Genomic DNA, 72,089 nt, shown 5'->3' with positions numbered 1-72,089 from the left:
AAGACTAGGCCCATGCAACACTCACCACCCCTGGGCAAAGGGCCACACCAGCAGGCCCAAAAAAACGACAAAAAACAATAAAATCTGCACAATCCCAGCCCATCCATGGCCTCAATGGTGTTTAAATTCAAGAAGACACCCCACAGAAAGACTAGGCCCATGCAACACTCACCACCCCTGGGCAAAGGGCCACACCAGCAGGCCCAAAAAAACGACAAAAAACAATAAAATCTGCACAATCCCAGCCCATCCATGGCCTCAATGGTGTTTAAATTCAAGAAGACACCCCTCAGAAACACTAGGCCCATGCAACACTCACTACCCCTGGGCATAAGGGATGAAAAGTAGGCAAAATAAGTGCAGGCCTCAGACACTGCCTCTCCTCAAAATGGCCCCCTTACACCCCAAGCACATGTTGCCTGTACCAGCCAGCACTCAAGATGGCCACCACCACCACCCACATGGCCAGACCACATCAACAGTACACCCCCAAAAAACAGAAAAACAGCCAGAAATCACCACAATCCAATGCCATCCATGATGTTTACATCAAAGAGAGTGAGACAACACCACAGGCACACTCAGTCCATGCACCACCACCACCCCTGGGCAAGCAAAAGGCCACACCAGCAGCCCCCCAAAAACGACAAAAAACAATAAAATAAGCACAATCCCAGCCCATCCATGGCCTCAATTATGTTTAAATTCAAGAAGACACCCCACAGAAAGACTAGGCCCATGCAACACTCACCACCCCTGGGCAAAGGGCCACACCAGCAGGCCCAAAAAAACGACAAAAAACAATAAAATCTGCACAATCCCAGCCCATCCATGGCCTCAATGGTGTTTAAATTCAACAAAACAGTTGTATCATGCACCCATAACCAACCCTGGTCCTACTGGATACTGTGGCTACCCACAATATAATTTATTTAATTTTCTGAAAAAGTTCCAAAATTGTACTTGCAGCAACTGTAATGCCCCAAACAAACTTACTTGTGAAAGTTGATTTCTAATCCAAAAGTGATCCAAAGACAGTCAAAAAGGCCTCAAATCCAAATATCCAGCAGCACCCACAAAAAGTAATCCTTCCAGCTCCAGATCCAAATGAAAGTGACCAGGAGAAGGACAAAGCACTGGGAGGAGCCTGCTGGACAGGAACAGGAAGTTGGAGACTGTGGGGCACTTCCTTCCTCCCCCCCCCCCCCAAAATGGACTCCTTGCAAAAAAAAAGGCCATGCAAATGTCAACCTGAGGAGTGATTCTGATAAAAATCATAATTTTCTGAAGGTTTATCCTGTTTGCTGGTGATTTTCTTGTGCGAAATTGCAAAATCTCTATTTCGCAAGTGCGAGATTGTTCCTTTCCGCCGCAACTACATGTTCGCAATTGCGAACTCTCGTGAGGTGTGCTGTGCAAGGTGGCAAGCCGCGAGTACGTATTCGCGGGCGACAAACTCCCGCGGGAACACGCAGCAAGATCTAAAATGGCGCGTCACTCGCAAAGAAAAACAACTCGGCAAACGCTAAAATGACGGAAAGTGAACGCCGTGCACCACGCCGCGCGCCGCAACCAAGCAAAAAATCCGCCGCGAGCGGATTCACGGATTTTCGAAAAATTCGCGAGCGTTCGCGGATTGCGGATTTGCCGAAAATCCGAAAAATCCGCGAGCGGAGCGGATTTTACGCCCATGCTTAGCTCCATGGCGCTAGGACATGACAAGCGTCGTCTGGAATGAAGGGGGCCTAGCTGCCAGTTTCTTATTGGCAGGATTCATAGCGGCCCTTTGAGTCCCCATGCCCACTGGGTTAAGACATTTTTAGTGAACATTTCAATTGTGAGAGTGATACCCAACCGGGTTTCGTATGGAACTTTGCACTGAGCAACGATGGGCGATTCTACAAAGCCCAGCATGCCCTGTTTTGCCAACGCCCATATGGGTGGGTCTGTGTACTTAATAAAGGTTGTTTCCACGTAATTTCGCTTCTCGCTGTCTGATTGGAATGAGCCAGTGATCAAGAGGAGCACGTCCTCGAAACGCATTTGGCAGTCACGCGGTGAGGTCTGGAGGGCTGGCTGACAATCCTGTTACCGGTGGCTGTGTGCGCGACCCCTTCATGCGTGACATCCTCTCCTTGGGCAACCTTGTTTTTTTGTATAGAGCGGCTAGCCTGGCCGCGAGGATATCCTGCTGCAGATTTGTGGCTCAATGGCGCTAGGACATGACAAGCTCCGTCTAGAATGAAGGGGGCCTAGCTGCCGGTTTATTATTGGCAGGGTTGAAAGCGGCCCTTTCAGTCCCAATGCCCACTGGGGTAAGACATTTTTCGTGAACATTTAAATTGTGAGAGCGATACCCAACCGGGTTTCGTATGGAACTTTGGACTGAGCAACGATGGGCGATACTACAAAGACCAGTATGCCCTGTTTTGCCAACGCCCATATGGTCGGGTCTGTGTACTTAATAAAGGTTGTTTCCACGTAATTTCTCTTCTTGCTGCCTGATTGGAATGAGCCAGTGATCAAGAGGCGCACGTCCTCGAAACGCGTTTGGCAGTCACGCTGTGAGGTCTGGAGGGCTGGCTGACAATCCTGTTACCGTTGGCTGTGTGCGCGACCCCTTCATGCGTGACATCCTCTCCTTGGGCAACCTTGTTTTTTTGTATAGAGCGGCTAGCCTGGCCGCGAGGATATCCTGCTGCAGATTTGTGGCTCCATGGCGCTAGGACATGACAAGCTCCGTCTGGAATGTAGGGGGCCTAGTTGCCGGTTTCTTATTGGCAGGGTTGAAAGCGGCCCTTTCAGTCCCCATGCCCACTGGGGTAAGACATTTTGAGTGAACAATTCAATTGTGAGAGCGATACCCAACCGGGTTTCGTATGGAACTTTGGACTGAGCAATGATGAGCGATACTACAAAGACCAGCATGCCCTGTTTTGCCAATGCCCATATGGGCGGGTCTGTGTACTTAATAAAGGTTGTTTCCACATAATTTTGCTTCTCGCTGCCTGATTGGAATGAGCCAGTGATCAAGAGGAGCACGTCCTCGAAACGCGTTTGGCAGTCACACTGGGAGGTCTGGAGGGCTAGCTGACAATCCTGTTACCGGTGGCTGTGTGTGCGACCCCTTCATGCGTGACATCCTCTCCTTGGGCAACCTTGTTTTTTTGTTTAGAATGGCTAGCCTGGCCGCGAGGATGTCCTGCTGCAGATCTGTGGCTCCATGGCGCTAGGACATGACAAGCGCTGTATGGAATGAAGGGGGCCTAGCTGCCGGTTTCTTATTGGCAGGGTTGAAAGCGGCCCTTTCAGTCCCCATGCCCACTGAGGTAAGACATTTTTAGTGAACATTTCAATTGTGAGAGCGATACCCAACCGGGTTTCGTATGGAACTTTGGACTGAGCAACGATGGGTGATACTACGAACACCAGCATGCCCTGTTTTGCCAACGCCCATATGGGCGGGTCTGTGTACGTAATAAAGGTTGTTTCCACGTAATTTCGCTTCTCGCTGCCTGATTGGAATGAGCCAGTGATCAAGAGGAGCACGTCCTCGAAACGCGTTTGGCAGTCACGCTGTGAGGTCTGGAGGTCTGGCTGACAATCCTGTTACCGGTGGCTCTGTGCGCGACCCCTTCATGCATGACATCCTCTCCTTGGGCAACCTTGTTTTTTTGTATAGAGCGGCTAGCCTGGCCGTGAGGATATCCTGCTGCAGATTTGTGGCTCCATGGCGCTAGGACATGACAAGCGCCGTCTGGAATGCAGAGGGCCTAGCTGCTGGTTTCTTATTGGCAGGGTTGAAAGCGGACCTTTCAGTCCCCATGCCCACTGGGGTAAGACATTTTTAGTGAACATTTCAATTGGGAGAGCGATACCCAACCGGTTTTCGTATGGAACTTTGGACTGAGCAACGATGGGCGATACTACAAAGACCAGCATGCCCTGTTTTGCCAACGCCCATATTGGCAGGTCTGTGTACTTAATAAAGGTTGTTTCCACGTAATTTCGCTTCTCTCTGCCTGAATGGAATGAGCCAGTGATCAAGAGGAGCACGTCCTCGAAACGCGTTTGGCAGTCACGCGGTGAGGTCTGGAGGGCTGGCTGACAATCCTGTTACCCGTGGCTGTGGGCGCGACCCCTTCATGCGTGACATCCTCTCCTTGGGCAACCTTGTTTTTTTGTATAGAGCGGCTAGCCTGGCCGCGAGGATGTCCTGCTGCAGATTTGTGGCTCCATGGCGCTAGGACATGACAAGCGCTGTATGGAATGAAGGGGGCCTAGCTGCCGGTTTATTATTGGCAGGGTTGAAAGCGGCCTTTTCAGTCTCCATGCCCACTGGGGTAAGACATTTTTAGTGAACATTTCAATTGTGAGAGCGATACCCAACCGGGTTTCGTATGGAACTTTGTACTGAGCAACGATGGGCGATACTACAAAGACCAGCATGCCCTGTTTATCCAACGCCCATATGGTCGGGTCTGTGTACTTAATAAAGGTTGTTTCCACGTAATTTCGCTTCTTGCTGCCTGATTGGAATGAGCCAGTGATCAAGAGGCGCACGTCCTCGAAACGCGTTTGGCAGTCACGCTTTGAGGTCTGGAGGGCTGGCTGACAATCCTGTTACCAGTGGCTGTGTGCGCGACCCCTTCATGCGTGACATCCTCGCCTTGGGTAACCTTGTTTTTTTGTTTAGAACGGCTAGCCTGGCCGCGAGGATGTCCTGCTGCAGATTTGTGGCTCCATGGCGCTAGGACATGACAAGCCCTGTATGGAATGAAGGGGGCCTAGCTGCCGGTTTCTTATTGGCAGGGTTGAAAGCGGCCCTTTCAGTCCCTATGCCCACTGAGGTAAGACAGTTTTAGTGAACATTTCAATTGTGAGAGCGATACCCAACCGGGTTTTGTATGAAACTTTGGACTGAGCAACGATGGGTGATACTACAAAGACCAGCATGCCCTGTTTTGCCAATGCCCATATGGGCGGGTCTGTGTACTTAATAAAGGTTTTTTCCACGTAATTTCGCTTCTCACTGCCTGTTTGGAATGAGCCAGGGATCAAAAGGAGCACGTCCTCGAAACGCGTTTGGCAGTCACGCAGAGAGGTCTGGAGGGCTGACTGACAATCCTGTTACCGGTGGCTCTGTGCGCGACCCCTTCATGCATGACATCCTCTCCTTGGGCAACCTTGTTTTTTTGTATAGAGCGGCTAGCCGGGCCGTGAGGATATCCTGCTGCAGATTTGTGGCTTCATGGCGCTAGGACATGACAAGCGCCGTCTGGAATGCAGGGGGCCTAGCTGCTGGTTTCTTATTGGCAGGGTTGAAAGCGGCCATTTCAGTCCCCATGCCCACTGGGGTAAGACATTTTTAGTGAATATTTCAATTATGAGAGCGATACCCAACCAGGTTTCGTATGGAACTTTGGACTGAGCAACGATGGGCGATACTACAAAGACCAGTCTGCCCTGTTCATCCAACGCCCATATGGTCGGGTCTGTGTACTTAATAAAGGTTGTTTCCACGTAATTTCGCTTCTTGCTGCCTGATTGGAATGAGCCAGTGATCAAGAGGCGCACGTCCTCGAAACGCGTTTGGCAGTCACGCTGTGAGGTCTGGAGGGCTGGATGACAATCCTGTTACCGGTGGCTGCGTGCGCGACCCCTTCATGCGTGACATCCTCTCCTTGGGCAACCTTGTTTTTTTGTATAGAGCGACTAGCCTGGCCGCGAGGATGTCCTGCTGCAGATTTGTGGCTCCATGGCGCTAGGACATGACAAGCTCCGTCTAGAATGAAGGGGGCCTAGCTGCCGGTTTATTATTGGCAGGGTTGAAAGCGGCCCTTTCAGTCCCAATGCCCACTGGGGTAAGACATTTTTAGTGAACATTTAAATTGTGAGAGCGATACCCAACCGGGTTTCGTATGGAACTTTGGACTGAGCAACGATGGGCGATACTACAAAGACCAGTATGCCCTGTTTTGCCAACGCCCATATGGTCGGGTCTGTGTACTTAATAAAGGTTGTTTCCACGTAATTTCTCTTCTTGCTGCCTGATTGGAATGAGCCAGTGATCAAGAGGCGCACGTCCTCAAAACGCGTTTGGCAGTCACGCTGTGAGGTCTGGAGGGCTGGCTGACAATCCTGTTACCGTTGGCTGTGTGCGCGACCCCTTCATGCGTGACATCCTCTCCTTGGGCAACCTTGTTTTTTTGTATAGAGCGGCTAGCCTGGCCGCGAGGATATCCTGCTGCAGATTTGTGGCTCCATGGCGCTAGGACATGACAAGCTCCGTCTGGAATGTAGGGGGCCTAGTTGCCGGTTTCTTATTGGCAGGGTTGAAAGCGGCCCTTTCAGTCCCCATGCCCACTGAGGTAAGACATTTTTAGTGAACATTTCAATTGTGAGAGCGATACCCAACCGGGTTTTGTATGAAACTTTGGACTGAGCAACGATGGGTGATACTACAAAGACCAGCATGCCCTGTTTTGCCAATGCCCATATGGGCGGGTCTGTGTACTTAATAAAGGTTTTTTCTACGTAATTTCGCTTCTCACTGCCTGTTTGGAATGAGCCAGGGATCAAAAGGAGCACGTCCTCGAAACGCGTTTGGCAGTCACGCAGAGAGGTCTGGAGGGCTGACTGACAATCCTGTTACCGGTGGCTCTGTGCACGACCCCTTCATGCATGACATCCTCTCCTTGGGCAACCTTGTTTTTTTGTATAGAGCGGCTATCCGGGCCGTGAGGATATCCTGCTGCAGATTTGTGGCTCCATGGCGCTAGGACATGACAAGCGCCGTCTGGAATGCAGGGGGCCTAGCTGCTGGTTTCTTATTGGCAGGGTTGAAAGCGGCCATTTCAGTCCCCATGCCCACTGGGGTAAGACATTTTTAGTGTACATTTCAATTATGAGAGCGATACCCAACCAGGTTTCGTATGGAACTTTGGACTGAGCAACGATGGGCGATACTACAAAGACCAGTCTGCCCTGTTTATCCAACGCCCATATGGTCGGGTCTGTGTACTTAATAAAGGTTGTTTCCACGTAATTTCGCTTCTTGCTGCCTGATTGGAATGAGCCAGTGATCAAGAGGCGCACGTCCTCGAAACGCGTTTGGCAGTCACGCTGTGAGGTCTGGAGGGCTGGATGTCAATCCTGTTACCGGTGGCTGTGTGCGCGACCCCTTCATGCGTGACATCCTCTCCTTGGGCAACCTTGTTTTTTTGTATAGAGCGGCTAGCCTGGCCGCGAGGATATCCTGCGGCAGATTTGTGGCTCCATGCGCTAGGACATGACAAGCTCCGTCTGGAATGTAGGGGGCCTAGTTGCCGGTTTCTTATTGGCAGGGTTGAAAGCGGCCCTTTCAGTCCCCATGCCCACTGAGGTAAGACATTTTTAGTGAACATTTCAATTGTGAGAGCGATACCCAACCGGGTTTTGTATGAAACTTTGGACTGAGCAACGATGGGTGATACTACAAAGACCAGCATGCCCTGTTTTGCCAATGCCCATATGGGCGGGTATGTGTACTTAATAAAGGTTTTTTCCACGTAATTTCGCTTCTCACTGCCTGTTTGGAATGAGCCAGGGATCAAAAGGAGCACGTCCTCGAAACGCGTTTGGCAGTCACGCAGAGAGGTCTGGAGGGCTGACTGACAATCCTGTTACCGGTGGCTCTGTGCGCGACCCCTTCATGCATGACATCCTCTCCTTGGGCAACCTTGTTTTTTTGTATAGAGCGGCTAGCCGGGCCGTGAGGATATCCTGTTGCAGATTAGTGGCTCCATGGCGCTAGGACATGACAAGCGCCGTCTGGAATGCAGGGGGCCTAGCTGCTGGTTTCTTATTGGCAGGGTTGAAAGCGGCCATTTCAGTCCCCATGCCCACTGGGGTAAGACATTTTTAGTGTACATTTCAATTATGAGAGCGATACCCAACCAGGTTTCGTATGGAACTTTGGACTGAGCAACGATGGGCGATACTACAAAGACCAGTCTGCCCTGTTTATCCAACGCCCATATGGTCGGGTCTGTGTACTTAATAAAGGTTGTTTCCACGTAATTTCGCTTCTTGCTGCCTGATTGGAATGAGCCAGTGATCAAGAGGCGCACGTCCTCGAAACGCGTTTGGCAGTCACGCTGTGAGGTTTGGAGGGCTGGATGACAATCCTGTTACCGGTGGCTGTGTGCGCGACCCCTTCATGCGTGACATCCTCTCCTTGGGCAACCTTGTTTTTTTGTATAGAGCGACTAGCCTGGCCGCGAGGATGTCCTGCTGTAGATTTGTGGCCCCATGGCGCTAGGACATGACAAGCGCCGTCTGGAATGAAGGGGGCCTAGCTGCCAGTTTCTTATTGGCAGGATTCATAGCGGCCCTTTGAGTCCCCATGCCCACTGGGTTAAGACATTTTTAGGGAACATTTCAATTGTGAGAGTGATACCCAACCGGGTTTCGTATGGAACTTTGCACTGAGCAACGATGGGCGATTCTACAAAGCCCAGCATGCCCTGTTTTGCCAACGCCCATATGGGTGGGTCTGTGTACTTAATAAAGGTTGTTTCCACGTAATTTTGCTTCTCGCTGCCTGATTGGAATGAGCCAGTGATCAAGAGGAGCACGTCCTCGAAACGCATTTGGCAGTCACGCGGTGAGGTCTGGAGGGCTGGCTGACAATCCTGTTACCGGTGGCTGTGTGTGCGACCCCTTCATGCGTGACATCCTCTCCTTGGGCAACCTTGTTTTTTTGTATAGAGCGGCTAGCCTGGCCGCGAGGATATCCTGCTGCAGATTTGTGGCTCCATGGCGCTAGGACATGACAAGCTCCGTCTAGAATGAAGGGGGCCTAGCTGCCGGTTTATTATTGGCAGGGTTGAAAGCGGCCCTTTCAGTCCCCATGCCCACTGGGGTAAGACATTTTTAGTGAACATTTAAATTGTGAGAGCGATACCCAACCGGGTTTCGTATGGAACTTTGGACTGAGCAACGATGGGCGATACTACAAAGACCAGTATGCCCTGTTTTGCCAACGCCCATATGGTCGGGTCTGTGTACTTAATAAAGGTTGTTTCCACGTAATTTCTCTTCTTGCTGCCTGATTGGAATGAGCCAGTGATCAAGAGGCGCACGTCCTCGAACCGCGTTTGGCAGTCACGCTGTGAGGTCTGGAGGGCTGGCTGACAATCCTGTTACCGTTGGCTGTGTGCGCGACCCCTTAATGCGTGACATCCTCTCCTTGGGCAACCTTGTTTTTTTGTATAGAGCGGCTAGCCTGGCCGCGAGGATATCCTGCTGCAGATTTGTGGCTCCATGGCGCTAGGACATGACAAGCTCCGTCTGGAATGTAGGGGGCCTAGTTGCCGGTTTCTTATTGGCAGGGTTGAAAGCGGCCCTTTCAGTCCCCATGCCCACTGGGGTAAGACATTTTTAGTGAACAATTCAATTGTGAGAGCGATACCCAACCGAATTTCGTATGGAACTTTGGACTGAGCAATGATGAGCGATACTACAAAGACCAGCATGCCCTGTTTTGCCAATGCCCATATGGGCGGGTCTGTGTACTTAATAAAGGTTGTTTCCACATAATTTTGCTTCTCGCTGCCTGATTGGAATGAGCCAGTGATCAAGAGGAGCTCGTCCTCGAAACGGGTTCGGCAGTCACGCGGTGAGGTCTGGAGGGTTGGCTGACAATCCTGTTACCGGTGGCTGTGTGCGCGACCCCTTCATGCGTGACATCCTCTCCTTGGGCAACCTTGTTTTTTTGTTTAGAACGGCTAGCCTGGCCGCGAGGATGTCCTGCTGCAGATTTGTGGCTCCATGGCGCTAGGACATGACAAGCGCCGTATGGAATGAAGGGGGCCTAGCTGCAGGTTTCTTATTGGCAGGGTTGAAAGCGGCCCTTTCAGTCCCCATGCCCACTGAGGTAAGACATTTTTAGTGAACAATTCAATTGTGAGAGCGATACCCAACCGGGTTTCGTATGGAACTTTGGACTGAGCAACGATGAGCGATACTACAAAGACCAGCATGCCCTGTTTTGCCAATGCTCATATGGTCGGGTCTGTGTACTTAATAAAGGTTGTTTCCACGTAATTTCTCTTCTTCCTGCCTGATTGGAATGAGCCAGTGATCAAGAGGCACACGTCCTCGAAACGCGTTTGGCAGTCACACTGTGAGGTCTGGAGGGCTGGCTGACAATCCTGTTACCGGTAGCTGTGTGCGCAATCCCTTCATGCGTGACATCCTCTCCTTGGGCAACCTTGTTTTTTTGTATAGAGTGGCTAGCCTGGCAGCGAGGATGTCGTGCTGCAGATTTGTGGCTCCATGGCGCTAGGACATGACAAGTGCCGTCTGGAATGTAGGGGGCCTAGCTGCTGGTTTCTTATTGGCAGGGTTGAAAGCGGCCCTTTCGGTCCCCATGCCCACTGGGGTAAGACATTTTTAGTGAACATTTCAATCGTGAGAGCGATACCCAACCAGGTTTCGTATGGAACTTTGGACTGAGCAACGATGGGCGATACTACAAAGACCAGTCTGCCCTGTTTATCCAACGCCCATATGGTCGGGTCTGTGTACTTATTAAAGGTTGTTTCCACGTAATTTCGCTTCTTGCTGCCTGATTGGAATGAGCCAGTGATCAAGAGGCGCACGTCCACGAAACGCGTTTGGCAGTCACGCTGTGAGGTCTGGAGGGCTGGCTGACAATCCTGTTACCGGTGGCTGAGTGCGCGACCCCTTCATGCGTGACATCCTCTCCTTGGGCAACCTTGTTTTTTTGTATAGAGTGGCTAGCCTGGCAGCGAGGATGTCCTGCTGCAGATTTGTGGCTCCATGGCGCTAGGACATGACAAGCGCCGTCTGGAATGAATGGGGCCTAGCTGCCGGTCTCTCATTGGCAGTGTTGAAAGCAGCCCTTTCAGTCCCCATGCCCACTGGGGTAAGACATTTTTAGTGAACATTTCAATTGTGAGAGCGATACCCAACCGGGTTTTGTATGGAACTTTGGACTGAGCAACGATGGGTGATACTACAAAGACCAGCATGCCCTGTTTTGCCAATGCCCATATGGGCGGGTCTGTGTACTTAATAAAGGTTTTTTCCATGTAATTTCGCTTCTCACTGCCTGTTTGGAATGAGCCAGGGATCAAAAGGAGCACGTCCTCGAAACGCGTTTGGCAGTCACGCTGAGAGGTCTGGAGGGCTGGCTGACAATCCTGTTACCGGTGGCTGTGTGCCCGACCCCTTCATCCGTGACATCCTCTCCTTGGGCAACCTTGTTTTTTTGTATAGAGCATCTAGCCTGTCCGCGAGGATGTCCTGCTGCAGATATGTGGCTCCATGGCGCTAGGACATGACAAGCGCCGTCTGGAATGAAGGGGGCCTAGCTGCCGGTTTCTTATCGGCAGGGTTGAAAGCGGCCCTTTCAGTCCCCATGCCCACTGTGGTAAGACATTTTTAGTGAACATTTCAATTGGGAGAGCGATACCCAACCGGTTTTCGTATGGAACTTTGGACTGAGCAACGATGGGCGATACTACAAAGACCAGCATGCCCTGTTTTGCCAACGCCCATATGGGCAGGTCTGTGTACTTAATAAAGGTTGTTTACACGTAATTTCGCTTCTCTCTGCCTGATTGGAATGAGCCAGTGATCAAGAGGAGCATGTCCTCGAAACATGTTTGGCAGTCACGCTGTGAAGTCTGGAGGGCTGGCTGACAATCCTGTTACCCGTGGCTGTGGGCGCGACCCCTTCATGCGTGACATCCTCTCCTTGGGCAACCTTGTTTTTTTGTATAGAGCGGCTAGCCTGGCTGCGAGGATATCCTGCTGCAGATTTGTGGCTCCATGGCGCTAGGACATGACAAGCTCCGTCTGGAATGAAGGGGGCCTAGCTACCGGTTTATTATTGGCAGGGTTGAAAGCGGCCCTTTCAGTCTCCATGCCCACTGGGGTAAGACATTTTTAGTGAACATTTCAATTGTGAGAGCGATACCCAACTGGGTTTCGTATGGAACTTTGGACTGAGCAACGATGGGCGATACTACAAAGACCAGTATGCCCTGTTTATCCAACGCCCATATGGTCTGGTCTCTGTACTTAATAAAGGTTGTTTCCACGTAATTTCGCTTCTTGCTGCCTGATTGGAATGAGCCAGTGATCAAGAGGCGCACGTCCTCGAAACGTGTTTGGCAGTCACGCTGTGAGGTCTGGAGGGCTGGCTGACAATCCTGTTTCCAGTGGCTGTGTGCGCGACCCCTTCATGCGTGACATCCTCTCCTTGGGCAACCTTGTTTTTTTATATAGAGTGGCTAGCCTGGCAGCGAGGATGTCCTGCTGCAGATTTGTGGCTCCATGGCGCTAGGACATGACAAGCACCGTCTGGAATGAAGGGGGTCTAGCTGCAGGTCTCTCATTGGCAGGGTTGAAAGCGGCCCATTCTGTCCCCATGCCCACTGGGGTAAGACATTTTTAGTGTACATTTAAATTGTGAGAGTGATACCCAACAGGGTTTCGTATGGAACTTTGTACTGAGCAACGATGGGCGATACTACAAAGACCAGCATGCCCTGTTTTGCCAACGCCCATATGGGCGGGTCTGTGTACTTAATAAAGTTTGTTTCCACGTAATTTCGCTTCTCGCTGCCTGATTGGAATGAGCCAGCGATCAAGAGGAGCACGTCCTCGAAACGCGTTTGGCAGTCACACTGTGAGGTCTGGAGGGCTGGCTGACAATCCTGTTACCGGTGGCTGTGTGTGCGATCCCTTCATGCGTGACATCCTCTCCTTGGGCAACCTTGTTTTTTTGTTTAAAAAGGGTAGCCTGGCCACGAGGATGTCCTGCTGCAGATTTGTGGCTCCATGGCGCTAGGACATGACAAGCGCTGTATGGAATGAAGGGGGCCTAGCTGCCAGTTTCTTATTGGCAGGGTTGAAAGCGGCCCTTTCAGTCCCAATGCCCACAGAGGTAAGATATTTTTACTGAACATTTCAATTGTGAGAGCGATACCCAACCGGGTTTTGTATGGAACTTTGGACTGAGCAATGATGGGTGATACTACAAAGACCAGCATGCCCTGTTTTGCCAATGCCCATATGGGCGGGTCTGTGTACTTAATAAAGGTTTTTTCCACGTAATTTCGCTTCTCGCTGGCTGTTTGGAATGAGCCAGGGATCAAAAGGAGCACGTCCTCGAAACGCGTTTGGCAGTCATGCTGAGAGGTCTGGAGGGCTGGCTGACAATCCTGTTACCGGTGGCTGTGTGCGCGACCCCTTCATGCGTAACATCCTCTCCTTGGGCAACCTTGTTTTTTTGTATAGAGCGACTAGCCTGGCCGCGAGGATGTCCTGCTGCAGATTTGTGGCTCCATGGCGCTGATGGAGCGAGATAGAAATTTTGTTTAAACTCGTGAAGTCACATTTCCATAACATGAATAATAATATTAATGATTTGTGATATGTCGTGCTAATACAACTTAGATTAAACTTTACACGTGGGAGGACTAACATGTGTGCTCATAAACGTGCATAATTGTTGCATCTTTTTGTTCGTGCAAAATAATAAAATAATGTATTGTTTTCGTTTTTGTCATTACTAACTGCTGCAAAATTAAAAGAAGCATGTGCTTATTTTGCTTTTCCTTGTCTGCGTGATGTCATTTCTACTATTCTAGGTGCACATAAGTCACATGGATTAATGAAGACTGGTAGATATAAACGCTGCTTTATTTGTTTGCATTTGCTAGGTAACATTTGACTAATCGGGTGGGTTAATTAATTAGTAAATCCTGGGGTGGATACAGAATCTACATTATTTCTTACATTAATACTTTTCTTGTGTTTGTTTTATACTAGAAAGCTTAAGTTGCCTGCTTTTGGGCCTAGTTTACTCGAGTCGCAAAGACCTGAAATTTACTTCTGCAAAAGTCACGAGACGCCCATTCTGAAATAAAGTGTTCGTCAAAAGCTGCATTCACAAAGCAAAAACTGATGTGCTGTCATCATTCTGTCGGACGTGGCCAAGGTCGAAAAAGAACATTTTGTCAGCCTTAACTTGGCATCCGCGGAAGTCGAATGGACGCAGCGAGAATATTGTTATACAATTGTTGCAAACCTAGGAAGCTCCTGGTTGCACTCGGAAAGGACAATGGTCCTTAAGAAAAATGACTTAATGGAATATTTGAAAAGTGGGTGACATGTCACTTGTCACTCTCAGCCAATGGGACGTCGAAGATTTCTGAAAACTTTCCTTTGCGTAGTTTAGTTAGCGTAGAAAGGTATAAAAAGTCATGCCCCTAGGGTTGGGCTGGCTGCTGCTTTCTGACTTTCCGATGAGGGTGAAGTGCTGTCGGACATTGCGTGGAGCACGTAAGAATCCTCAAAGAACTGTACTTTAATTTCTATTATTTTAGCTCAGCTAGGGACTTAGGTTTTAGAAATGCTAAACTTTTAATAATTCTCTTAAACTTTGATTTATTTGCTTAAACTGCTTTTTCTCATGATTCTTTACAAAATATGTTTACTTTAATGCTAATAAAAGACATTTATAAAACTATCAATTTATATACCATAATTTAGTAAATAAAAACTTACTTTTGACAAACAAGCTGGTCTTGATTATTCAGAAGTGTAGGTTACTATTAGCTAGATCACGTCGCCAATGGTGGTCGTTTAAATAGTGAGGATGTGTTATAATGACAATATTCTTTCCGCTAATGTATAATATTGTATGTAGTTTATAAATTAGGTGTATATAGATTTATTCTGACCACCTGATTCAGTAGGCCCAAAATATGTCAGGTTTGTGAATGGGTCCATGATTTAGTATAGAATTTGTTTATAGGTTATGAAGTTGGGTAGCGTTGTTTATGATATATTTTCTATAGGCCGCTGGATCAATTCTCTGGTAGCAGAAATTGATGGTTGCTAAGGGTAACCAAGGTAATATGTTGGTTGCTAAGGGTCACTAAGGTGTTATGGTATGGAAATAGGATCGATGTTTTAACACATGTTGAGTTTGTTATTCGTGCTATCTGTAAGCTATACCGGTATAGATTGTGTGGCGAGAAATTAGTCACGCAAATCATCTGTTCTGTTTGTAGTGATATCGCAGAGTATCACAAGTGGTATCGCCGTGTACCAGAAGTATTGTCGCCGTGCAATACAGTGTTGTCGCCGTGCAGCACAGTGTTAGGGCTAGGTGTGAATCTTGTATAGTGAGGGTTTTCTAAGAAATTAGAGCAGCATGAGAATAGGGACAAAGCGCCTTCCATAAAACTCACTGTGATAAAAGTATTAGTTATATCCGAGCTTGAGTGAAGGGTAAAGTAGCGTCGGTGCATGATTATCTATAAACAGGTTAGAGTCCTGTACGGGTACATGTTTCATATCTATAAACAGGTGAGAGTCCTGTACGGATAACGTCGTTATTTTGCTAACGGTGCATGATTTCTATAAACAGGTGAGAGTCCTGTACGGATTTCATGTGTGCTCGAAATTAGGGAATTTTCCGTGTGAAAGTGCGAGTTTGATTTGTATTTTATGTTCAAGTGGAACTCTTAGAACTGTCACTTCGCGGTGCGTTCAGAGCAAAGCGAGTTCATAATTATACGTGTTAGAAGGGTGGGGTAAGGGTTACTCTACTGACAATTGAAAATTATCCTTAGTGTGAATAGCGCCGTCTATTCCGAAGTGTGGATACTTGAATGTATGTAAACTATCCTAAATAGTGAAACAAACAGATGAGTCTTTATTGTCATTGTTAAGAATTAATTTACACTGAAAAGTGTTCTTAAAATGGCGCTGTGAAAAGATTTTGTGAAGGAGGGGTAAGCGCCAGGAGGGAGAAACGAGAAACCGCAGCTGCTGTGTACGTCACAGAGATTGGGTGACCTACGTCACAAACTGTACTCTGATTGGCTCTTGAGTCTCTGACGGTCCGTAAGCTGATTGGTTCTTTAGGAAAACTCCAATTTTATTGGTTGAGCTGAAAAGTGACGTAGCTCAACTGTCATTGGCTTGTTGGTGTGTTTCGCGCACGGATTGGTTGTTTTGCGGAACATCCCGGAAATATTTTACGAACGATTTTGTGAATTAGATTTAACTCTTAAAAATGAGTTATCATTTTAAACATGTTGATAAAAAGCCAACATTATTTCAAAAGTTTAAGAATTTATTTTCGCCTGACAAGAAAATCGAAACGCGAGGTGGTAAATTACTTCATAAGTATAAAACACCTGCAGCGTACATGGAAGGTGAATATGGATATCATACTGTCTTATGGTTTGATAGTTGGAAACGATATACTAAGAACGACGGTGTTTTAACTTGGCCTGATGATGGTTCATTTAATGTAAAAGTCTTGAGAAATTTACGAGAGAAAATGAATGCTCTTGTTCCAAAACCGAGACCAACTCAATTTGAAGCTTTAGTTGAGTGGGAAGATGAGATGTATCAGTTACAAAGAGAAGCTAGTGGAATTAAAAGACCTTCTAAAAATCCACCTTGGAGAAGAGAAACTCATGAAGATAGATTGCGAATGTGGAGACAGGGAAACATGAGTGAAGGATTATATTTAATTCAGGAAATGGTAATGGGTACTCCTACAGGGAAATCTATGGAAAGTGAATCTGAAGATGCAGTTATGGAAGAAATTTATACTACAGCTAGAAAGAATCAGCCTTTGAGACCTCCTAGATCATGGTCTACTCCGGTGGTTTCTACTGAAACTTCACCGAGTGCACCTCCAATTAATGAAGCTCCTAAACTTTATCCAAATAATTGTGAAATCATTGAAACTCCTAGAAGACCAGAATTTGATAATGCTCGAAATGAAGGTAGACATTTTACAATGGCTCCAAGGGCAAGAGAAGCTCCAAAAGATTATAACAGAGAGGCAAGAAATGTTGAAGATGTCGATTCTACTGAATATTTGAGATCTAAAGAAGAATTAATTAGAAGAATGACAAAAGGCATGGAAGCTGTGACAGTTCCAGTAACGATTGGTCCTGTTCAGCCTGTATTTGACCAAAAAGAATCAAGCAAAACAGGTTTAACTATTCCATTAAATACAGAAATTCAAAGGGTTGCTGAAAAATTTTATTCAGATTTATCTGAAATAAACTCTTCTAGATCGAGAATGCCTGATTTAACCTTTAATGAGGATTTATCTCCAAAAACACCAATGGGTGCTATTTCAGATGTAGGGAGTCCTGAAGTCAGGGTAACCACACCAAAACTTGATGTGGCTAAATTAAAAGCAAATATTGAAGAATTAATAATCGGAACGATAGGTCCAGATAGTTTAAATTACTATCGAGATGATGAACTACTGTTCATTTGCAAAAGCATTCAGTGGAAAACAAAAAACAAATACGATCAACTAGAGGATCTAGCAGCGGAACTTGAAATCGATGTGAGCAAACAAAAGAATTTTGCAAAACATTACAGATTAGACTTTTCAGAAAGTGACATTGAGAGTTTGAACTCAATGGGAAGAATACTACATATAAAAGATTTGATCGTTTACATCAAAAAGCTAGGAGAACTCAATAAGTGGAGAGTAAAATGGACGAAAAAGAAGGAAGATGAAAGATTGGAAAAATTGTCAAAACAATTTCCAATGAGAGAGATTGCAGGTGGAGGATATGTTCATGTCCCTTGGTCGAGACAGGACATTCTGTTATTTACAAATGACTTTCCGAAATTGAGGGAAAAACCAGTTGAGTGGTACAGACAAGTGGATAGATTTATCAAAGTGTCAAAAGTTCTGTGGATTGATTTAGATGGATTCTTTGACATTGTCGTTCCATCAGATCTTTGGACAGAATGTAAAATATCAATTAGTTGGCCAAAAACAGAACCTGAGCGAATCAAAGAAACAGGTGCTCCAAATCCACTTGTAATGGATTTTTACGAAAAAGTAATTGTTTGGATGAAAAATAAAATTCCACCCAAAGAAGTCGATTGGGTTAAAATAGAAAGGACAGAACAGGAAACAAAAGAATCAGTTCATTCTTTTTATGAAAGGCTACTGTTAATCTTTAAACAATACAGTGGTTATGAAAAACTAGATGAGAAAGATATGAGTCATTTTGTCTATAGATTTGTTTATGGACTAAAACCTGAAATTGGAGACATGATCAGAAATAGCATTGTAGGATGGCAATCACTTTCTGTGGATGATATTCTGAGAAAAGCTAAGTATTGCAGCGATGAATTAGAAGTGAGACAGAAGAAGCTCAAGGAAAAAGCGATGTGGGCTCAGGTGAAAGTAGCTGAGCAACAGATTGCCAGCATGGGGAATAAGAACACTAATTTTGTTCAAACTGGAAATACGAACCAGATACAAGGAAAGTTTAAAGGTAATAATTTCCAAAAGAAATTTAGCCCAAAGATTGAGGAGTTAAAACAAAAATTACCTTGTTTTAATTGCGGCGAAATTGGACATTGGAGAGACGAGTGTCCTCATCCTCCTAAAAACTTAAAGAATCCCTTATTGAATCCACAGATGCAGAATGGTGTTGACCTGCAGCGACAGCTACAGATGCAACAGAATTTAAACGAGTTAAATATTCAGCGACAGTTGCAGCAACAGCAACAACAACAGGTGAATAATCTTCAGGATCAATTGCCACAACCACCTTTTCCGAATTGTGGGGGAGTTCAAAAATATAATCCAAATGTGGGATTTCAGGGAAATGAACAGGTAATAAAACCACAAAAGCAGCAAAAACAGCAAAGAATTCAAACGCAAAATGCTTCACAACAGTTTTTATTAGCAGAAAGTCAAGACAGTGATTCTGATGATTATTGCTGACGGTGCCCGAGAGAGGAGGAAGAGTGTGTTGTTGGAGCCTCTCTTGAGGTTGACCAGTCTGGTCCTTTTGTAAACGGGAAAGTTAATGATGTAGACATCACTTTTCTAGTGGACACTGGTGCTACCCGTTCTACTGTTAGATCAGTGGAAATTGAAAACCTACCTCTCTCTGGGTATACCATCCAAGTTGTCGGAGTAAGTAATCAGCAAATTAAAACAGACTTAACTGATCCAGTTCCAGTTGAAATTGGAAATTACAGAGACAAACACAGATTTGTGGTTTGCAATAGTAGTCCTGTGAATCTATTGGGCAGAGATATCCTATGTAAAATGAATTGCCGAATATATTGTTCTCCTGATGGAGTTGAGTTACAAACAATGGAGGAAGATGGTTTGTACAGAATGACAATGATGATGATGGAAGCAGAAGAAACTAAATTGTTTCCTGCAATGGAAAAGAAAGATTTACCTGAAGAGCTCAGAGAAACAGTGAAATCTGAAATATGGGATTTTACTGGGAAAGAAATGGGTCTAATGAGAAACATAGATCCAGTAAAAATTACTTTAAAACAGGGAATAGAATTTCCAAACATTCCACAGTATAAAATGAAAGCAGAAACAATTGAAGGGATTACACCAATTATTGAAAATTTCATTAAACAGGGCGTATTAAAGGAAATGGAGAGTAGTCCTTGTAATTCACCAATTATGGGAGTTAAAAAGGCAAATGGAACATTTAGAATCGTACAGGATTTGAGAAAGGTTAATCAAATTGTTGTTCCATGTTGTCCAGTGGTTCCAAACCCAGCAGTAATTCTGTACCAAATTCCGCATGATGCTGAATGGTATACAGTCATTGATCTTTGCAATGCTTTCTTTACGGTTCCTTTGCATCCAGACAGTTATGAAATCTTTGCTTTTAGATTCCAAGGTAAGACCCTTGGATGGTGCAGAATCCCTCAGGGCTATACAGAGAGTCCTTCAATCTTTAATGAACTGTTAAAAAGATCATTAGAAAACCTAGACTTGCCTGGTAGGTCTACGTTAGTGCAGTATATTGACGATTTGTTGATAGCTGCTAAGACAAGAGAAAATTGTGTGACAGACACAATAATTCTGTTAAATCGCCTTGCAGAAGAAGGACATAAAGTGTCCCCAGCAAAACTACAGTTTTGCAAACAAGAAGTAAAATATCTTGGTCACAGAATTGCAAAGGGAAAAAGACAAGTAACAATTGAGAGAATAAAAATGATTCAAGCAATGTTACCACCAAGAACACAGAGACAGGTTAGAATGTTCTTGGGAATGGTTGGTTACTGTCGACAATGGATAAGTGGATTTTCAGTAATTGCAAAACCACTACAAAGACTGACAAAGTCAGATGTAAAAGATCCAATTATTCTCAATGATGCTGAGATGGATTCTTTTGAGAACCTGAAAAAGAGCTTATGCCAAGCTCCTGCTTTAGGTATGCCAAATTATGAGAAAGATTTTGAACTGTATTGCAGTGAGAGAGAAGGATGTGCATTATCTGTATTGATTCAGAGACACGGAAATCTGAAGAAACCGATTGCATACTTCTCTGCAGTTCTTGATCCAATTGCAAAAGCATTACCAGGTTGCTTAAAAGCAGTTGCAGCTACAAGTATTAGTCTTGAACAAAGTGAAGGGATCATTATGGGATTTCCTGTGAAAGTTTTTGTGCCTCATTCGGTTGAAATATTGCTGACAAGAGGTAAGACTCAACATTTAACCAGTAGCAGATTGACAAAGTATGAGAAAATCATACTAGGAGCAGATAATGTTTCGATTTCAAGATGTTTGAATCTGAATCCTTCTACATTACTGCCTGATTCTGAAATTGTTGACGACATTGAAACAGAACATGAATGTTTAGATGTCATGGAGTTCTGCACAAAACCAAGAAAAGACATCAAAGACAGACCTTTGTCTGAATCGGATTTTGTCTACTTTGTAGATGGCTCATGTTTAAGATCCGAAGGAGGTGTCTTGAAAGCTTCATATTCAGTTTGTACAGTTAAAGATGTCGAAGAAGCATCATGTCTTGAAGGAGTTCGTTCAGCACAAGTGGCTGAATTAATTGCTTTGATTCGTGCATGTGAAATATCAAAAGATATAAGAGTTACCATCATTACTGATAGTCAGTATGGGTATGGAGTTGTGCATGATTATGGACAACTCTGGTCACAGAGAGGATACATGACATCAGCAGGGTCACCAATTAAAAATGCAGTTTTCATTAAGAGATTAATTGAAGCAATACAATTACCAAAAGAAATTGCCATTGTCAAATGTGCAGCGCACACTAAAGGAGTTGATTATATCTCCAAGGGCAATGCCTTTGCAGATGAAACGGCTAAATTCTGTGCAAGAAAAGGTTATGCATACAATCGGGAAAGGAGTAAAGAAACTGATTCAAATTCATTAATGCTAACAACAGTTGTAGAAACATGGCATGAGATTAGAGATTTACAAAATGAAGCAGATGACGAAGAAAAAGACTTGTGGTTAAGATCAGATTGTAGACCACGTGAAGAGGATGGAGTGTGGGTTTACAAAGATGGCAGAGTGGTCTTACCAAATTGCTTGATTGCTGACATGGCCAGATTATATCATGGTCCAGCACATCTGGGAAGAGATTCTATGGTTAGACTTTTCAGAGAAACATGGTTCAACACTAAGTTCAGAACAATTGCAGAATCATTTTGTCAAAGGTGTTTGTCATGCCAACAAATGAATCCAAACAGAAAATCAGTGGTGGGGACAGGAATAATTGGTCGAGAGGGTGGTCCCTTTACCAGGTTACAAATGGATTTCATTGAAATGCCCTTACACAATTGTTTGAAATATGTGCTTGTAATTGTTTGTTTATTTTCAAGATGGGTAGAGGCTTTCCCTACACGACATTGTGATTCAATTACAGTGGCGAAACTGATGCTCAGAGAAATCATCCCAAGGTACGGTTTTCCAGTCACTATTGAGAGTGATGGAGGAAGCCATTTTGATAACAAACTGATGAAATTAATTTGCGAAGCTTTAAGCATTGAGCAGAAAATACACTGTGCATACAGACCAGAGGCATCTGGGGTAGTTGAACAAATTAATGGAACAATTAAAAACAGAATTGGAAAAATGTGTCTCGAGACAGGTGTAAAGTGGACTGATGCTCTTCCACTTGTTTTGATGTCATTAAGAAGTACACCAGATAAAAAGACAGGTTTGAGTCCTCATGAAATTTTAATGGGAAGAGTTATGAGGCAAGCTTTTGTACCTGTAGGTAAACTGTTAAGCGAATCTGTTAAAAGGAAAGATAACTGAGGATTCGGTTGTCTCCATCGAAGACAAAGAAGCAGAACAAAAAGAAGTTTCAGACCAGGAGAGTATCGAAAGGCAGAGAAGAAGCTCTGAAGTAAGGAACAGGAATCCGAAATCTGGGAAGTTGGGGGTAATTGAAGAAGAGGAGGAAGACGAATTACCAAGTACCAGTGACGGAAAACAAAGTGAAGTTCCTGAAGGAGTGAAATTGCCGAATAGAGAAGTTCCTGAGTCAATTGAAATTTCAGACTACGAAACTGAAGAAAGTGACGTGGATGGTGAAAGTGGAAACGGAAAGAAAAGGACTTGGAAGTCAGAATCAAATAATTCTGAACCAAGGAAGAAGTACGTGAGAAAAGCAGAATACTGGCCTGGTGGAAGATTGAGAGTCAGGTTGATCAAGAAACCGGTAGAGCAAGTTGAAGAAATCAGTAGTCAAAAGAGTCCTGGAAAAGAAGTTGGAGTTGGGAGGAAAATTGAAGTAGTGTCAAGAAAAGGAAAAAGAATTATAAGACCAAACCAGAAATACAAGTCTCCTGAGTGGACTTATTTAGTAATTCCACCTGTTATTGACATATATGATAGTAGTGAAGAAGAAAACGAAATCCAAGAAATTAGTGACAATGATTGAAGTACAGAAATATTAATTTGGCAGAAGGCTGAAGAAAATTTGTTAGTTGACACAAGGTCGAAGAAAAACTGTTTAGTTGAAGAAAACTTAGGTATGACATAAGGTCGAAGAAATCTTGTTTAGGGTTTTAAAAAAATATATATTTTAAAGGGGAGTGTAAATATAAATTTAGATTTAAAATTTTTTGTTTTATTTTGTTTTATTTTGAGGCTAAACTAACCAAAAATGCCTTATGTTAAAGAGAGCACTTCAAGGTGTACTGTTTTTAAGAGATGCTGTAAGATGACTCTGGTGTGTCTGCTCATTTTAATTCTGCTCTGGTTAGTTTTAGCTGTGATTATCCCTCTAGAGATGAATAGAGAATTACACAAAGTTAACATAACAAGCAAAGCTTTGGTTAGCCAAACTAAACATAGTGCATCTGCAAAAGTTATTGATCATCAGCCTAACTTTCATCAAGATAAATCAATTAGTGATTTTTCAAGTAATACATTCACAAAGCTTTTGAGTGAATATGTTAAGGTAATGGATGCAAAAGACTGCTACGTCTGTGTCAAGTTACCTGCTTCTGTTTCTGAGGGAGTAACATATAATATGCTTCCTCTCACTTATGGTGTAACATGTAGTGTATTAACTAGCTTATTTTATCAAACTGGACGCTTAGAATATTATTATTCAGATTTTGACGAGATTTTCGCAAATATTAAGATTGAAAATGTTTTAAATAAGCATAAGAAGGCAAAACAAATGAGAGAATTTTTCCTTGTTACTAATGAACTCACATATGAGTATGCTTATAAGAATAATCTAACTTGCAAATTAAGTGCTGAAGGAAAGAAGTTTTTGAATATGGTTGAGGAGAGAAGAGCAATTTATAAAAGGAATGAATTAGTCAAGCAGACTAAGTCCAACTTCTGGCAGAAAGAGGATGAAAAGTTAAATGGTAAAATGCTTGAAAATGTTGCAATTCACATAGACAAACCAGTTAGTGGAAAGCTTTGCATTAGAAGAGATAACACACTTTTTGATAATTACTTTGTAGGTGCAAGTAACTGTGAAGATACTTATCAGATTATGGGAGGTTGGGGATTCAAAGGTGGAAAGGATCCAATCTTTCCTGGGATTTATTTTGTTTGTGGTGACAAAGCCTACTACAACCTTCCAGACCATTGGTATGGAACTTGTTATGTGGGAATTGTTTTTCCTAAAGTGTTTCATGTTGACAGAGATTCAGAAGGATTGTTTAAAATTCATAATTATGTAAATAGAGTTAAAAGAGAAACTTTTACTGAAGTTCTGGGAGATATTTTTCAAGCAGTAATACCTTTTGTTGGTATAACCCTAAATGCAGGGAGAATCAGAAAATTGTCTACTATAGTTGATAGATTGTCAACTGACACAGCTGATGGATTCCAATTAGTGAATGTTGAAGTTATTGCAATTAGATCCATGGTAATTCAAGATCGCCTTGCTTTAGACATACTCCTAGCAAAAGAGGGAGGAGTCTGTGGCATTTTACATGTACAACATTGTTGCACATATATACCCGATGAAAGTAAGAATATTGAAATGTACATTAAGAACATTACACAAATGCATTCTGAAATAATTCCTTTAGAAGAAGAAGATTTTACAGGGAAACTTTCTAAAAGATTCCAAGCAATTAAAAACTGGTTTCATGACATTGGGAGTTCAATTCTTGGCAAGATTTTGGCACCTTTGATTATTATATTATTCATTTTTATTTTGACTAAAATAGGTTGTTTGTTGCATAAAAGAAAGAAGCAGTTGAAAGAGAAGAAAAGGATCTATAAACTTAGAAAAGAAGAAGAAAGGGAGATTGAGTTACAGGAATTACATAGAGAACGTTATGCAAATTGTGAGGATTTTGCAGATACTGGTTTTTAGAATTTACTGACACAAATGAATTTGAATCATTTTCTCGGAAGTTAAATTACAAAATTTTGGGTGCTGGTGTGGTGATTTGTTAATCACCAGATGAGGGAGTTGATGGAGCGAGATAGAAAACAAAATTTTGTTTAAACTCGTGAAGTCACATTTCCATAACATGAATAATAATATTAATGATTTGTGATATGTCGTGCTAATACAACTTAGATTAAACTTTACACGTGGGAGGACTAACATGTGTGCTCATAAACGTGCATAATTGTTGCATCTTTTTGTTCGTGCAAAATAATAAAATAATGTATTGTTTTCGTTTTTGTCATTACTAACTGCTGCAAAATTAAAAGAAGCATGTGCTTATTTTGCTTTTCCTTGTCTGCGTGATGTCATTTCTACTATTCTAGGTGCACATAAGTCACATGGATTAATGAAGACTGGTAGTTATAAACGCTGCTTTATTTGTTTGCATTTGCTAGGTAACATTTGACTAATCGGGTGGGTTAATTAATTAGTAAATCCTGGGGTGGATACAGAATCTACATTATTTCTTACATTAATACTTTTCTTGTGTTTGTTTTATACTAGAAAGGTTAAGTTGCCTGCTTTTGGGCCTAGTTTACTCGAGTCGCAAAGAGCTGAAATTTACTTCTGCAAAAGTCACGAGACGCCCATTCTGAAATAAAGTGTTCGTCAAAAGCTGCATTCACAAAGCAAAAACTGATGTGCTGTCATCATTCTGTCGGACGTGGCCAAGGTCGAAAAAGAACATTTTGTCAGCCTTAACTTGGCATCCGCGGAAGTCGAATGGACGCAGCGAGAATATTGTTATACAATTGTTGCAAACCTAGGAAGCTCCTGGTTGCACTCGGAAAGGACAATGGTCCTTAAGAAAAATGACTTAATGGAATATTTGAAAAGTGGGTGACATGTCACTTGTCACTCTCAGCCAATGGGACGTCGAAGATTTCTGAAAACTTTCCTTTGCGTAGTTTAGTTAGCGTAGAAAGGTATAAAAAGTCATGCCCCTAGGGTTGGGCTGGCTGCTGCTTTCTGACTTTCCGATGAGGGTGAAGTGCTGTCGGACATTGCGTGGAGCACGTAAGAATCCTCAAAGAACTGTACTTTAATTTCTATTATTTTAGCTCAGCTAGGGACTTAGGTTTTAGAAATGCTAAACTTTTAATAATTCTCTTAAACTTTGATTTATTTGCTTAAACTGCTTTTTCTCATGATTCTTTACAAAATATGTTTACTTTAATGCTAATAAAATACATTTATAAAACTATCAATTTATATACCATAATTTAGTAAATAAAATCTTACTTTTGACAAACAAGCTGGTCTTGATTATTCAGAAGTGTAGGTTACTATTAGCTAGATCACGTCGCCAATGGTGGTCGTTTAAATAGTGAGGATGTGTTATAATGACAATATTCTTTCCGCTAATGTATAATATTGTATGTAGTTTATAAATTAGGTGTATATAGATTTATTCTGACCACCTGATTCAGTAGGCCCAAAATATGTCAGGTTTGTGAATGGGTCCATGATTTAGTATAGAATTTGTTTATAGGTTATGAAGTTGGGTAGCGTTGTTTATGATATATTTTCTATAGGCCGCTGGATCAGCGCTAGGACATGACAAGCGCCGTCTGGAATGAAGGGGGCCTAGCTGCCATTTTCCTATTGGCAGGATTCATAGCGGCCCTTTGAGTCCCCATGCCCACTGGCGTAAGACATTTTTAGTGAACATTTCAATTGTGAGAGCGATACCCAACCGGGATTTGTATGGAACTTTGGACTGAGCAACGATGGGCGATACTACAAAGACCAGTATGCCCTGTTTATCCAACGCCCATATGGTCGGGTCTGTGTACTTAATAAAGGTTGTTTCCATGTAATTTCGCTTCTTGCTGCCTGATTGGAATGAGCCAGTGATCAAGAGGCGCACGTCCACGAAACGCGTTTGGCAGTCACGCTGTGAGGTCTGGAGGGCTGGCTGACAATCCTGTTACCGGTGGCTGAGTGCGCGACCCCTTCATGCGTATCATCCTCTCCTTGGGCAACCTTGTTTTTTTGTATAGAGTGGCTAGCCTGGCAGCGAGGATGTCCTGCTGCAGATTTGTGGCTCCATGGCGCTAGGACATGACAAGCGCTGTATGGAATGAAGGGGGCCTAGCTGCCGGTTTCTTATTGGCAGGGTTGAAAGCGGCCCTTTCAGTCCCAATGCCCACAGAGGTAAGATATTTTTACTGAACATTTCAATTGTGAGAGCGATACCCAACCGGGTTTTGTATGGAACTTTGGACTGAGCAATGATGGGTGATACTACAAAGACCAGCATGCCCTGTTTTGCCAATGCCCATATGGGCGGGTCTGTGTACTTAATAAAGGTTTTTTCCACGTAATTTCGCTTCTCGCTGCCTGTTTGGAATGAGCCAGGGATCAAAAGGAGCACGTCCTCGAAACGCGTTTGGCAGTCATGCTGAGAGGTCTGGAGGGCTGGCTGACAATCCTGTTACCGGTGGCTGTGTGCGCGACCCCTTCATGCGTAACATCCTCTCCTTGGGCAACCTTGTTTTTTTGTATAGAGCGACTAGCCTGGCCGCGAGGATGTCGTGCTGCAGATTTGTGGCTCCATGGCGCTAGGACATGACAAGCGCCGTCTGGAATGAAGGGGGCCTAGCTGCCAGTTTCTTATTGGCAGGATTCATAGCGGCCCTTTGAGTCCCCATGTCCACTGGGTTAAGACATTTTTAGTGAACAATTCAATTGTGAGAGCGATACCCAACCGGGTTTCGTATGGAACTTTGGACTGAGCAACGATGGGCGATACTACAAAGACCAGTATGCCCTGTTTTGCCAACGCCCATATGGTCGGGTCTCTGTACTTAATAAAGGTTGCTTCCACGTATATTCTCTTCTTGCTGCCTGATTGGAATGAGCCAGTGATCAAGAGGCGCACGTCCTTGAAACGCATTTGGCAGTCATGCTGTGAGGTCTGGAGGGCTGGCTGACCATCCTGTTACCGGTGGCTGTGTGCGCGACCCCTTCACGCGTGACATCCTCTCCTTGGGCAACCTTGTTTTTTTGTATAGAGTGGCTAGCCTGGCAGCGAGGATGTCCTGCTGCAGATTTGTGGCTCCATGGCGCTAGGACATGACAAGTGCCGTCTGGAATGTAGGGGGCCTAGCTGCCGGTTTCTTATTGGCAGGATTCATAGCGGCCCTTTGAGTCCCCATGCCCACTGGGTTAAGACATTTTTAGTGAACATTTCAATTGTGAGAGTGATACCCAACCGGGTTTCGTATGGAACTTTGCACTGAGCAACGATGGGCGATTCTACAAAGCCCAGCATGCCCTGTTTTGCCAACGCCCATATGGGTGGGTCTGTGTATTTAATAAAGGTTGTTTCCCCGTAATTTCGCTTCTCACTGCCTGATTGGAATGAGCCAGTGATCAAGAGGAGCACGTCCTCGAAACGCATTTGGCAGTCACGCAGTGAGGTCTGGAGGGCTGGCTGACAATCCTGTTACCGGTGGCTGTGTGCGCGACCCCTTCATGCGTGACATCCTCTCCTTGGGCAACCTTGTTTTTTTGTATAGAGCGGCTAGCCTGGCCGCGAGAATATCCTGCTGCAGATTTGTGGATCCATGGCGCTAGGACATGACAAGCTCCGTCTGGAATGAAGGGGGCCTAGCTGCCGGTTTATTATTGGCAGGGTTGAAAGCGGCCCTTTCAGTCCCCATGCCCACTGGGGTAAGACATTTTTTGAGAACATTTCAATTGTGAGAGCGATACCCAACCGGGTTTCGTATGGAACTTTGGACTGAGCAACGATGGGCGATACTACAAAGACCAGTATGCCCTGTTTTGCCGACGCCCATATGGTCGGTTCTGTGTACTTAATAAAGGTTGTTTCCACGTAATTTCTCTTCTTGCTGCCTGATTGGAATGAGCCAGTGATCAAGATGTGCACGTCCTCGAAACGTGTTTGGCAGTCACGCTTTGAGGTCTGGAGGGCTGGCTGACAATCCTGTTACCGGTGGCTGTGTGCGCTACCCCTTCATGCGTGACATCCTCTCCTTGGGCAACCTTGTTTTTTTGTATAGAGTGGCTAGCCTGGCAGCGAGGATGTCCTGCTGCAGATTTGTGGCTCCATGGCGCTAGGACATGACAAGTGCCGTCTGGAATGTAGGGGGCCTAGCTGCCGGTTTCTTATTGGCAGGGTTGAAAGCGGCCCTTTCAGTCCCCATGCCCACTGGGGTAAGACATTTTTAGTGAACAATTCAATTGTGAGAGCGATACCCAACCGGATTTCGTATGGAACTTTGGACTGAGCAACGATGAGCGATACTACAAAGACCAGCATGCCCTGTTTTGCCAATGCCCATATGGGCGGGTCTGTGTACTTAATAAAGGTTGTTTCCACGTAATTTTGCTTCTCGCTGCCTGATTGGAATGAGCCAGTGATCAAGAGGAGCACGTCCTCGAAACGGGTTCGGCATTCACGCTGTGAGGTCTGGAGGGCTGGCTGACAATCCTGTTACCGGTGGCTGTGTGCGCGACCCCTTCATGCGTGACATCCTCTCCTTGGGCAACCTTGTCTTTTTTGTTTAGAACGGCTAGCCTGGCCGCGAGGATATCCTGCTGCAGATTTGTGGCTCCATGGCGCTAGGACATGACAAGCGATGTATGGAATGAAGGGGGCCTAGCTGCCGGTTTCTTATTGGCAGGGTTGAAAGTGGCCCTTTCAGTTCCCATGCCCACTGAGGTAAGACATTTTTAGTGAACAATTCAATTGTGAGAGCGATACCCAACCGGGTTTCGTATGGAACTTTGGACTGAGCAACGATGAGCGATACTACAAAGACCAGCATGTCCTGTTTTGCAAATGCCCATATGGTCGGGTCTGTGTACTTAATAAAGGTTGTTTCCACGTAATTTCTCTTCTTGCTGCCTGATTGGAATGAGCCAGTAATCAAGAGGCGCACGTCCTCGAAACGCGTTTGGCAGTCAGGCTGTGAGGTCTGGAGGGCTGGCTGACAATCCTGTTACCGGTGGCTGTGTGCGTGACCCCTTCATGCGTGACATCCTCTCCTTGGGCAACCTTGTTTTTTTGTATAGAGTGGCTAGCCTGGCAGCGAGGATGTCCTGCTGCAGATTTGTGGCTCCATGGCGCTAGGACATGACAAGTGCCGTCTGGAATGTAGGGGGCCTAGCTGCCGGTTTCTTATTGGCAGGGTTGAAAGCGGCCCTTTCAGTCCCCATGCCCACTGGGGTAAGACATTTTTAGTGAACAATTCAATTGTGAGACCGATACCCAACCGGGTTTCGTATGGAACTTAGGACTGAGCAACGATGAGCGATACTACAAAGACCAGCATGCCCTGTTTTGCCAGTGCCCATATGGGCGGGTCTGTGTACTTAATAAAGGTTGTTTCCACGTAATTTCGCTTCTCGCTGCCTGATAGGAATGAGCCAGTGATCAAGAGGAACACGTCCTCGAAACGGGTTCTGCAGTCATGCTGTGAGGTCTGGAGGGCTGGCTGACAATCCTGTTACCGGTGGCTGTGTGCACGACCCCTTCATGCGCGACATCCTCTCCTTGGGCAACCTTGTTTTTTTGTTTAGAACGGCTAGCCTGGCCGCGAGGATATCCTGCTGCAGATTTGTGGCTCCATGGCGCTAGGACATGACAAGCGCCGTATGGAAAGAAGGGGGCCTAGCTGCCGGTTTCTTATTGGCAGGGTTGAAAGCGGCCCTTTCAGTCCCCATGCCCACTGAAGTAAGACATTTTTAGTGAACAATTCAATTGTGAGAGCGATACCCAACCGGGTTTCGTATGGAACTTTGGACTGACCAACGATAAGCGATACTACAAAGACCAGCATGCCCTGTTTTGCCAATGCCCATATGGTCGGGTCTGTGTACTTAATAAAGGTTGTTTCCACGTAATTTCTCTTCTTGCTGCCTGATTGGAATGAGCCAGTAATCAAGAGGCACACGTCCCCGAAACGTGTTTGGCAGTCACGCTGTGAGGTCTGGAGGGCTGGCTGACAATCCTGTTACCGGTGGCTGTGTGCGCGACCCCTTCATCCTTGACATCCTCTCCTTGGGCAACCTTGTTTTTTTGTATAGAGTGGCTAGCCTGGCAGCGAGGATGTCCTGCTGCAGATTTGTGGCTCCATGGCGCTAGGACATGACGAGTGCCATCTGGAATGTAGGGGGCCTAGCTGCCGGTTTCTTATTGGCAGGGTTGAAAGTGGCCCTTTCAGTCCCCATGCCCACTGGGGTAAGACATTTTTAGTGAACAATTCAATTGTGAGAGCGATACCCAACCGGGTTTCGTATGGAACTTTGGACTGAGCAACGATGAGCGATACTACAAAGACCAGCATGCCCTGTTTTGCCAATGCCCATATGGGCGGGTCTGTGTACTTAATAAAGGTTGTTTTCACGTAATTTTGCTTCTCGCTGCCTGATTGGAATGAGCCAGTGATCAAGAGGAGCACGTCCTCGAAACGGGTTCGGCAGTCACGCTGTGAGGTCTGGAGGGCTGGCTGACAATCCTGTTACCGGTGGCTGTGTGCGCGACCCCTTCATGCGTGACATCCTCTCCTTGGGCAACCTTGTTTTTTTGTTTAGAACAGCTAGCGTGGCTGCGAGGATGTCCTGCTGCAGATTTGTGGCTCCATGGAATTAGGACATGACAAGTGCCGTATTGAATGAAGGGGGCCTAGCTGCCGGTTTCTTATTGGCAGGGTTGAAAGCGGCCCATTCAGTCCCCATGCCCACTGGGGTAATACATTTTTAGTGAACATTTCAATTGTGAGAGCGATACCCAACCAGGTTTTATATGGAACTTTGCACTGAGCAAAGATGGGTGATACTACAAAGACCAGCATGCCCTGTTTTGCCAACGCCCATATGGGCGGGTCTGTGTACTTAATAAAGGTTGTTTCCACGTAATTTCGCTTCTCGCTGCCTGACTGGAATGAGCCAGTGATCAAGAGGAGCACGTCCTCGAAACGTGTTTGGCAGTCACGCGGTGAGGTCTGGAGGGCTGTCTGACAATCCTGATACCGGTGGCTGTTTGTGCGACCCCTTCATGCGTGACATCCTCTCCTTGGGCAACCTTGTTTTTTTGTATGGAGCGGCTAGCCTGGCCGTGAGGATGTCCTGCTGTAGATTTGTGGCTCCATGGTGCTAGGACATGACAAGCGCCGTCTGGAATGCAGGGGGCCTAGCTGCTGGTTTCTTACTGGCAGGGTTGAAAGCGGCCCTTTCAGTCCCCATGCCCACTGGGGTAATACATTTTTAGTGAACATTTCAATTGTGAGAGCGATACCCAACTGGGTTTCGTATGGAACTTTGGACTGAGCAACGATGGGCGATACTACAAAGACCAGCATGCAATGTTTTGCCAACGCCCATATGTGCGGGTCTGTTTACTTAATAAAGGTTGTTTCCACATAATTTTGCTTCTCGCTGCCTGATTGGAATGAGCCAGTGATCAAGAGGAGCACGTCCTCGAAACGTGTTTGGCAGTCACGCTGTGAGGTCTGGAGGGTTGGCTGACAATCCTTTTACCGGTGACTGTGTGCGCGACCCCTTCATGCGTGACATCCTCTCCTTGGGCAACCTTATTTTTTTGTATAGAGCGGCTAGCCTGGCCACGAGAATGTCCTGCTGCAGATTTGTGGCTCCATGGTGCTAGGACATGACGAGCGCCGTCTGGAATGAAGGGGGCCTAGCTTTCGGTTTCTTATTGGCAGGGTTGAAAGCAGACCTTTCAGTCCCCATGCCCACTGGGGTAAGACATTTTTAGTGAACATTTCAATTGTGAGAGCGATACCCAACCGGTTTTCGTATGGAACTTTGGACTGAGCAACGATGGGCGATACTACAAAGACCAGTATGCCCTGTTTATCCAACGCCCATATGGTCGGGTCTGTGTACTTAATAAAGGTTGTTTCCATGTAATTTCGCTTCTTGCTGCCTGATTGGAATGAGCCAGTGATCAAGAGGAGCACGTCCTCGAAACGCGTTTGGCAGTCACGCTGTGAGATCTGGAGGGCTGGCTGACAATCCTGTTACCGGTGGCTGTGTGCGCGACCCCTTCATGCGCGACATCCTCTCCTTGGGCAACCTTGTGTTTTGGTATAGAGTGGCTAGCCTGGCAGCGAGGATGTCCTGCTGCAGATTTGTGGCTCCATGGCGCTAGGACATGACAAGCGCCGTCTGGAATGAAGGGGGCCTAGCTGCCGGTTTCTTATTGACAGGATTCAAAGCGGCCCTTTCAGTCCCCATGCCCACTGGGTTAAGACATTTTTTGTGAACATTTCAATTGTGAGAGCGATACCCAACCGGGTTTAGTATGGAACTTTGCACTGAGCAACGATGGGCGATACTACAAAGACCAGCATGCCCTGTTTTGCCAACGCCCATATGGGCGAGTCTGGGTACTTAATAAAGGTTGTTTCCACATAATTTCGCTTCTCGCTGCCTGATTGGAATGAGCCAGTGATCAAGAGGAGCACGTCCTCGAAACGCGTTTGACAGTCACTCTGTGAGGTCTGGAGGGCTGGCTGACAATCCTGTTACCGGTGGCTGTGTGCGCGACCCCTTCATGCGTGACATCCTCTCCTTGGGCAACCTTGTTTTATTGTATAGAGCGACTAGCCTGGCCGCGAGGATGTCCTGCTGCAGATTTGTGGCCCCATTCCGCTAGGACATGACAAGTGCCGTCTGGAATGAAGGGGGCCTAGCTGCCGGTTTCTCATTGGCAGGATTCATAGCGGCCCTTTGAGTCCCCATGCCCACTGGGTTAAGACATTTTTAGTGAACATTTCAATTGTGAGAGTGATACCCAACCGGGTTTCGTATGGAACTTTGCACTGAGCAACGATGGGCGATTCTACAAAGCCCAGCATGCCCTGTTTTGCCAACGCCCATATGGGTGGGTCTGTGTACTTAATAAAGGTTGTTTCCACGTAATTTCGCTTCTCGCTGCCTGATTGGAATGAGCCAGTGATCAAGAGGAGCACGTCCTCGAAACGCATTTGGCAGTCACGCGGTGAGGTCTGGAGGGCTGGCTGACAATCCTGTTGCCGGTGGCTGTGTGCGCGACCCCTTCATGCGTGACATCCTCTCCTTGGGCAACCTTGGTTTTTTGTATAGAGCGGCTAGCCTGGCCGTGAGGATGTCCTGCTGCAGATTTGTGGCTCCATGGCACTAGGACATGACAAGCGCCGTCTGGAATGCAGGGGGCCTAGCTGCTGGTTTCTTATTGGCATGGTTGAAAGTGGCCCTTTCAGTCCAAATGCCCACTGGGGTAAGACATTTTAAGTGAACATTTCAATTGTGAGAGCGATACCCAACCGGGTTTCGTATGGAACTTTGGACTGAGCAACGATGGGCGATACTACAAAAACCAGCATGCCCTGTGTTGCCAACGCCCATATGGGAGGGTCTGTGTACTTAATAAAGGTTGTTTCCATGTAATTTTGCTTCTCGCTGCCCGATTGGAATGAGCCAGTGATCAAGAGGAGCACGTCCTCGAAACGCGTTTGGCAGTCACGCTGTGAGGTCTGGAGGGCTGGCTGACAATCCTGTTATCGGTGGCTGTGGGCGCGACCCCTTCATGCGTGACATCCTCTCCTTGGACAACCTTGTTTTTTTGTATAGAGTGGCTAGCCTGGCCGCGAGGATATCCTGCTGCAGATTTGTGGCTCCATGGCGCTAGGACATGACAAGCTCCGTCTGGAATGAAGCGGGCCTAGCTGCCGGTTTATTATTGGCAGGGTTGAAAGCGGCCCTTTCAGTCCCCATGCCCACTGGGGGAAGACATTTTTAGTGAACATTTCAATTGTGAGAGCGATACCCAACTGGGTTTCGTATGGAACTTTGGACTGAGCAACGATGGGCGATACTACAAAGACCAGCATGCCCTGTTTTCCAACGCCCATATGGTCGGGTCTCTGTACTTAATAAAGGTTGCTTCCACGTACATTCTCTTCTTGCTGCCTGATTGGAATGAGCCAGTGATCAAGAGGAGCACGTCCTCGAAACGCGTTTGGCAGTCACGCTGTGAGGTCTGGAGGGCTGGCTGACAATCCTGTTATCGGTGGCTGTGGGCGCGACCCCTTCATGCGTGACATCCTCTCCTTGGGCAACCTTGTTTTTTTGTATAGAGCGACTAGCCTGGCCGAGAGGATGTCCTGCTGCAGATTTGTGGCTCCATGGCGCTAGGACATGACAAGCGCCGTATGGAATGAAGGGGGCCTAGCTGCCGGTTTCTTATTGGCAGGGTTGAAAGCGGCCCTTTCAGTCCCCATGCCCACTGAAGTAAGACATTTTTAGTGAACAATTCAATTGTGAGAGCGATACCCAACCGGGTTTCGTATGGAACTTTGGACTGAGCAACAATGAGCGATACTACAAAGACCAGCATGCCCTGTTTTGCCAATGCCCATATGGTCGGGTCTGTGTACTTAATAAAGGTTGTTTCCACGTAATTTCTCTTCTTGCTGCCTGATTGGAATGAGCCAGTAATCAAGAGGCACACGTCCTCGAAACGCGTTTGGCAGTCACGCTGTGAGGTCTGGAGGGCTGGCTGACAATCCTGTTACCGGTGGCTGTGTGCGCGACCCCTTCATCCGTGACATCCTCTCCTTGGGCAACCTTGTTTTTTTGTATGGAGCGGCTAGCCTGGCCGTGAGGATGTCCTGCTGTAGATTTGTGGCTCCATGGTGCTAGGACATGACAAGCGCCGTCTGGAATGCAGGGGGCCTAGCTGCCGGTTTCTTATTGGCAGGGTTGAAAGCGGCCCTTTCAGTCCCCATGCCCACTGGGGTAATACATTTTTAGTGAACATTTCAATTGTGAGAGCGATACCCAACTGGGTTTCGTATGGAACTTTGGACTGAGCAACGATGGGCGATACTACAAAGACCAGCATGCAATGTTTTGCCAACGCCCATATGTGCGGGTCTGTTTACTTAATAAAGGTTGTTTCCACATAATTTTGCTTCTCGCTGCCTGATTGGAATGAGCCAGTGATCAAGAGGAGCACGTCCTCGAAACGTGTTTGGCAGTCACGCTGTGAGGTCTGGAGGGTTGGCTGACAATCCTTTTACCGGTGACTGTGTGCGCGACCCCTTCATGCGTGACATCCTCTCCTTGGGCAACCTTGTTTTTTTGTATAGAGCGGCTAGCCTGGCCACGAGAATGTCCTGCTGCAGATTTGTGGCTCCATGGTGCTAGGACATGACGAGCGCCGTCTGGAATGAAGGGGGCCTAGCTTTCGGTTTCTTATTGGCAGGGTTGAAAGCAGACCTTTCAGTCCCCATGCCCACTGGCGTAAGACATTTTTAGTGAACATTTCAATTGTGAGAGCGATACCCAACCGGTTTTCGTATGGAACTTTGGACTGAGCAACGATGGGCGATACTACAAAGACCAGTATGCCCTGTTTATCCAACGCCCATATGGTCGGGTCTGTGTACTTAATAAAGGTTGTTTCCATGTAATTTCGCTTCTTGCTGCCTGATTGGAATGAGCCAGTGATCAAGAGGAGCACGTCCTCGAAACGCGTCTGGCAGTCACGCTGTGAGATCTGGAGGGCTGGCTGACAATCCTGTTACCGGTGGCTGTGTGCGCGACCCCTTCATGCGCGACATCCTCTCCTTGGGCAACCTTGTGTTTTGGTATAGAGTGGCTAGCCTGGCAGCGAGGATGTCCTGCTGCAGATTTGTGGCTCCATGGCGCTAGGACATGACAAGCGCCGTCTGGAATGAAGGGGGCCTAGCTGCCGGTTTCTTATTGACAGGATTCAAAGCGGCCCTTTCAGTCCCCATGCCCACTGGGTTAAGACATTTTTTGTGAACATTTCAATTGTGAGAGCGATACCCAACCGGGTTTAGTATGGAACTTTGCACTGAGCAACGATGGGCGATACTACAAAGACCAGCATGCCCTGTTTTGCCAACGCCCATATGGGCGAGTCTGGGTACTTAATAAAGGTTGTTTCCACATAATTTCGCTTCTCGCTGCCTGATTGGAATGAGCCAGTGATCAAGAGGAGCACGTCCTCGAAATGCGTTTGACAGTCACTCTGTGAGGTCTGGAGGGCTGGCTGACAATCCTGTTACCGGTGGCTGTGTGCGCGACCCCTTCATGCGTGACATCCTCTCCTTGGGCAACCTTGTTTTATTGTATAGAGCGACTAGCCTGGCCGCGAGGATGTCCTGCTGCAGATTTGTGGCCCCATTCCGCTAGGACATGACAAGCGCCGTCTGGAATGAAGGGGGCCTAGCTGCCGGTTTCTCATTGGCAGGATTCATAGCGGCCCTTTGAGTCCCCATGCCCACTGGGTTAAGACATTTTTAGTGAACATTTCAATTGTGAGAGTGATACCCAACCGGGTTTCGTATGGAACTTTGCACTGAGCAACGATGGGCGATTCTACAAAGCCCAGCATGCCCTGTTTTGCCAACGCCCATATGGGTGGGTCTGTGTACTTAATAAAGGTTGTTTCCACGTAATTTCGCTTCTCGCTGCCTGATTGGAATGAGCCAGTGATCAAGAGGAGCACGTCCTCGAAACGCATTTGGCAGTCACGCGGTGAGGTCTGGAGGGCTGGCTGACAATCCTGTTGCCGGTGGCTGTGTGCGCGACCCCTTCATGCGTGACATCCTCTCCTTGGGCAACCTTGGTTTTTTGTATAGAGCGGCTAGCCTGGCCGTGAGGATGTCCTGCTGCAGATTTGTGGCTCCATGGCACTAGGACATGACAAGCGCCGTCTGGAATGCAGGGGGCCTAGCGGCTGGTTTCTTATTGGCATGGTTGAAAGTGGCCCTTTCAGTCCAAATGCCCACTGGGGTAAGACATTTTAAGTGAACATTTCAATTGTGAGAGCGATACCCAACCGGGTTTCGTATGGAACTTTGGACTGAGCAACGATGGGCGATACTACAAAAACCAGCATGCCCTGTGTTGCCAACGCCCATATGGGAGGGTCTGTGTACTTAATAAAGGTTGTTTCCATGTAATTTTGCTTCTCGCTGCCCGATTGGAATGAGCCAGTGATCAAGAGGAGCACGTCCTCGAAACGCGTTTGGCAGTCACGCTGTGAGGTCTGGAGGGCTGGCTGACAATCCTGTTATCGGTGGCTGTGGGCGCGACCCCTTCATGCGTGACATCCTCTCCTTGGACAACCTTGTTTTTTTGTATAGAGCGGCTAGCCTGGCCGAGAGGATATCCTGCTGCAGATTTGTGGCTCCATGGCGCTAGGACATGACAAGCTCCGTCTGGAATGAAGCGGGCCTAGCTGCCGGTTTATTATTGGCAGGGTTGAAAGCGGCCCTTTCAGTCCCCATGCCCACTGGGGGAAGACATTTTTAGTGAACATTTCAATTGTGAGAGCGATACCCAACTGGGTTTCGTATGGAACTTTGGACTGAGCAACGATGGGCGATACTACAAAGACCAGCATGCCCTGTTTTCCAACGCCCATATGGTCGGGTCTCTGTACTTAATAAAGGTTGCTTCCACGTACATTCTCTTCTTGCTGCCTGATTGGAATGAGACAGTGATCAAGAGGCGCACGTCCTTGAAACGCGTTTGGCAGTCATGCTGTGAGGTCTGGAGGGCTGGCTGACCATCCTGTTACCGGTGTCTGTGTGCGCGACCCCTTCACGCGTGACATCCTCTCCTTGGGCAACCTTGTTTTTTTGTATAGAGTGGCTAGCCTGGCAGCGAGGATGTCCTGCTGCAGATTTGTGGCTCCATGGCGCTAGGACATGACAAGTGCCGTCTGGAATGTAGGGGGCCTAGCTGCCGGTTTCTTATTGGCAGGGTTGAAAGCGGCCCTTTCAGTCCCCATGCCCACTGAGGTAAGACATGTTTTGTGAACATTTCAATTGTGAGAGCGATACCCAACCAGGTTTTATATGGAACTTTGGACTGAGCAACGATGGGTGATACTACAAAGACCAGCATGCCCTGTTTGCCAATGCTCATATGGGCGGTCTGTGTACTTAATAAAGGTTTTTTCCACGTAATTTCGCTTCTCGCTGACTGTTTGGAATGAGCCAGGGATCAAGAGGCGCACATCCTCGAAACGCGTTTGGCAGTCACGCTGTGAGGTCTGGAGGGCTGGCTGACAATCCTGTTACCGGTGGCTGTGTGCGCGACCCCTTTATGCGTGACATCCTCTCCTTGGGCAACCTTGTTTTTTTGTATAGAGCGACTAGCCTGGCTGAGAGGATGTCCTGCTGCAGATTTGTGGCTCCATGGCGCTAGGACATGACAAGCGCCGTATGGAATGAAGGGGGCCTAGCTGCCGGTTTCTTATTGGCAGGGTTGAAAGCGGCCCTTTCAGTCCCCATGCCCACTGAAGTAAGACATTTTTAGTGAACAATTCAATTGTGAGAGCGATACCCAACCGGGTTTCGTATGGAACTTTGGACTGAGCAACAATGAGCGATACTACAAAGACCAGCATGCCCTGTTTTGCCAATGCCCATATGGTCGGGTCTGTGTACTTAATAAAGGTTGTTTCCACGTAATTTCTCTTCTTGCTGCCTGATTGGAATGAGCCAGTAATCAAGAGGCACACGTCCTCGAAACGCGTTTGGCAGTCACGCTGTGAGGTCTGGAGGGCTGGCTGACAATCCTGTTACCGGTGGCTGTGTGCGCGACCCCTTCATCCGTGACATCCTCTCCTTGGGCAACCTTGTTTTTTTGTATAGAGTGGCTAGCCTGGCAGCGAGGATGTCCTGCTGCAGATTTGTGGCTCCATGGCGCTAGGACATGACGAGTGCCATCTGGAATGTAGGGGGCCTAGCTGCCGGTTTCTTATTGGCAGGGTTGAAAGTGGCCCTTTCAGTCCCCATGCCCACTGGGGTAAGACATTTTTAGTGAACATTTCAATTGTGAGAGCGATACCCAACCGGGTTTCGTATGGAACTTTGGACTGAGCAACGATGAGCGATACTACAAAGACCAGCATGCCCTGTTTTGCCAATGCCCATATGGGCGGGTCTGTGTACTTAATAAAGGTTGTTTCCACGTAATTTCGCTTCTCGCTGCCTGATTGGAATGAGCCAGTGATCAAGAGGAGAACGTCCTCGAAACGGGTTCAGCATTCACGCTGTGAGGTCTGGAGGGCTGGCTGACAATCCTGTTACCGGTGGCTGTGTGCGCGACCCCTTCTTGCGTGACATCCTCTCCTTGGGCAACCTTATTTTTTTGTTTAGAACAGCTAGCCTGGCCGCGAGGATGTCCTGCTGCAGATTTGTGGCTCCATGGCGCTAGGACATGACTAGCGCCGTATTGAATGAAGGGGGCCTAGCTGCCGGTTTCTTATTGGCAGGGTTGAAAGCGGCCCTTTCAGTCCCCATGCCCACTGAGGTAAGACATTTTTAGTGAACATTTCAATTGTGAGAGCGATACCCAACCAGGTTTTATATGGAACTTTGGACTGAGCAACGATGGGTGATACTACAAAGACCAGCATGCCCTGTTTTGCCAACGCCCATATGGGCGGGTCTGTGTACTTAATAAAGGTTGTTTCCACGTAATTTCGCTTCTCGCTGCCTGATTGGAATGAGCCAGTGATCAAGAGGAGCACGTCCTCGAAACGTGTTTGGCAGTCACGCGGTGAGGTCTGGAGGGCTGGCTGACAATCCTGTTACCGGTGGCTGTGTGTGCGACCCCTTCATGCGTGACATCCTCTCCTTGGGTAACCTTGTTTTTTTGTATAGAGCGGCTAGCCTGGCCGTGAGGATGTCCTGCTGTAGATTTGTGGCTCCACGGTGCTAGGACATGACAAGCACCGTCTGGAATGCAGGGGGCCTAGCTGCTGGTTTCTTATTGGCAGGGTTGAAAGCGGCCCTTTCAGTCCCCATGCCCACTGGCGTAAGACATTTTTAGTGAACATTTCAATTGTGAGAGCGATACCCAACCGGTTTTCGTATGGAACTTTGGACTGAGCAACGATGGGCAATACTACAAAGACCAGTATGCCCTGTTTATCCAACGCCCATATGGTCGGGTCTGTGTACTTAATAAAGGTTGTTTCCATGTAATTTCGCTTCTTGCTGCCTGATTGGAATGAGCCAGTGATCAAGAGGCACACGTCCTCGAAACGCGTTTGGCAGTCACGCTGTGAGGTCTGGAGGGCTGGCTGACAATCCTATTACAGGTGGCTGTGTGCGCGACCCCTTCATGCGTGATATCCTCTCCTTGGGCAACCTTGTTTTTTTGTATAGAGTGGCTAGCCTGGTAGCGAGGATGTCCTGCTGCAGATTTGTGGCTCCATGGCGCTAGGACATGACAAGCGCCGTCTGGAATGAAGGGGGCCTAGCTTCCGGTCTCTCATTGGCAGGGTTGAAAGCGGCCCTTTCAGTCCCCATGCCCACTGGGGTAAGACATTTTTAGTGAACATTTCAATTGTGAGAGCGATACCCAACCGGTTTTCGTATGGAACTTTGGACTGAGCAACGATGGGCAATACTACAAAGACCAGTATGCCCTGTTTATCCAACGCCCATATGGGCGGGTCTGTGTACTTAATAAAGGTTGTTTCCACGAAATTTCGCTTCTCGCTGCCTGATTGGAATGAGCCAGTGATCAAGAGGAGCACGTCCTCGAAACGTGTTTGGCAGTCACGCTGTGAGGTCTGGAGGGTTGGCTGACAATCCTTTTACCGGTGGCTGTGTGCGCGACCCCTTCATGCGTGACATCCTCTCCTTGGGCAACCTTGTTTTTTTGTATAGAGCGGCTAGCCTGGCCACGAGAATGTCCTGCTGCAGATTTGTGGCTCCATGGTGCTAGGACATGACGAGCGCCGTCTGGAATGAAGGGGGCCTAGCTTTCGGTTTCTTATTGGCAGGGTTGAAAGCAGACCTTTCAGTCCCCATGCCCACTGGCGTAAGACATTTTTAGTGAACATTTCAATTGTGAGAGCGATACCCAACCGGTTTTCGTATGGAACTTTGGACTGAGCAACGATGGGCGATACTACAAAGACCAGCATGCAATGTTTTGCCAACGCCCATATGTGCGGGTCTGTTTACTTAATAAAGGTTGTTTCCACATAATTTTGCTTCTCGCTGCCTGATTGGAATGAGCCAGTGATCAAGAGGAGCACGTCCTCGAAACGTGTTTGGCAGTCACGCTGTGAGGTCTGGAGGGTTGGCTGACAATCCTTTTACCGGTGACTGTGTGCGCGACCCCTTCATGCGTGACATCCTCTCCTTGGGCAACCTTGTTTTTTTGTATAGAGCGGCTAGCCTGGCCACGAGAATGTCCTGCTGCAGATTTGTGGCTCCATGGTGCTAGGACATGACGAGCGCCGTCTGGAATGAAGGGGGCCTAGCTTTCGGTTTCTTATTGGCAGGGTTGAAAGCAGACCTTTCAGTCCCCATGCCCACTGGCGTAAGACATTTTTAGTGAACATTTCAATTGTGAGAGCGATACCCAACCGGTTTTCGTATGGAACTTTGGACTGAGCAACGATGGGCGATACTACAAAGACCAGTATGCCCTGTTTATCCAACGCCCATATGGTCGGGTATGTGTACTTAATAAAGGTTGTTTCCATGTAATTTCGCTTCTTGCTGCCTGATTGGAATGAGCCAGTGATCAAGAGGAGCACGTCCTCGAAACGCGTTTGGCAGTCACGCTGTGAGATCTGGAGGGCTGGCTGACAATCCTGTTACCGGTGGCTGTGTGCGCGACCCCTTCATGCGCGACATCCTCTCCTTGGGCAACCTTGTGTTTTGGTATAGAGTGGCTAGCCTGGCAGCGAGGATGTCCTGCTGCAGATTTGTGGCTCCATGGCGCTAGGACATGACAAGCGCCGTCTGGAATGAAGGGGGCCTAGCTGCCGGTTTCTTATTGACAGGATTCAAAGCGGCCCTTTCAGTCCCCATGCCCACTGGGTTAAGACATTTTTTGTGAACATTTCAATTGTGAGAGCGATACCCAACCGGGTTTAGTATGGAACTTTGCACTGAGCAACGATGGGCGATACTACAAAGACCAGCATGCCCTGTTTTGCCAACGCCCATATGGGCGAGTCTGGGTACTTAATAAAGGTTGTTTCCACATAATTTCGCTTCTCGCTGCCTGATTGGAATGAGCCAGTGATCAAGAGGAGCACGTCCTCGAAATGCGTTTGACAGTCACTCTGTGAGGTCTGGAGGGCTGGCTGACAATCCTGTTACCGGTGGCTGTGTGCGCGACCCCTTCATGCGTGACATCCTCTCCTTGGGCAACCTTGTTTTATTGTATAGAGCGACTAGCCTGGCCGCGAGGATGTCCTGCTGCAGATTTGTGGCCCCATTCCGCTAGGACATGACAAGCGCCGTCTGGAATGAAGGGGGCCTAGCTGCCGGTTTCTCATTGGCAGGATTCATAGCGGCCCTTTGAGTCCCCATGCCCACTGGGTTAAGACATTTTTAGTGAACATTTCAATTGTGAGAGTGATACCCAACCGGGTTTCGTATGGAACTTTGCACTGAGCAACGATGGGCGATTCTACAAAGCCCAGCATGCCCTGTTTTGCCAACGCCCATATGGGTGGGTCTGTGTACTTAATAAAGGTTGTTTCCACGTAATTTCGCTTCTCGCTGCCTGATTGGAATGAGCCAGTGATCAAGAGGAGCACGTCCTCGAAACGCATTTGGCAGTCACGCGGTGAGGTCTGGAGGGCTGGCTGACAATCCTGTTGCCGGTGGCTGTGTGCGCGACCCCTTCATGCGTGACATCCTCTCCTTGGGCAACCTTGGTTTTTTGTATAGAGCGGCTAGCCTGGCCGTGAGGATGTCCTGCTGCAGATTTGTGGCTCCATGGCACTAGGACATGACAAGCGCCGTCTGGAATGCAGGGGGCCTACCGGCTGGTTTCTTATTGGCATGGTTGAAAGTGGCCCTTTCAGTCCAAATGCCCACTGGGGTAAGACATTTTAAGTGAACATTTCAATTGTGAGAGCGATACCCAACCGGGTTTCGTATGGAACTTTGGACTGAGCAACGATGGGCGATACTACAAAAACCAGCATGCCCTGTGTTGCCAACGCCCATATGGGAGGGTCTGTGTACTTAATAAAGGTTGTTTCCATGTAATTTTGCTTCTCGCTGCCCGATTGGAATGAGCCAGTGATCAAGAGGAGCACGTCCTCGAAACGCGTTTGGCAGTCACGCTGTGAGGTCTGGAGGGCTGGCTGACAATCCTGTTATCGGTGGCTGTGGGCGCGACCCCTTCATGCGTGACATCCTCTCCTTGGACAACCTTGTTTTTTTGTATAGAGCGGCTAGCCTGGCCGAGAGGATATCCTGCTGCAGATTTGTAGCTCCATGGCGCTAGGACATGACAAGCTCCGTCTGGAATGAAGCGGGCCTAGCTGCCGGTTTCTTATTGGCAGGGTTGAAAGCGGCCCTTTCAGTCCCCATGCCCACTGAGGTAAGACATGTTTAGTGAACATTTCAATTGTGAGAGCGATACCCAACCAGGTTTTATATGGAACTTTGGACTGAGCAACGATGGGTGATACTACAAAGACCAGCATGCCCTGTTTGCCAATGCTCATATGGGCGGTCTGTGTACTTAATAAAGGTTTTTTCCACGTAATTTCGCTTCTCGCTGACTGTTTGGAATGAGCCAGGGATCAAGAGGCGCACATCCTCGAAACGCGTTTGGCAGTCACGCTGTGAGGTCTGGAGGGCTGGCTGACAATCCTGTTACCGGTGGCTGTGTGCGCGACCCCTTTATGCGTGACATCCTCTCCTTGGGCAACCTTGTTTTTTTGTATAGAGCGACTAGCCTGGCCGAGAGGATGTCCTGCTGCAGATTTGTGGCTCCATGGCGCTAGGACATGACAAGCGCCGTATGGAATGAAGGGGGCCTAGCTGCCGGTTTCTTATTGGCAGGGTTGAAAGCGGCCCTTTCAGTCCCCATGCCCACTGAAGTAAGACATTTTTAGTGAACAATTCAATTGTGAGAGCGATACCCAACCGGGTTTCGTATGGAACTTTGGACTGAGCAACAATGAGCGATACTACAAAGACCAGCATGCCCTGTTTTGCCAATGCCCATATGGTCGGGTCTGTGTACTTAATAAAGGTTGTTTCCACGTAATTTCTCTTCTTGCTGCCTGATTGGAATGAGCCAGTAATCAAGAGGCACACGTCCTCGAAACGCGTTTGGCAGTCACGCTGTGAGGTCTGGAGGGCTGGCTGACAATCCTGTTACCGGTGGCTGTGTGCGCGACCCCTTCATCCGTGACATCCTCTCCTTGGGCAACCTTGTTTTTTTGTATAGAGTGGCTAGCCTGGCAGCGAGGATGTCCTGCTGCAGATTTGTGGCTCCATGGCGCTAGGACATGACGAGTGCCATCTGGAATGTAGGGGGCCTAGCTGCCGGTTTCTTATTGGCAGGGTTGAAAGTGGCCCTCTAGTCCCCATGCCCACTGGGGTAAGACATTTTTAGTGAACATTTCAATTGTGAGAGCGATACCCAACCGGGTTTCGTATGGAACTTTGGACTGAGCAACGATGAGCGATACTACAAAGACCAGCATGCCCTGTTTTGCCAATGCCCATATGGGCGGGTCTGTGTACTTAATAAAGGTTGTTTCCACGTAATTTCGCTTCTCGCTGCCTGATTGGAATGAGCCAGTGATCAAGAGGAGAACGTCCTCGAAACGGGTTCAGCATTCACGCTGTGAGGTCTGGAGGGCTGGCTGACAATCCTGTTACCGGTGGCTGTGTGCGCGACCCCTTCTTGCGTGACATCCTCTCCTTGGGCAACCTTATTTTTTTGTTTAGAACAGCTAGCCTGGCCGCGAGGATGTCCTGCTGCAGATTTGTGGCTCCATGGCGCTAGGACATGACTAGCGCCGTATTGAATGAAGGGGGCCTAGCTGCCGGTTTCTTATTGGCAGGGTTGAAAGCGGCCCTTTCAGTCCCCATGCCCACTGAGGTAAGACATTTTTAGTGAACATTTCAATTGTGAGAGCGATACCCAACCAGGTTTTATATGGAACTTTGGACTGAGCAACGATGGGTGATACTACAAAGACCAGCATGCCCTGTTTTGCCAACGCCCATATGGGCGGGTCTGTGTACTTAATAAAGGTTGTTTCCACGTAATTTCGCTTCTCGCTGCCTGATTGGAATGAGCCAGTGATCAAGAGGAGCACGTCCTCGAAACGTGTTTGGCAGTCACGCGGTGAGGTCTGGAGGGCTGGCTGACAATCCTGTTACCGGTGGCTGTGTGTGCGACCCCTTCATGAGTGACATCCTCTCCTTGGGTAACCTTGTTTTTTTGTATAGAGCGGCTAGCCTGGCCGTGAGGATGTCCTGCTGTAGATTTGTGGCTCCACGGTGCTAGGACATGACAAGCACCGTCTGGAATGCAGGGGGCCTAGCTGCTGGTTTCTTATTGGCAGGGTTGAAAGCGGCCCTTTCAGTCCCCATGCCCACTGGCGTAAGACATTTTTAGTGAACATTTCAATTGTGAGAGCGATACCCAACCGGTTTTCGTATGGAACTTTGGACTGAGCAACGATGGGCAATACTACAAAGACCAGTATGCCCTGTTTATCCAACGCCCATATGGTCGGGTCTGTGTACTTAATAAAGGTTGTTTCCATGTAATTTCGCTTCTTGCTGCCTGATTGGAATGAGCCAGTGATCAAGAGGCACACGTCCTCGAAACGCGTTTGGCAGTCACGCTGTGAGGTCTGGAGGGCTGGCTGACAATCCTATTACAGGTGGCTGTGTGCGCGACCCCTTCATGCGTGATATCCTCTCCTTGGGCAACCTTGTTTTTTTGTATAGAGTGGCTAGCCTGGTAGCGAGGATGTCCTGCTGCAGATTTGTGGCTCCATGGCGCTAGGACATGACAAGCGCCGTCTGGAATGAAGGGGGCCTAGCTTCCGGTCTCTCATTGGCAGGGTTGAAAGCGGCCCTTTCAGTCCCCATGCCCACTGGGGTAAGACATTTTTAGTGAACATTTCAATTGTGAGAGCGATACCCAACCGGTTTTCGTATGGAACTTTGGACTGAGCAACGATGGGCAATACTACAATGACCAGTATGCCCTGTTTATCCAACGCCCATATGGGCGGGTCTGTGTACTTAATAAAGGTTGTTTCCACGAAATTTCGTTTCTCGCTGCCTGATTGGAATGAGCCAGTGATCAAGAGGAGCACGTCCTCGAAACGTGTTTGGCAGTCACGCTGTGAGGTCTGGAGGGTTGGCTGACAATCCTTTTACCGGTGGCTGTGTGCGCGACCCCTTCATGCGTGACATCCTCTCCTTGGGCAACCTTGTTTTTTTGTATAGAGCGGCTAGCCTGGCCACGAGAATGTCCTGCTGCAGATTTGTGGCTCCATGGTGCTAGGACATGACGAGCGCCGTCTGGAATGAAGGGGGCCTAGCTTTCGGTTTCTTATTGGCAGGGTTGAAAGCAGACCTTTCAGTCCCCATGCCCACTGGCGTAAGACATTTTTAGTGAACATTTCAATTGTGAGAGCGATACCCAACCGGTTTTCGTATGGAACTTTGGACTGAGCAACGATGGGCAATACTACAAAGACCAGTATGCCCTGTTTATCCAACGCCCATATGGTCGGGTCTGTGTACTTAATAAAGGTTGTTTCCATGTAATTTCGCTTCTTGCTGCCTGATTGGAATGAGCCAGTGATCAAGAGGCACACGTCCTCGAAACGCGTTTGGCAGTCACGCTGTGAGGTCTGGAGGGCTGGCTGACAATCCTATTACAGGTGGCTGTGTGCGCGACCCCTTCATGCGTGATATCCTCTCCTTGGGCAACCTTGTTTTTTTGTATAGAGTGGCTAGCCTGGTAGCGAGGATGTCCTGCTGCAGATTTGTGGCTCCATGGCGCTAGGACATGACAAGCGCCGTCTGGAATGAAGGGGGCCTAGCTTCCGGTCTCTCATTGGCAGGGTTGAAAGCGGCCCTTTCAGTCCCCATGCCCACTGGGGTAAGACATTTTTAGTGAACATTTAAATTGTGAGAGCGATACCCAACCGGGTTTCGTATGGAACTTTGTACTGAGCAACGATGGGCGATACTACAAAGACCAGCATGCCCTCTTTTGCCAACGCCCATATGGGAGGGTCTGTGTACTTAATAAAGTTTGTTTCCACGTAATTTCGCTTCTCGCTGCCTGATTGGAATGAGCCAGTGATCAAGAGGAGCACGTCCTCGAAACGCGTTTGGCAGTCACACTGTGAGGTCTGGAGGGCTGGCTGACAATCCTGTTTCTGGTGGCTGTGTGTGCGACCCCTTCATGCGTGACATTCTCTCCTTGGGCAACCTTGTTTTTTTGTTTAGAACGGCTAGCCTGGCCGCGAGGATGTCCTGCTGCAAATTTGTGGCTCCATGGCGCTAGGACATGACAAGCGCTGTATGGAATGAAGGGGGCCTAGCTGCCGGTTTCTTATTGGCAGGGTTGAAAGCGGCCCTTTCAGTCACCATGCCCACTGAGGTAAGACATTTTTAGTGAACATTTCAATTGTGAGAGCGATACCCAACCGGGTTTTGTATGGAACTTTGGACTGAGCAACGATGGGTGATACTACAAAGACCAGCATGCCCTGTTTTGCCAATGCCCATATGGGCGGGTCTGTGTACTTAATAAAGGTTTTTTCCACGTAATTTCGCTTCTCACTGCCTATTTGGAATGAGCCAGGGATCAAAAGGAGCACGTCCTCGAAACGCGTTTGGCAGTCACGCTCAGAGGTCTGGAGGGCTGGCTGACAATCCTGTTACCGGTGGCTGTGTGCCCGACCCCTTCATCCGTGACATCCTCTCCTTGGGCAACCTTGTTTTTTTGTATAGAGCATCTAGCCTGGCCGCGACGACGTCCTGCTGCAGATTTGTGGCTCCATGGCGCTAGGACATGACAAGTGCCGTCTGGAATGAAAGGGGCCTAGCTGCCGGTTTCTTATCGGCAGGGTTGAAAGCGGCCCTTTCAGTCCCCATGCCCACTGGGGTAAGACATTTTTAGTGAACATTTCAATTGTGAGAGCGATACCCAACCGGGTTTCGTATGGAACTTCGGACTGAGCAACGAAGGGTGATACTACGAATACCAGCATGCCCTGTTTTGCCAACGCCCATATGGGCGGGTCTGTGTACGTAATAAAGGTTGTTTCCACGTAATTTCGCTTCTCGCTGCCTGATTGGAGTGAGCCAGTGATCAAGAGGAGCACGTCCTCGAAACGCGTTTGGCAGTCACGCAGTGAGGTCTGGAGGGCTGGCTGACAATCCTGTTACCGGTGGCTCTGTGCGCGACCCCTTCATGCATGACATCCTCTCCTTGGGCAACCTTGTTTTTTTGTATAGAGCGGCTAGCCTGGCCGTGAGGATATCCTGCTGCAGCTTTGTGGCTCCATGGCGCTAGGACATGACAAGCGCCGTCTGGAATGCAGGGGGCCTAGCTGCTGGTTTCTTATTGGCAGGGTTGAAAGCGGACCTTTCAGTCCCCATGCCCACTGGGGTAAGACATTTTTAGTGAACATTTCAATTGGGAGAGCGATACCCAACCGGTTTTCGTATGGAACTTTGGACTGAGCAACGATGGGCGATACTACAAAGACCAGCATGCCCTGTTTTACCAACGCCCATATGGGCAGGTCCGTGTACTTAATAAAGGTTGTTTCCACGTAATTTCGCTTCTCTCTGCCTGATTGGAATGAGCCAGTGATCAAGAGGCGCACGTCCTCGAAACGCGTTTGGCAGTCACGCTGTGAGGTCTGGAGGGCTGCTGACAATCCTGTTACCAGTGGCTGTGTGCGTGACCCCTTCATGCGTGACATCCTCGCCTTGGGCAACCTTGTTTTTTTGTATAGAGCGGCTAGCCGGGCCGTGAGGATATCCTGCTGCAGATTTGTGGCTCCATGGCGGTAGGACATGACAAGCGCCGTCTGGAATGCAGGGGGCCTAGCTGCTGGTTTCTTATTGGCAGGGTTGAAAGCGGCCATTTCAGTCCCCATGCCCACTGGGGTAAGACATTTTTAGTGTACATTTTAATTGTGAGAGCGATACCCAACCAGGTTTCGTATGGAACTTTGGACTGAGCAACTATGGGCGATACTACAAAGACCAGTCTGCCCTGTTTATCCAATGCCCATATGGTCGGGTCTGTGTACTTAATAAAGGTTGTTTCCACGTAATTTCGCTTCTTGCTGCCTGATTGGAATGAGCCAGTGATCAAGAGGCGCACGTCCTCGAAACGCGTTTGGCAGTCACGCTGTGAGGTCTGGAGGGCTGGATGACAATCCTGTTACCGGTGGCTGTGTGCGCGACCCCTTCATGAGTGACATCCTCTCCTTGGGCAACCTTGTTTTTTTGTATAGAGCGACTAGCCTGGCCGAGAGGATGTCCTGCTGCAGATTTGTGGCTCCATGGCGCTAGGACATGACAAGCGCCGTATGGAATGAAGGGGGCCTAGCTGCCGGTTTCTTATTGGCAGGGTTGAAAGCGGCCCTTTCAGTCCCCATGCCCACTGAAGTAAGACTTTTTTAGTTAACAATTCAATTGTGAGAGCGATACCCAACCGGGTTTCGTATGGAACTTTGGACTGAGCAACAATGAGCGATACTACAAAGACCAGCATGCCCTGTTTTGCCAATGCCCATATGGTCGGGTCTGTGTACTTAATAAAGGTTGTTTCCACGTAATTTCTCTTCTTGCTGCCTGATTGGAATGAGCCAGTAATCAAGAGGCACACGTCCTCGAAACGCGTTTGGCAGTCACGCTGTGAGGTCTGGAGGGCTGGCTGACAATCCTGTTACCGGTGGCTGTGTGCGCGACCCCTTCATCCGTGACATCCTCTCCTTGGGCAACCTTGTTTTTTTGTATAGAGTGGCTAGCCTGGCAGCGAGGATGTCCTGCTGCAGATTTGTGGCTCCATGGCGCTAGGACATGACGAGTGCCATCTGGAATGTAGGGGGCCTAGCTGCCGGTTTCTTATTGGCAGGGTTGAAAGTGGCCCTTTCAGTCCCCATGCCCACTGGGGTAAGACATTTTTAGTGAACATTTCAATTGTGAGAGCGATACCCAACCGGGTTTCGTATGGAACTTTGGACTGAGCAACGATGAGCGATACTACAAAGACCAGCATGCCCTGTTTTGCCAATGCCCATATGGGCGGGTCTGTGTACTTAATAAAGGTTGTTTCCACGTAATTTCGCTTCTCGCTGCCTGATTGGAATGAGCCAGTGATCAAGAGGAGAACGTCCTCGAAACGGGTTCAGCATTCACGCTGTGAGGTCTGGAGGGCTGGCTGACAATCCTGTTACCGGTGGCTGTGTGCGCGACCCCTTCTTGCGTGACATCCTCTCCTTGGGCAACCTTATTTTTTTGTTTAGAACAGCTAGCCTGGCCGCGAGGATGTCCTGCTGCAGATTTGTGGCTCCATGGCGCTAGGACATGACTAGCGCCGTATTGAATGAAGGGGGCCTAGCTGCCGGTTTCTTATTGGCAGGGTTGAAACCGGCCCTTTCAGTCCCCATGCCCACTGAGGTAAGACATTTTTAGTGAACATTTCAATTGTGAGAGCGATACCCAACCAGGTTTTATATGGAACTTTGGACTGAGCAACGATGGGTGATACTACAAAGACCAGCATGCCCTGTTTTGCCAACGCCCATATGGGCGGGTCTGTGTACTTAATAAAGGTTGTTTCCACGTAATTTCGCTTCTCGCTGCCTGATTGGAATGAGCCAGTGATCAAGAGGAGCACGTCCTCGAAACGTGTTTGGCAGTCACGCGGTGAGGTCTGGAGGGCTGGCTGACAATCCTGTTACCGGTGGCTGTGTGTGCGACCCCTTCATGCGTGACATCCTCTCCTTGGGTAACCTTGTTTTTTTGTATAGAGCGGCTAGCCTGGCCGTGAGGATGTCCTGCTGTAGATTTGTGGCTCCATTGTGCTAGGACATGACAAGCACCGTCTGGAATGCAGGGGGCCTAGCTGCTGGTTTCTTATTGGCAGGGTTGAAAGCGGCCCTTTCAGTCCCCATGCCCACTGGCGTAAGACATTTTTAGTGAACATTTCAATTGTGAGAGCGATACCCAACCGGTTTTCGTATGGAACTTTGGACTGAGCAACGATGGGCAATACTACAAAGACCAGTATGCCCTGTTTATCCAACGCCCATATGGTCGGGTCTGTGTACTTAATAAAGGTTGTTTCCATGTAATTTCGCTTCTTGCTGCCTGATTGGAATGAGCCAGTGATCAAGAGGCACACGTCCTAGAAACGCGTTTGGCAGTCACGCTGTGAGGTCTGGAGGGCTGGCTGACAATCCTATTACAGGTGGCTGTGTGCGCGACCCCTTCATGCGTGATATCCTCTCCTTGGGCAACCTTGTTTTTTTGTATAGAGTGGCTAGCCTGGTAGCGAGGATGTCCTGCTGCAGATTTGTGGCTCCATGGCGCTAGGACATGACAAGCGCCGTCTGGAATGAAGGGGGCCTAGCTTCCGGTCTCTCATTGGCAGGGTTGAAAGCGGCCCTTTCAGTCCCCATGCCCACTGGGGTAAGACATTTTTAGTGAACATTTCAATTGTGAGAGCGATACCCAACCGGTTTTCGTATGGAACTTTGGACTGAGCAACGATGGGCAATACTACAAAGACCAGTATGCCCTGTTTATCCAACGCCCATATGGGCGGGTCTGTGTACTTAATAAAGGTTGTTTCCACGTAATTTCGCTTCTCGCTGCCTGATTGGAATGAGCCAGTGATCAAGAGGAGCACGTCCTCGAAACGTGTTTGGCAGTCACGCTGTGAGGTCTGGAGGGTTGGCTGACAATCCTTTTACCGGTGGCTGTGTGCGCGACCCCTTCATGCGTGACATCCTCTCCTTGGGCAACCTTGTTTTTTTGTATAGAGCGGCTAGCCTGGCCACGAGAATGTCCTGCTGCAGATTTGTGGCTCCATGGTGCTAGGACATGACGAGCGCCGTCTGGAATGAAGGGGGCCTAGCTTTCGGTTTCTTATTGGCAGGGTTGAAAGCAGACCTTTCAGTCCCCATGCCCACTGGCGTAAGACATTTTTAGTGAACATTTCAATTGTGAGAGCGATACCCAACCGGTTTTCGTATGGAACTTTGGACTGAGCAACGATGGGCAATACTACAAAGACCAGTATGCCCTGTTTATCCAACGCCCATATGGTCGGGTCTGTGTACTTAATAAAGGTTGTTTCCATGTAATTTCGCTTCTTGCTGCCTGATTGGAATGAGCCAGTGATCAAGAGGCACACGTCCTCGAAACGCGTTTGGCAGTCACGCTGTGAGGTCTGGAGGGCTGGCTGACAATCCTATTACAGGTGGCTGTGTGCGCGACCCCTTCATGCGTGATATCCTCTCCTTGGGCAACCTTGTTTTTTTGTATAGAGTGGCTAGCCTGGTAGCGAGGATGTCCTGCTGCAGATTTGTGGCTCCATGGCGCTAGGACATGACAAGCGCCGTCTGGAATGAAGGGGGCCTAGCTTCCGGTCTCTCAATGGCAGGGTTGAAAGCGGCCCTTTCAGTCCCCATGCCCACTGGGGTAAGACATTTTTAGTGAACATTAAATTGTGAGAGCGATACCCAACCGGGTTTCGTATGGAACTTTGTACTGAGCAACGATGGGCGATACTACAAAGACCAGCATGCCCTCTTTTGCCAACGCCCATATGGGAGGGTCTGTGTACTTAATAAAGTTTGTTTCCACGTAATTTCGCTTCTCGCTGCCTGATTGGAATGAGCCAGTGATCAAGAGGAGCACGTCCTCGAAACGCGTTTGGCAGTCACACTGTGAGGTCTGGAGGGCTGGCTGACAATCCTGTTTCTGGTGGCTGTGTGTGCGACCCCTTCATGCGTGACATCCTCTCCTTGGGCAACCTTGTTTTTTTGTTTAGAACGGCTAGCCTGGCCGCGAGGATGTCCTGCTGCAAATTTGTGGCTCCATGGCGCTAGGACATGACAAGCGCTGTATGGAATGAAGGGGGCCTAGCTGCCGGTTTCTTATTGGCAGGGTTGAAAGCGGCCCTTTCAGTCACCATGCCCACTGAGGTAAGACATTTTTAGTGAACATTTCAATTGTGAGAGCGATACCCAACCGGGTTTTGTATGGAACTTTGGACTGAGCAACGATGGGTGATACTACAAAGACCAGCATGCCCTGTTTTGCCAATGCCCATATGGGCGGGTCTGTGTACTTAATAAAGGTTTTTTCCACGTAATTTCGCTTCTCACTGCCTATTTGGAATGAGCCAGGGATCAAAAGGAGCACGTCCTCGAAACGCGTTTGGCAGTCACGCTCAGAGGTCTGGAGGGCTGGCTGACAATCCTGTTACCGGTGGCTGTGTGCCCGACCCCTTCATCCGTGACATCCTCTCCTTGGGCAACCTTGTTTTTTTGTATAGAGCATCTAGCCTGGCCGCGACGACGTCCTGCTGCAGATTTGTGGCTCCATGGCGCTAGGACATGACAAGTGCCGTCTGGAATGAAAGGGGCCTAGCTGCCGGTTTCTTATCGGCAGGGTTGAAAGCGGCCCTTTCAGTCCCCATGCCCACTGGGGTAAGACATTTTTAGTGAACATTTCAATTGTGAGAGCGATACCCAACCGGGTTTCGTATGGAACTTTGGACTGAGCAACGAAGGGTGATACTACGAATACCAGCATGCCCTGTTTTGCCAACGCCCATATGGGCGGGTCTGTGTACGTAATAAAGGTTGTTTCCACGTAATTTCGCTTCTCGCTGCCTGATTGGAGTGAGCCAGTGATCAAGAGGAGCACGTCCTCGAAACGCGTTTGGCAGTCACGCAGTGAGGTCTGGAGGGCTGGCTGACAATCCTGTTACCGGTGGCTCTGTGCGCGACCCCTTCATGCATGACATCCTCTCCTTGGGCAACCTTGTTTTTTTGTATAGAGCGGCTAGCCTGGCCGTGAGGATATCCTGCTGCAGCTTTGTGGCTCCATGGCGCTAGGACATGACAAGCGCCGTCTGGAATGCAGGGGGCCTAGCTGCTGGTTTCTTATTGGCAGGGTTGAAAGCGGACCTTTCAGTCCCCATGCCCACTGGGGTAAGACATTTTTAGTGAACATTTCAATTGGGAGAGCGATACCCAACCGGTTTTCGTATGGAACTTTGGACTGAGCAACGATTGGCGATACTACAAAGACCAGCATGCCCTGTTTTACCAACGCCCATATGGGCAGGTCCGTGTACTTAATAAAGGTTGTTTCCACGTAATTTCGCTTCTCTCTGCCTGATTGGAATGAGCCAGTGATCAAGAGGCGCACGTCCTCGAAACGCGTTTGGCAGTCACGCTGTGAGGTCTGGAGGGCTGCTGACAATCCTGTTACCATTGGCTGTGTGCGCGACCCCTTCATGCGTGACATCCTCGCCTTGGGCAACCTTGTTTTTTTGTATAGAGCGGCTAGCCGTGCCGTGAGGATATCCTGCTGCAGATTTGTGGCTCCATGGCGGTAGGACATGACAAGCGCCGTCTGGAATGCAGGGGGCCTAGCTGCTGGTTTCTTATTGGCAGGGTTGAAAGCGGCCATTTCAGTCCCCATGCCCACTGGGGTAAGACATTTTTAGTGTACATTTTAATTGTGAGAGCGATGCCCAAGCGGGTTTCGTATGGAACTTTGCACTGAGCAACGATGGGCGATACTACAAAGACCAGCATGCCCTTTTTTGCCAACGCCCATATATTGGCGGGTCTGTGTACTTAATAAAGGTTGTTTCCACATAATTTCGCTTCTCGCTGCCTGATTGGAATGAGCCAGTGATCAAGAGGAGCACGTCCTCGAAACGCGTTTGACAGTCACGCTGTGAGGTCTGGAGGGCTGGCTGACAATCATGTTACCGGTGGCTGTGTGCGCGACCCCTTCATGCGTGACATCCTCTCCTTGGGCAACCTTGTTTTTTTGTATAGAGCGGCTAGACTGGCCGCAAGGATGTCCTGCTGCACACTTGTGGCTCCATGGCGCTAGGACATGACAAGCGCCGTCTGGAATGAAGGGGTATAGCTGCCGGTTTCTTATTGGCCGGGTTGAAAGCGGCCCTTTCAGTCCACATGACCACTGGGGTAAGACATTTTTAGTGAACATTTCAATTGGGAGAGCGATACCCAACCGGGTTTCGTATGGAACTTTGCACTGAGCAACGATGGGCGATACTACGAAGACCAGCATGCCCTGTTTTGCCAATGCCCATATGGGCGCGTCTGTGTACTTAATAAAGGTTGTTTCCACGTAATTTCGCTTCTCGCTGCCTGATTTGAATGAGCCAGTGATCAAAAGGAGCACGTCCTCGAAACACGTTTGGCAGTCACGCTGTGAGGTCTGGCGGGCTGGCTGACAATCCTGTTACCGGTGGCTGTGTGCCCGACCCCTTCATCGGTGACATCCTGTCCTTGGGCAACCTTGTTTTTTTGTATAGAGCGTCTAGCCTGGCCGCGAGGATGTCCTGCTGCAGATTTGTGGCTCCATGGCGCTAGGACATGACAAGCGCCGTCTGGAATGAAGGTGGCCTAGCTGCCGGTTTCTTATTGGCAGGGTTGAAAGCGGCCCTTTCAGTCCCCATGCCCACTGGGGTAAGACATTTTTAGTGAACATTTCAATTGTGAGAGTGATACCCAACCGGTTTTCGTATGGAACTTTGGACTAAGCAACGATGGGCGATACTACAAAGACCAGCATGCCCTGTTTTGCCAACGCCCATATGGGCGGGTCTGTGTACCTAATAAAGGTTGTTTCCACGTAATTTCGCTTCTCGCTGCCTGATTGGAATGAGCCAGTGATCAAGAGGAGCATGTCCTCGAAACACGTTTGACAGTCACGCTGTGAGGTCTGGAGGGCTGGCTGACAATCCTGTTACCGGTGGCTGTGTGCGCGACCCCTTCATGCATGACATCCTCTCCTCGGGCAACCTTGTTTTTTTGTATAGAGCGGCTAGCCTGGCCACGAAGATGTCCTGCTGCAGATTTGTGGCTCCATGGCGCTAGGACATGACAAGCGCCGTCTGGAATGACGGGGGCCTCGCTCTAGCTACCAGTATCTTATTGGCAGGGTTGAAAGTGGCCCTCTCAGTCCCCATGCCCACTGGGGTAAGACATTTTTAGAGAAAATTTCAATTGTGAGAGTGATACCCAACCGGTTTTCGTATGGAACTTTGGACTGAGCAACGATGGGCGATACTACAAAGACCAGCATGCCCTGTTTTGCCAATGCCCATATGGGCGCGTCTGTGTACTTAATAAAGGTTGTTTCCACGTAATTTCGCTTCTCGCTGCCTGTTTGGAATGAGCCAGTGATCAAGAGAAGCACGTCCTCGAAACGCGTTTGGCAGTCACGCTATGAGGTCTGGAGGGCTGGCAGACAATCCTGTTACCTGTGGCTGAGCGCGACCCCTTCATGCGTGACATCCTCTCCTTGGGCAACCTTGTTTTTTTGTATAGAGCGGCTAGCCTGGCCACGAGGATGTCCTGCTGCAGATTTGTGGCTCCATGGCACTAGGACATGTGTGGTAAATAAATAATTTATTACCGGATCTATTTTTCAGGATACTCATACAATTAGATAGCTCAATAAATAAGAGTCAAGATACGAGGTAGCTAGAGTATACAGGCTTTAATTAAGCATAAAGGACAAGAACAGGACAGCCTGTACGGGAATAGGAATGATGCGCATCGGGGGCAGGATCTGGGACAGGCGTAAGGACAACTTTTAATAACAGAGCATTAGTATATATAGTTAAACAAAATACATGCAGTTCAATACAGTAGGCGTTTCACGTAGCAGTCGCGAAAGATAAGACATGACTGATGCAACAAAAAGGCGTGTTCAGGGCGTATACATAGACATGTGATGCAAACGTAACAGAATATGTCATAAAAGGGGCGGAAACATGGAGGGGGCTACCTGAGCAGCTGGGACCTCTAACCTAGTGGTGCGCGCAAACTGACAATGACGTGTTACTAGGGAGAACTGGGGGGCTATGACTTCTGCGCTAGAAGAGGAGACTAAAGTCTGGAGTGTCAGAGCGACATGTATCTAAGCATATCTAGTATCTAGTGTTTAGAGAACATATTGATAGAATCCAAAAGTTAGCAGAGCAAAGGCTAACAGACATTAAGACTGGTGCATACATAATCCTATATGTAGTGCGTGTGCGGGGAATATTCTATGAATATTAATACAGTATTTCTCTTACATGGAGACATAAAGGCTAGACCATGACGGAAACTATTGTTGCGATTCAGTAGCTTTAGGAATGCAGAGAAGGAGGGCTGGACTGATAACTAGAATCATAACATACTCTTGGCAGACTGGAGGCAGAGCCAGGCCGAGCCGGGCACTGTGAGGCATGAAAGTAAGCTAAGGGTCAGGGATACAGGTGGGGGCTGTATCGCTCCTCGGAGAGCGTTCAGGAAACAGGAGCTGAATCTGAGTCCGGGCCCTTTTGAGGCCTAGAAACGGGGATATATCAATGAATTAACGTGCACACTGTGAAACGTGGCAACGTAGCTTTACATAGGTCTGATATTCGTTGTATTCACGAAAACTGGGAACTGGCATACTAGAGATGGACACAACTGTAATTGCGTCTTTAATCGATCATGGGGAAATATATGCATATCGATCATGCACATATGGCATAACATGGGGAACACGTAGGCACATACAACATGGCAAAATTTACTTTTCCACATTCCCTCCTTGTGCCCTACGTTTCCATCAGGAAACATCTATATTCATGATACCATCTATCATTTCATACAGCATCATTTGCTCGTCTCGAATTGTCTTGGAACGGGATTTAGAGCGGGACTTGGGACTAGGAATACAAGAGGTAGCACAAATGCCGCAAATCGCAGGGCCACATTGTATACAGAGGCAGCAACTGAATATGATCGCTACTGCAATACCTAGAAATGACAATACTTTCCATCCCCAGGCAGATAGGATACTCCAGAACCAACCGGACCATGTCCAGGTGCCTGGATTTTGGTGTAACTGATGGGCAATTTTATGAAGTCTGGTTATAGCTGAATAAACAGACGGCGCGTTATTAGGAATGAAAATGCAACAACTAGATCCGATGACTCTACATGCTCCTCCTCTATCGGCCAGTATGACGTCAAGAACGAGACGATTCTGGAGCACGACAAATCTCATAGCAGATTGCTCTTCGGTTAAGTTACCTAGAGCAGAAGCAGTCTCATTCACTACTGCTTCAAGGGTTCTGGTTAATCTACGAATTGACTTACTATTCTGGACAGGGCCTATAAAGAAAAAGAAACCTCTATTGAAGTCTGTATACTGTTCTAGAGCAGTTTCAGTTTGATCGACAATTGGGGACTCAATCTCCCTTCTATGTCTGACGTGTACTAGATGTGTGTTTCTGTGATAATCAGATGGGGCTAGAAAAACTGGTGGCAGTAGGAAGGCAATGTAACATGTTCCATCCCAATTGAGGGGCAGACGAACATATGCGGTCTGTCCACAAACAAAATAAGAATGACGTGAAGCTTTGAAAACAGATTTCCCACTGTCACTATACTCGACAGTAGTATTACAATCACTATGTCCTACATGTACGGAACCATTATTTCTGACACATAATTCGCCTTTGACTGGTAGTACTGAAATAGCAGGTAGGTCTGGAGTAGGATCAGACTGAACATTCAGGACCATAAAATTCGAAGAATAATTACCCAAATTATAAACTTCATTTTCTAGATCTAACCCTGTTCTGTGGGGAAGACCTTGCTTGTCTGGAAAACATGTTCTATTCAGAAGGGACATATCATTTGAAGATGACGTTAACATGGACCATGCTCCACACGAACCATTATGTGAAAACGGATAAGGAAAAAGTGGCAGAACTCCCTTTGGTGTCTGGAAAGGGGGGAGTCGACCACACACCCAACAATTGGTAGCATTGCTGGTCTGGTGTGAATAATGTAACATTCTAATGAACGTGTTATTTCGCATAGCGAGACGATAGGATAACTCGTGAGGAGGCAGATCACTAAACGTGTGCTCTACTGTAGCATTAGAAAACTTATTTACATGAGAAATTGGAAAACATAAATGGAATGCATAACTTGTGCAAGTAACCATCAAACTTAGAAATAATAGAAAACTTAGAAAAACGATACATCAAATAGAGTTTTGACTAACTCTCTCACTATGGGGGTCTATCTCATACATGTCAGATACCTGTCTAACCGTTTCACCCGAGGGGGACTTAGACAATTAAACTGGCTGACTTATTTTACTAGACCGGAGTTTCAATCGATATTCCTGCTGCGGAGTTTTCTCCAACAGAGGAACTTTCAGTTCTGGAATTGAATGAATGTTTAATTTAGAGTCTGGTTTTAGGCAGTCTTTAGAATTGGAAATGTCTGTAGAAAAGTCATTAAAAGTCTTGTTTCTGAGTCCGTAAAATTTCTTGACATGAGACAGGTGGACCCAGCCCTTACGGCCCTCCAACTTCACGGCCGTACGGGTGGTCAGAAGGACGAGTTTCGGTTCCTTCCAGCGAGGCTCCAGCGGACTTGAACGATCAAAATTCCTGATTAAGACCAGATCTCCGGGAAGGACCTCGTGTGGTTTGACTTCAGTATTATCGGGAAATGCAGCGGCAACCTGTGAACGACAAGAGTGTAGGGCAGACATCAAGGAAGCTAGGTAATCTGTCAACATATTACTGGAAACATCTGTAATACTGCGGGGTCTAGGCGTACCCCACATGTTCGGGGGGCGGCCGAATACGACCTCATAAGGGGACAGACCTGATCTGGAGTGTGCGACCATGCGCATAAAAAACAAAGCAACTGGCAGGGCAACTAACCAGTCTACACCTTTCTCTTGACAGATCTTGGCAATACGGATTTTCAAGGTTTGATTATGTCTCTCTACGAGACCGGCTGCTTCTGGATGGCGTACACAATGGAACTTCCACTGGTACCCTAACAAAAGGGAAACATGTTTCATCAACTCAGATGAGAATGGCTGGCCGTTATCTGAATACACGACCCTAGGGAGTCCATAACGGGGGAAGAATTCACGAACCAACTGCTTGGCAGTGGTCGCTGCTGTGTAATCTGGAACTGGATATGCTTCTGTCCACCTGGACAAAGCGCATACAACTACAAGGACATACTTGAAACCTCGACATCGCTCCATCTGAATATAATCCATCTGGAGGACTTCAAAAGGGTGGTTAGGGGGCTGGAATCCACCTTGTTCCACCGGGACACTTTTACCTGGATTGAACTGGCAACATATCATACAAGTACGGACTTTCTGCTTGGCTGCAGCTCGTAAGTGCTTGTTAAACCAAAGGTTCTGGATACTGTCTAACATAGCTTTTTCTCCTAGGTGTGCTGGACTATGTGCAGTATTAAAAATGACTTGAACCATAGAGTCGGGGAGAAACCATGTGGCTTTTCCCTTCGTCAACCATCCCTGATCTGTCTGGACCCCTCCTTGTTCGGACCATTTCTTGATTTCTTCAGGAGTAGCATGTAACTGTATGTCTATAACATCTTGTGTAGGGTCCTTAACTGTCATACATGTAGTCGGATCTGGAGTGGATGCCTGTGTCTTGCTAACTGGAATGTCTGGTGTCTGAGCTGTAAGCTTGGCTGTTCGATCTGCTAGATCATTACCTTGGGAAATAATGTCAGTAACTTTCGTATGTGCTTTGCACTTCATGATAGCAATAGCTGTCGGTAAATGTATTGCATCTAACAGAGCTTGAATGAGGAGACCATGCTGAATCTTGGTTCCATGAGAAGTCATGAAACCTCTCTCCTGCCAGAGCACTCCGAAGTCGTGTACAACTCCGAATGCGTAACGTGAATCTGTATATATGTTTACTTTCAAGTTCTTGGCACGTATGCAGGCTTGAGTCAGAGCAACTAGCTCTGCTGCTTGCGCAGACAGGGTGTCAATACGGTGTGTTTCAATAACTTCAGTGTCAGTAGTCACTGCATACGCGGCTACCAGTTCTCCTGTACTGGTTCTCATACATGAACCATCCACATAAAGTGTCAGGTCGGGATTAGGTAAGGCAATGTCGGTCAGATCTTGTCTTGGCTTAGTCATAGTGTTAATGACTTCCACACAATCATGTGTGAGTGGACTTGAGGTAACTGACGGTAACAGTGTAGCAGGATTTAAAACGTTGCAGCATCTGATTTCTATGTGTGGCTGGAACAGGGTCAGTTCATAACCTGTTAAACGTGCAATGGTCAAGTGCTGAGTCTGTGTTCGGTTTAAAAGAACTTCCACGGAGTGTGGAACTTGTACTGTCAGGGAGTGTCCTAATACTATAGAATCACTTTGTCTGATTGCTAGAGCTGTGGCTGCAACTGACTTGAGGCACGGAGGCAACGCCTGGGCTACTGGATCTAATGTGCTCAAAAAATAAGCACAAGGCTTGTACTGTCCGGCTTGATCTTGTGTAAGAACAGATAATGCAGTACCATCACGTTCTGTGACAAAAAGTGTAAAAGGCTTACTGTAGTTCGGTGTAGCTAGAACAGGTGCTTGGCATAAAGCTTTCTTTAACTCATTAAAGCTAAGTGTATGTTCAGATGTCCAAGGGAGAACAGTCGATACGGCTGCCTCCTGTGTCGTTAACTGTATCAGTGGCTTTGCTAGAAATGCATACTGAGGAATCCATTGTCTGCAGTAAGAAGTAAGGCCGATAAAAGCATGTACCTCCTTCTGTGTCTTGGGCTGTGGAAGACTCGCTATTAACTGGATACGGTCTGGTGTCAACTGCCTACCCCACATGGACAGTAAGTGGCCTAAGTAGATCACTTGCTGGACACAGAACTGGAGCTTCGAAGGGGACACCTTGTGCCCCATCTCGGCTAGGAAATACAGAACTGTAAGTGATGCTCGCTCGCAAGCACGCTCAGAACGGGCTGTGATCAGTAGATCATCGACATACTGGAGCAGGGCAGTGTCAGCTGGCATGTGAATATTGTCTAGTTGTCTTTTAAGTGCTTGACTGTAAATGCTAGGACTTTCTGTAAAACCTTGAGGAGCTCGTGTAAATTTATAGCTCCTTCCATTTAAACAAAAACCGAAAAGGTACTGGCTATCTGGATGAATAGGAACACTGAAAAATGCATTCTTGAGGTCTATTACGGTGAAAAATACAGCTTCAGAATCAATAGCTGTCAACAGAGATGAAATATCTGGGACTACTGGATACTGGGGTATGATACATTTATTAAGTTCTCGAAGGTCAATCACTAATCGATATACTGGAGGTGCATTTGGATCAGTACGTTTCATGACTGGAATGATAGGAGAATTACATACATTGGAGTCAGTTTCTACAACCACTCCTTGAGCTATGAGCTCGTCAATAATTTTGGATAAGGCTGCTACAGCCTCAGGTGGCAATCTGTACTGTCTGATTCGTGGCAGGACTATACCTTGCTTGAGGGTCACACGATGGGGTGTGATTCGCATAAAACCTACATCAGTTGGACCTTGCGCCCATAAATGCTGTGGTACATTGGACAATCTCGGATCAAAATCTCGTAGAACATAGTGACCCTTAAAATCCCTCAAAAACAATCGTATTCCTTCTGGAGAGCAGCAAATAACTGCACCTAATTCTTTCAATGTTTTAATACCTAACAAATTTTCTGGACATGACTTCGTAAGTAATAAATCAGTAGTTCTGGACAATGGACCAACTTCTAGAGTAACTGGCTTTGATATCTCGTTTACAATAGGCTTTCCTGAAAATCCAAGGGAAACATTTCTAGAGCCTGAGAGCGGAGCCCCTGGAACCTCGTCATGACTGATAGTAGTCCTACTTGCCCCTGTATCAATCAAAAACTTTCTGTCTTTCCCTAATACTTGACTATGCACATAGGGACCCTCTTGATCTACAGGAATCTCGATGAGAGGCAAGCCTACCTCCCTCTCTAGGCTGTTTCATGAATATGCTTGATACTCTGGATACTCTGACTGGGCATACTGGTACATCTGCTGTGTAACATGCTGTGTTGCAGCAATAGACTGCGGTGCTGGAACTGTCTGTTGTGCATTCTGCAGCTGAGAAGTCTGTGAAACTTGTTCTTGTCTAGGCGGGCGTGGTCTTTCTTTAGTCTTACCAGTGGCTATGTTGTGTTTCAGAACTGCACACTCGTTTATAAAATGACCTGGCTGTTTACAATAATTGCACGTCCCTTTAACGGGAGCTGCAGGATGACTGGCTTGATTCGGACCCCTCTTCTGACTGTCTTGTGGAACAGATTGTGCAACTAGTACTTTCATTTTCGTGTCTTTCATACGTCTCCTCTCGTGTTCTTGTTCTTCCCTGATTCTATTCTGGTGATACTGGAGCATCTGTAACATCTGGGACGGGGTACTAGCTTGCCATGTACTTTCGACTTTCAAAACTCGATTCTTAACTTGTGGGGTTGAATTCTCGACTAGTTTAGTAACAAAAAGATGAGGGTATGACTCGCTACCTGTCTTCAAACCACTGTTGATGATAAAGCATTTCTCGAATCTAGAATAAAAATCACTAGTATCTTCGTCCTGTTTCTGTTTACATGCTGAGATTGCATCCCAGTCTTCCTTTTTCGTGGCTAATAACCTAGGTAAAACCTGAATCAATAACTCTGGTAATTCTTTACATTTATCTCCAAGACCGGTACCTGGTACTCGTATCTTATCTTCAGCTTCTAAAACTGTCCAATCGATCTTTTTCTCTCCCACCTCCCATTCTTTTTCCTTGAGTTTCTCATATACCCCTGCGGGCAACAGGACCTTTAACATTTTAATAATATCTGGATACGTGTATTCTCCCATACGGAGCATGTCTTTTAATTCTCGATGAAACCCTGCTGGATCTTTATCGTGACAGGGAATTAACTTCTTCATCTCTAAGAGTTCCATCTTTGTGATAGGGGTGTAAACAAATACTCGTTGCATTTCACCATCCGTTGTCCTAACGGGATGCACTTCTCGTAACGGATGCTGTCTATCTATGTAAAATGGTTTACTTTCTGGAGGTGAGACGTGAACAAAATGCGGGTTCAGAAACGTTCTATATTTGTGGCGCTGTTCTAGAATGACACTAATTAAATCGGTACCTAGACCTTTCCATTTATACTGGAGTAACTCGTTCAGGATATCATGTAACGGGCCTGGATCAGAATGTTGACCCTCATACAATGTAATGAGGTGTTGAATCATATACATACCCACCAGTCGCTGCTCCGCTGGGGGCAGTTTCAGAAACATTTGTGCCACTATTTCGTCTGGAAAAGTGGTAGAATCAGTAATCCATCGGACTGCTGATCTGGCTAGTTCTTGTTCATGCATGGTACTTAATTCACTATAACCGATTCGTGATTTCAGAATGTGATCGGTAGCTTGAAATACTTGTTCTAGAGAACCTTGTTCTGGTGCTGGAAGATGAACGACTTTCTTGTGTTCTGGACATAAATGTCGGTCTGGATATCTAGATTTTCCTACATACGCTATTCTGGCGGTATTCTCGTCTTCTACGTCCTCAGTATCTGAATTACTTTCTTTCTCGCTTACTTGTGCTTCTCTACGTTGTTCGTGTAACCTTATTATTTCTTTGCGTATTTTCTTGTACATACTTTCTATACTACTGATTGTCCTGTGTTTACCCTCGGCTATATTATCACTCCACCTTGTCAGAATTTTCATTTCGTTCGGATCTTTAGTCGGGGAATCTTGTTCCCTTATTAAACAATTGATCAGAAACTTTAATAACATAAGCTGGGTTTCAGATTTCCTGAGAGACATGACTTCACAGATACTTTCTGGATCTTCTCCTGTACGGATGAAGCGGTACATTCTGTCTAGATCTTCTTTCATATTCGGTAGGGTGGCCAAATACTCGGTCACCCGCCTTACACGCAAGGAATATATAACAATATTATCCTCGCCTGGAACTGGATCATAACAGCATTCGGTAAGGGCTCGTCTGATTTCTGCAACGGACTGATATTTGGGCGTACGCTGTAACGCACGTTCATGTAACTCGACTAACGCTAAACGTTTATTTGGCGGCGGGGTACCAGGAGGACCTCCTCCCGCGGCCCCGGAACTGGAATCGTCGACTGATACTCTTCGTGCCGGTAGAGTGACTGATGTAGCGGGAACTTGTACTATGGGCTGTACTATGGGCTGGACCGGGGGTACCGTAACAGGTACTGTAACAGGTGCCCCGGTGGCTGGAAGAACAGGAACTACATTATTTACAGGAGCTGGCGGAGCAGGATTCGCATATTCTGGGACTGTGTCGTCCAAATAGGACGAGAGAAAAATATCAGCTGCGGTCGGTTTGTGACGTAGCTTAATCGGAACTAATGGCGGCGGAAAATTACATGGTGCTTCTGGGGTTGCTTTTGGCAAGCCCTCGGCAAGAAGAGGATACATACCCTTAATGAGGGCATTTCTCTGTCTGTCTGACTGTTCGGCTTTAACTCGTTCACCTACTTCGATTAATTCCCTTTCCTGGGCTCTTTCTAAGGATTCTCTACTTAATTCCGACTTTCTGATTTCTTTTTCTGTTCTCCTGTGAGATTCTTTGCGCCATAACTCAATGGCGTCTTTCTGGGACTGTCTGGCTTTCTTTTTCCATAATGCTTCTTCTATTCGCATGATGCACTCGGCATCCCACGTACCTGATACGGGCCATCTATACTTTTCCTCTAACTGTTTGGTGTACTCCACCCATAAATCTAGATACAATATGGCACTTATGCCATGCTTTTGATACATAAAATGACCTGGACTGTCCCGAGGCGGGACAGGAACTGCTTCTTCTAACAGACCTTTTCTAGTTTTTAACTGACGTAACTTGGAGAACAGAGGCATGGCTGAACAGGAGTCCGGACACAATACAATACACAATGAACACGATAATTACTGAAGAACAACACATTCATACCACGACATTGAAAACACATTGAAAGAACATTTAAAATAACAGTTCGGACAAAATACTACCTGGAATACTGAAAACAGAATACATGAATTTCTCGAGAACAGAACTGACTAGAACAGAAACTAGAATGACTAGATGCACTGCTAAAACAGCACGAAACTTACCGGTCCCATAAAGAGACACGTCAGGACCCGCATCCACCTAAGTGGACACTTCGTGTTGGATCTGCGTACCCAAACCCACGAACCAGAGACAATGTAATTGACCCTGTCTAGATACTACCCCAGCAACGGTACTCACCGGGCAGCAAGAACGGAAGGCCTCGGACTGGACTGGACTGCTACGACGACGGACGGACGAACTTCGGACTTCTGTTACGGGTGGGCCTCCGGATACCTCGGACCTTGGACTCTCGGCTTGGGCTCTGGTCGGGACTCGCCGCGTTCCTCCACCGCCTCGTCTGGATGCTGGACCGCAACCTCCGTCTCCTCCGTGGGCCTGAGGGATACTTGAAGCAGAAATATCTGCACGTGCACGGTATGGTTCCGTCACGGCTGCAGAGGATCAGGGGGCCTGCGTGGCTTCTCCGGCGCGTGGGGAAAGGGCAAGTCCCTATTCGGGCGCCATTATGTGGTAAATAAATAATTTATTACCGGATCTATTTTTCAGGATACTCATACAATTAGATAGCTCAATAAATAAGAGTCAAGATACGAGGTAGCTAGAGTATACAGGCTTTAATTAAGCATAAAGGACAAGAACAGGACAGCCTGTACGGGAATAGGAATGATGCGCATCAGGGGCAGGATCTGGGACAGGCGTAAGGACAACTTTTAATAACAGAGCATTAGTATATATAGTTAAACAAAATACATGCAGTTCAATACAGTAGGCGTTTCACGTAGCAGTCGCGAAAGATAAGACATGACTGATGCAACAAAAAGGCGTGTTCAGGGCGTATACATAGACATGTGATGCAAACGTAACAGAATATGTCATAAAAGGGGCGGAAACATGGAGGGGGCTACCTGAGCAGCTGGGACCTCTAACCTAGTGGTGCGCGCAAACTGACAATGACGTGTTACTAGGGAGAACTGGGGGGCTATGACTTCTGCGCTAGAAGAGGAGACTAAAGTCTGGAGTGTCAGAGCGACATGTATCTAAGCATATCTAGTATCTAGTGTTTAGAGAACATATTGATAGAATCCAAAAGTTAGCAGAGCAAAGGCTAACAGACATTAAGACTGGTGCATACATAATCCTATATGTAGTGCGTGTGCGGGGAATATTCTATGAATATTAATACAGTATTTCTCTTACATGGAGACATAAAGGCTAGACCATGACGGAAACTATTGATGCGATTCAGTAGCTTTAGGAATGCAGAGAAGGAGGGCTGGACTGATAACTAGAATCATAACATACTCTTGGCAGACTGGAGGCAGAGCCAGGCCGAGCCGGGCACTGTGAGGCATGAAAGTAAGCTAAGGGTCAGGGATACAGGTGGGGGCTGTATCGCTCCTCGGAGAGGGTTCAGGAAACAGGAGCTGAATCTGAGTTCCGGGCCCTTTTGAGGCCTAGAAACGGGGATATATCAATGAATTAACGTGCACACTGTGAAACGTGGCAACGTAGCTTTACATAGGTCTGATATTCGTTGTATTCACGAAAACTGGGAACTGGCATACTAGAGATGGACACAACTGTAATTGCGTCTTTAATCATTCATGGGGAAATATATGCATATCGATCATGCACATATGGCATAACATGGGGAACACGTAGGCACATACAACATGGCAAAATTTACTTTTCCACACATGACAAGCGCCGTCTGGAATGAAGGGGGCCTAGCTGCCAGTTTCTTATTGGCAGGGTTGAAAGCGGCCTTTTCAGTCCCCATGCCCACTGGGGTAAGACATTCTTAGTGAACATTTCAAGTGTGAGAGCGATGCCCAACCGGGTTTCGTATAGAACTTTGCACTGAGCAACGATGGGCGATTCTACAAAGACCAGAATGCCCTGTTTTGCAAACGCCCATATGGGCAGTTCTGTGTACTTAACAAAGGTTGTTCCCACATAATTTCACTTCTCGCTGCCTGATTGGAATGAGCCAGTGATGAAGAGGAGCACGTCCTCGAAACGCGGTTGGCAATCACGCTGTGAGGTCTGGTGGGCTGGCTGACAATCCTGTTACCGGTGGCTGTGTGCGCGACCCCTTCATGCGAAACATCCTCTCCTTGGGCAACCTTGTTTTTTTGTATAGAGCGGCTAGACTGGCCGCAAGGATGTCCTGCTGCAGACTTGAGGCTCCATGGCGCTAGGACATGACAAGCGCCGTCTGGAATGAAGGGGTATAGCTGCCGGTTTCTTATTGGCCGGGTTGAAAGCGGCCCTTTCAGTCCCCATGCCCACTGGGGTAAGACATTTTTAGTGAACACTTCAATTGGGAGAGCGATACCCAACCGGGTTTCGTATGGAACTTTGCACTGAGCAAAGATGGGCGATACTACAAAGACCGGCATGCCCTGTTTTGCCAATGCCCATATGGGCGCATCTGTGTACTTAATGAAGGTTGTTTCCACGTAATTTCGCTTCTCGCTGCCTGATTGGAATGAGCCAGTGATCAAAAGGAGCACGTCCTCGAAACGCGTTTGGCAGTCACGCTGTGAGTTATGGAGGGCTGGCTGACAATCCTGTTACCGGTGGCTGTGTGCCCAACCCCTTCATCGGTGACATCCTCTCCTTGGGCAACCTTGTTTTTTTGTATAGAGCGTCTAGCCTGGCCGCGAGGATGTCCTGCTGCAGATTTGTGGCTCCATGGCGCTAGGACATGACAAGCGCCGTCTGGAATGAAGGTGGCCTAGCTGCCGGTTTCTTATTGGCAGGGTTGAAAGCGGCCCTTTCAGTCCCCATGCCCACTGCGGTAAGACATTTTTAGTGAACATTTCAATTGTGAGAGTGATACCCAACCGGTTTTCGTATGGAACTTTGGACTAAGCAACGATGGGCGATACTACAAAGACCAGCATGCCCTGTTTTGCCAACGCCCATATGGGCGGGTCTGTGTACCTAATAAAGGTTGTTTCCACGTAATTTCGCTTCTCGCTGCCTGATTGGAATGAGCCAGTGATCAAGAGGAGCACGTCCCCGAAACGCATTTGACAGTCACGCTGTGAGGTCTGGAGGGCTGGCTGACAATCCTGTTACCGGTGGCTGTGTGCGCGACCCCTTCATGCGTGACATCCTCTCCTTGGGCAACCTTGTTTTTTTGTATAGAGCGGCTAGCCTGGCCACGAGGATGTCCTGCTGCAGATTTGTGGCTCTATGGCGCTAGGACATGACAAGCGCCGTCTGGAATGAAGGGGGCCTAGCTGCCAGTATCTTATTGGCAGGGTTAAAAGCGGCCCTTTCAGTCCCCATGCCCACTGGGGTAAGACATTTTTAGTGAACATTTCAATTGTGAGAGCGATACCCAACCGGGTTTCGTATGGAACTTTGGGCTGAGCAACGATGGGCGAAACTACAAAGACCAGCATGCCCTCTTTTGCCAACACCCATATCGGCGGGTCTGTGTACTTAATAAAGGTTGTTTCCACGTAATTTCGCTTCTCGCTGCCTGATTGGAATGAGCTAGTGATCAAGAGGAGCATGTCCTCGAAACGCGGTTGGCAGTCACGCTATGAGGTCTGGAGGGCTGGCAGACAATCCTGTTACCTGTGGCTGTGTGCGCGACCCCTTCATGCGTGACATCCTCTCCTTGGGCAACCTTGTTTTTTTGTATAGAGCGGCTAGCCTGGCCGCGTGGATGTCCTGCTGCAGATTTGTGGCTCCATGGTGCTAGGACATGATAAGCGCCATCTGGAATGAAGGGGGCCTAGCTGCCGGTTTCTTATTGGCAGGATTCAAAGGGGCCCTTTCAGTCCCCATGCCCACTGGGTTAAGACATTTTTAGAGAACATTTCAATTGTGAGAGCGATACCCAACCGGGTTTCCTATGGAACTTTGCACTGAGCAACGATGGGCGATACTACAAAGACCAGCATGCCCTGTTTTGCCAACGCCCATATATTGGCGAGTCTGTGTACTTAATAAAGGTTGTTTCCACATAATTTCGCTTCTCGCTGCCTGATTGGAATGAGCCAGTGATCAAGAGGAGCACGTCATCGAAACGCGTTTGACAGTCACGCTGTGAGGTCTGGAGGGCTGGCTGACAATCATGTTACCGGTGGCTGTGTGCACGACCCCTTCATGCGTGACATCCTCTCCTTGGGCAACCTTGTTTTTTTGTATAGAGCGACTAGCCTGGCTGCGAGGATGTCCTGCTGCAGATTTGTGGCTCCATGGCGCTAGGACATGACAAGCGCCGTCTGGAATGAAAGGGGCCTAGCTGCCGGTTTCTTATTGGCAGGGTTGAAAGCGGCCTTTTCAGTTCCCATGCCCACTGGGATAAGACATTTGTAGTGAACATTTCAACTGTGAGAGCGATGCCCAACCGGGTTTCGTATAGAACTTTGCACTGAGCAACGATGGGTGATTCTACAAAGACCAGAATGCCCTGTTTTGCAAACACCCATATGGGCGGGTCTGTGTACTCAACAAAGGTTGTTCCCACATAATTTAACTTCTCGCTGCCTGATCGGAATGAGCCAGTGATCAAAAGGAGCACGTCCTCGAAACGCGTTTCGCAGTCACGCTGTGAGGTCTGGAGGGCTGGGTGACAATCCTGTTACCGGTGGCTGTGTGCCTGACCCCTTTATCGGTGACATCCTCTCCTTGAGCAACCTTGTTTTTTTGTATAGAGCATCTAGCCTGGCCGCGAGGATGTCCTGCTGCAGATTTGTGGTTCCATGGCGCTAGGACATAACAATCGCCCTCTGGAATGAAGGTGGCCTAGCTGCCTGTTTCTCATTGGCAGGGTTGAAAGCGAGCCTTTCAGTCCCCATGCCCACTGGGGTAAGACATTTTTAGTGAACATTTCAATTGTGAGAGTGATACCCAACCGGTTTTCGTATGGAACTTTGGACTGAGCAACGATGGGCGATACTACAAAGACCAGCATGCCCTGTTTTGCCAACGCCCATATGGGCGGGTCTGTGTACCTCATAAAGGTTGTTTCCACGTAATTTCGCTTATCGCTGCCTGATTGAAATGAGCCAGTGATCAAGAGGAGCGCGTCCTCGAAACGCGTTTGGCAGTCACGCTGTGAGGTCTGGAGGGCTGGCTGACAGTCCTGTTACCGATGGCTGTGTGCGCGACCCCTTCATCCGTGACATCCTCTCCTTGGGCAACCTTGTTTTTTTGTATAGAGCGGCTAGCCTGGCCACGAGGATGTCCTGCTGCAGATTTGTGGCTCCATGGCGCTAGGACATGACAAGCGCCGTCTGG

This window comes from Lissotriton helveticus, chromosome 12 (assembly GCF_964261635.1).
Source record: "Lissotriton helveticus chromosome 12, aLisHel1.1, whole genome shotgun sequence".
Classification (NCBI taxonomy): Eukaryota; Metazoa; Chordata; class Amphibia; order Caudata; family Salamandridae; genus Lissotriton; species Lissotriton helveticus.
Note: the sequence above shows the minus strand (reverse complement) of the source record.